We start from the raw sequence: 72089 nt of genomic DNA, 5'->3' as shown, positions 1-72089 counted from the left end.
GTCTTTTTCAGATCTTGATCTACTGCTGCTAGCATAATCTCCACTAGTGCTTACAATCCTTGATAGGGAAGGAAAAATACTTAGTATGCTAAAGGAAGTCTGCACTCTAGGAAAATCTCCTTCTTGTTTCAAACTTTCCTGTTGCTTCAATCTTTCAAGAGGAGTCTCTCTAGAGAACTTCTCTATACAAGGTATGACTTGCTCAATCATTTGTGTTGTCTTCTTGAATGGTGGTGTCAATTTTTTCAAGATCTTCCATATGATCTCATATCCTTCTTTAGTTCCTTCAAAAGCCTTTATTCTTGTAATAATTTTTGATATTCTTCCAATATAACTTCTTATAGATTCATCTTCCAACATTTTAGCCTCTTGAAATAGACATATCCATTTTTTTAATCTACCTTCTTAACATGTTTATCACCTTTAAAAGTAGATTCCTAAGCTTTCCAAATCTCACTAGATGATCCCTAAGATTTTATCTAACTGTATTCATTTTTAGAAAGAACTAGAAAAAATGCTTCTTTGGGAAGCATGCTACACATGAACAAATCTCTTTAAGCTTTAGTACATTCTTCAAGTTTTCTTTCTTCAACTATGGCATTTCTATTCTTTGTGATCAACCAATATCCTAGACCCGTGCATAGTAGATATGTTTTCATGTTCACTTCTAGCTGTCATAGTTCACTCTATCAAACTTAGGACTTTCTTTTCTCATTGATCCCCTTAAGTTGTTAAGATTTTCCTTTAAGAATTTTGATGGTCTGATACTAATTGTTAGAAAGTAAAGTCCACCAAGATAATTGAGAGGGTGGGGGGGGGAGAGGGGGGTTGAATAAGTTATCAAATCATTACAACTCTTATTAACCATATTAAACCTTGAACATATGATTAATATAAACAACAACCATAAGAAGATGTACATACAAAATAACACCATATATGTTGACTAGGGAGTTCCTTGATCAAAGGGAAAATAACTTTCCTTTATACCAAGTCCTCAAAATAATTCATTGAGTTGGCCTTGAGGTTTTCCCAATTAATTATAGTAGGACCTTATTAAAATAACACACTACATTATATATTTTCATAATTACATAACATTGTCAACTATAGTCTTTACAACTTCTCACATGTATGACCTTAGACTTCGCAAACTCTCTGACATCGTCATCAAGATGTCTTATGTCTTTGTCTAACTTCTCTCATTCATATTCTATCCATGTTAGGAGATATCATCTAAACATCTGATGAAGGATAGCTCTGATACCACTGACGAAGGGCCACACCACCCTTACCAACTCACAACCAATAATGCAACAATATGAAGACAATTTTATTTTACCTGAAAATTCAATAGCAATTACAATAACATTTTTCCAAGATCTCTCAAGATCCAATCCAAACCCAAGCTAGTCCAGATCCACACTCTGGTAGAAACCTTTGAGATCTCAACTTGTGCTCGCAAGCCACCAAGCAACCTCCTTGTTTCTAAACCGCAGTCACTAGCTCTTCTCCAACCTTATCCAAGATCCAAGTGTAAACTGCCTCACATTCGGCGGTCTGTCTACACACTCACAAGTCCATCACAATCCTGCTGTAAACTGCCTCACATTTGGCGCTCTGTCCACAGACTCAGGAAAACTCCCTCTTCACTTCCTCCTTCTCTTTCACACCTTGAAGCCTCCCAAGATTTCCAAGCTTCTCCTTGAGCTTCTACTTCTCAAGCTTCCCCTTGAGCTTCTCCAAGCTTGAGCTTCTACTCCTCAAGCTTCCCCTTGAGCTTCTCCAAGCTTCCCCTTGAGCTTCCACTTGAGCTTGATTAGAAATGCTCATATGCCTTGCTTAAATAGGCACTTACCACCCCTTGCATGACTTATCCACAACCTTCTACAACTTCCAAAACTTTTTACAATATTCATAACTTTCTAGAATTCTTCCCACACACCTCGATAAAGGGAATGACAACTATTTATTTTTTTATTTTTTTCCTATTATGCCACCTATGCACCTCGAAAATAGAAATCCTCTTTTTCTTTCTTTTCTCCTTTTTCCCCTTTTTTATTTTTAAAATTATTTTTCCTTTAATTTTTGTCACTTTCTCTCTCCTCCACAAATTTTTTTTAAATTTTTTTTTTTTTTTTTTTTGAACTTTTCTTTTTCCCCAATAATTTTCCCATGCAAGATGCTCCTGCATCAACATCATAAATAACTTCTCAAGAACTCTGTCAGTAAACTATCTTCTGTAAATCTTGAATAATTGTTATCGGTCTTTGAATTTTTGCATGTACACTTAACCATTGAATCTAGACACTCTATAGAACATGTCCTTAACTGCACTTGATTTCATTTTCAAGACCAAACCATACCATGTCAATCTCTGTCTACTACTCTACCAATCTTCTCAATATGTTGACATCAATGACAAAGATAGTCATGAATACAATACATAGTCATGTTGTCAATCTCTCTAATGCTCCAACAATGCTAGGATACTCCCCCATAGGAATATCATCAAAATTCATGCTAACACTCTTATGTCTCTTCTTCTTGGAATATTTGTGGCCATGTCATCTATTTCTCTTCTAAGAGTACCTCTCTTTTGAGCCCATGGAATCCTATTATTCTTCTAAGATTTTCCTATGCACCATATTTACCATAGGTATTTTTATCAATTATTCAATTTGTTTTCCTTGGGGAGGTCTCAAAGCATGGGGAATTAACTCTTTCTTCCTAAAGCTATTAGATTCTCAATATCCCATAGATTTTCAAACTTCTCATCATTAGTGGCATCGTTGTAGGGATGTGCACCTATTTGGTTTACTTCTTGTAAATACAAAAGGAAATGATCTTCTCTTATATTTAATTCTCCTTCTTAAGGGCATTTTTCAAATTCTAAGATATCTTAAATGTAGGATCAATGACACCTAGTTGGTAGAACCTTACCCATGAAGGCCTCAAGCCAACATGTTCTGAGGACAAATAAATGAAAGCATTTGGTGTGGGATTATGGGACTCCTCTCCTACCACTATGACCTAGATTAATTAGCAACAAAATAAGGTTTGTTTGAAAAATAATTATTAGGGTCAAAATATTGAGATTATTTGTGCTACACACATTGCATAATATTGTTTATATTGTATTATCAAGGTGATAGGCTTTGTGTGGGATCTTTTCTCCCCGAAATGACATTTGTAACCAGAAAAGATGTAAGACTATTCCTAGATAATTATCTTTTCTAATGATTTTGTAATATAGTAACTAGCCATCATTTCTAAAATAAGGGGGCAAAATCATGATGAAAAGTGATGTGATAAATAGAAACATTCTACATTCTATTTCACAGACTGCCATCAAAAGCTAACCACTCTCAACTTTCATGTTGTCATTTTCTGTGACTGGGCCTTTCTCCTAAAAAATACTCCATGCATGTGCTTAGTTTGTTTTCATTGTGATTGTGTCATTTTATATGATGTCTTCCTTTATCCTACTTTCATGTGGGCATCTTTGTATTTGCATTCAATTCTTTTGTTTTGTAATCTTTGTACAGGGTAAAAAAGGGCTTGGATCTTTGACTTTGTGAAGTTTTGAAGGCTTTTTCTTCAACAACAATAAAGGATTACATTGGTCAGGCTAGTATTGAGACCAAAAATGCATGTTCAAAGCTTTACTATCTCAATTACAACATTTAAATATGCATGCTTTTGTATTTTAGTGGAAAATATTGAGTTTTGCATGTTCCATGACGAGGTTAATGGGAGCTCACTAATTTTATTTTTAAAGCTAGTTCTACTCCAATGAATTATCTTTTTGCACATTATCTCATTTAAAAAAAAAAAAAAATTGTCTGATTATTTTTTTGTTTGAATTTTTTGTGCTTAGCCTCAATGTTAGATGCTGAGTGTTAAGACAATTGGTGTTGATGATGATGCTTTCAACACTTTTTTTAGTGAGCCTCGTACAAAAAGGCTTTCTAGATTTGAGGCTAATTTCCATTGATGAGGTTTGAACATCAATGATGTTTTTTACTCGAACATCAGCCAACTTAATTACCATCTTCTTCATCTAAAGTGGCTCATCAATGACAAAGAGATCCTACAAACAACTTCTCCCACAACCACTACACCAGTGAGTAAACTTCTATTTTTTTTTATTGTTTTGAAACTTGTAAGTGTTCCCAACATTTTTCTTTCTTCTATTTTGAAGATTTAGTGACTTTTTTTTTGTATTTTAATTGATAAGGAAATTGTACATCTATATTTGGATTGAATTTGAAACCTTTCAAACAAATCACTAGTTTATAGGGGTCTCTCATTTTCCATGCAGTCAGAGGTAGGACTAGATCACAATGGGGATCTCATTTCTGAGTGGCTTTCTGTGGACTGTTGAAATAAATCCAAGTTGGGTCTTACAATATAGTCATCTCTTTAGATGTATATGTTTTACATTTTATTTTGCTATCTACTAACATTGAATATGTATTGTAATTTTTTAAAACTTATCCCTTAATGATTCATTATATAATAAAATTTTAAAAGTATATTTATTATAAATTATTGATTATTTTTTGAAATATTTCATTTTTTATTAGGATATCTTATTATAAAATAATATTTAAAAAAATTTATATGTCTAATTTTGTTATAATACCAAAATAGTTGAAATACCTTTAAATTTAATTAGTCAATAATTTATTAATTCATCTTTCCTATCGGCTCATCGTTGCGTGCACAAAAGAATGCGATTGCTAGTTTTATTTTACTATGTAATTCTACATGTAGGAGTACCTAGATGGATGTACAATATTGAGAGATTCTCATAGAATATTCTTGATGAGTTGTATTGTAACATTGTGTAAATAATTGATGTAATTATTTAATATAGGGGAAATAGTTAAATATCCAATATTAAATGTGGATCAATGGGGGTTTGGTAAAACATGGTTAATGTGATACCACTTGGTTGTATAATGGGAGGTTTGTACTATAAAAAAAACCACAAGGGTACTTGTAAGGAAAGATAAGGAAAAAAGGAAATTTGAGTAGGATAAGACGATACATGTTAGCCAAGGGAGCATTTGTGAAGGTTGGAAGCATAATATGAGATGTGTGGATTCATGCTAGTTCACATGGATTGCTTGGTTGTGACTATGGCTTTGAAGGGTTCCATGGTTGTATTACAATGGTGTTTTTTTTGAATAATAGATGGCGATGAATGCTTTTGGAGGCTGGGTTTTTCCCTCAATGAGGGTTTTCCAGTGTACATCTTTAGTCACAATTTTTGTGGGTATGTTGTCTTTTGGGACCCAAAATTGCAAGAGTTTTTTGAGTGCCTAGTTAAAAACTAAATATTAACAAGTCTATTTTGCTAGATAATGTGTGTTAAACTCTTCATAAGAGATTAGAAATTGAGGATGTGCATCATCCCATCAATGACTACAACCTAAATTAAGTAGCCTCCAGTATTGAACTCTCCTTTGGTCTACATACAAAAACACAAAGAAAACAAATGGATTGTTTCAAGTGTCCCCTATTGAACTAGGCCTGATTATGGATGTCCATGATTTTTTTGGAGGATATAATTTCTTCTTCTTATCACATCAAAAGTCTTCCTAGGTGGTGATTGTGTGACTAGTTGGTGCAATGTTTCACCAAATATGAAGAGACATTATTTGGTAAAGAAGACACCTGTCAGTTTATCCCAATTTTATTATATGGGAGAGTTTTTTGTTCTTGCTGGGTGGTGTAGGAAGATATGTGTCAATATGATGCTTTCTTACAAGGTTTAGAGACAAAGATGCAAAAAAGTGAATGGGTGATATGTGGCATGACAGGCCTAGGTGAATGAGTGAGGTGATAACGTCAAGGTAGACGACTATTAATTTTTAGGTCTTTGTCTTGGGTTTTTAGGTGACTAACACCATAATCACCCAAAAAGCATGAGAAGTCAAAATTTTTCTGTGGGGACCTAGATCAGGTAGGTGACTAGGAGCCAGATTGATGAATGAGCAAAAACCATGTGGCATGGTGGGTCTAGAACACCCATAGGAGGTTGGATGATGAAGCATCTATTGACAATTTGGGTGGTAGTTTTGGAGGCTTAACAAGTGACACATGGAACATGATGCTGTGAGTAGTGACATCAGTGATGGACACGTGGTGAGATCTTGTGATCTTGCAATAAACTTATGACAACATCGCAAAAAATGAGATTGCAACATGTAGTAGTGGTGGGCATAATAGGTGATGTAGGCTGATGATGAAATGAAAAAAACAAGGATGAATTAGAGGGTGCCACATGGAAGTGACACGATAGAGGATGACAAGGTTCTCCTAAGGGTGTTCACAGGGCAATGACTGGGTCCTAATGAATGAATCAAGCGGTGACACATGTCACTAAGGGATTGACTAGTTTGACTTTGGTGTATATGGAAGGAAAATTAATCATAAAAGTTTCAAAATAATTTGAAATTTTCTAAATAAGAATGAACACTCAACTTGAAAAAGGCATTTAAAGGGACTTTTTTTATCAACATTGTTTTCTGAATGAAGCTTGCAAATTGTTCTTCATCCTACATCTTTCTCAGAGAGGTTTGGCTTCAAAATTAGCTAAACTTATAAGTGTTATATACCGTTGGAAAGGGGAGAAGATGATTTTTTCACTTTTCTAGTTCAAAAAAATGCACATATCCATGGAAAGAAGTTGTTCTAAGTTTTTTCATAGCAAGGTGTTTTCTTAGTTAAATCTTCTTGGTTGTTTGTTGCTCAATAATGACAATTAGAGATATTTTCTTGCAAATATGCCATCTAGGTATGGGCCAAATTTGGAGAGAGTCATTCCAACATCATTATTTTACTTGTTCAAGCATTTATTCGGACTTTTAGCTGAGTTTTAGAAGCATATATGATATTTTCTCCAAGAGGGTTTATCATAATTTTGAAGACATTTTCTCAGTTTGTTGTGCATAACAATGATGATCATATTGAGTTTTTAGTTGAAAAGTGACATCACCATATTAGATCTGAGATTTATTCCTCTTCAAGTTATTATTCTATTTTCTCATTATTTAGGGTTGGTTCCAGCTTATTTAGCAAGCCTCTTTACTATAATTCCACCATTCTTTCAACACTTTTATGGTTTTAAACAACATATGTATTTCCTTGAGAAAATAAAGAAGCAATAGTTTAAAACCTAGTTTATTGTGTGTTATCTTGAGTTTTTATATGCATCTTGATGTATTTGGTTTCAAAGAAATGAATACAAAGAAAGATTTACAATATTTTCATTCTGAATCTTGTCTCCTATCTTTGAGTTTTGCAATTTTCTTTGATATGTGGACAACGAACACATATCCTAGTTGCAATATTTTTTGAGTTGTATGCCATTGTATATTTTGTTGTTGATTCAAAGAATCAAGTAAATTCTTAGCATACTTTGATAGAATTTTAGATCTTATGAAAGGATTTTGAAGAGTAGAGGGTTCATAGTGAAAAATGATGTCTCATTTACAAAGTAAATAGATAGATCATAAGAATCTTGATGCATATTTTTGGATTATGTAAAACCCAATGGACAGGGAACTGCTCACAACTATAAGATCTATATTTTATTGGTGTTTGGTTCATGGGTTATGCTGAAATTTTCAAACATCAAAGTGATCATTTCCCTTCCCTATTTGTAGAGCTGAAAGAAAGACCCCCACTTGGCTTGTGAGATTCTACTTTGTGTAATTTGTTAGAATATATAGTCAACCAATATAATTGAGAGGGGGGAGTGACTCAGTTTTCCAACTAATATCACAATTATCAACCTTAAACAAACTTAATCATATGCGAAATATAATTAGAAACTGCAACAAGATACTCATGCACAATAACACTAGATATGTTAACTAGGGAAACACTTGATCATAGGGAAAACCCTAGTGGGGATGATACCCACAAGATGATGTACTATTATAAATATTCCTTGTTATAGGATGGGCCCTATTAGGAGTCTATAATAAAATTCATTACTTATCAATCCTTGTTAGGAGGCTTTAAATCCTCATTAGGAGATTCCAACCTTGTTAGGAGTTGTGGAAGATAGCTGAACCCACTACCCAAAAAACTTCAAGGGCAAGACCAATGAACCCACTATCCAAATGATCTCTGTATTATTCTTTGTAGGATAATAGAAAGAAATAGTACTTCCTTCCTCTGTCCTAGCAACCAAACCTCTACTCCTGATTTTGTAACTAGATCACAAAACTCACATCCAATAATCCCTTGGATTGCTTATTCACATTCAGTAAACACTCTACTGATTTTCGCACTTCATACTTCACACTTCATACAATGACCACCACACTTTACGAACAAGGAAAACATCTTTCTTTTATACTATATCTTCAAAATAATTCCTTGAGTTGGCCTTGAGGATTTCCCAATTAATTATAATAAGATAATTAATTAATTACAATTACAATAACACTATTAGCTCATAGTCTATACAATTTCTCATATGTGTGATACTAGGGCTTGGGAATTTTCTGATGTTATCATCAGACTATCCTCTATCATTGACTAACCGTGCATCTTCTTATTACATCTCTAATAAAAGATATAATACAAACATCATAAACTACTTTCCAAGCACTTTGTCTCTGTACTACTCTCAGTAAATCAAATACAACTTCCATACGTCTTCAAATTACATGCTATGCATTAAACCTCATCATCAAGAAATAGTGGATAACATGTCCATGACTATGCATCACTAGAAAATCAAAACCTTGTCCATACAACTAAGATCTCTCTCTTCTACTCTGCTAGTCTTCATAGACTTACTGCTATGTTGACATCAATGACAAATGTAGTCATGAATGCAACATGTCAATACTCTCTAATGCTTAGGATACCTCCCCAATGTAGTATCATCAACATTCATGCTAATAATCTCCCCTTTTGGTATTGATAGCAACATAGATGAAAAATATCTAGGTTCCATGAATACAAAAATAGTACTTTGCTGCTGCTGCTGCTATTCTTATCTTCTCAAATCCTCTTCATCAATCATATTTGATATCCTCTAGGACACTGCTATGTTCTTATTCTTCTTTAGGATAAAAAATAATTATTCATAGTAAACAACTTGCCATACATGAGAATTCCTTATGCTGCATATCTCCCCCATAGAGATATTCCTCCTTTTTCTTTACACGAATATTTCTAAATCTCCCTAATAAAGTAGATATTTCCATGCACTTTCCCCCTACCTACTTAGGAAATGTTTTTCATGCATATTCTCCCCCATTGACATCAATGACAAAGACCTCATTATGTCAATTTACTAATCCAAATCTTCAACCAGCTCAAGTGTCCAAAGACACTATTCAAGACCAAATACCAAGAGTCCTTAATGACTAACCTCACCGAAAATACTCCCCTATACAGGAAGCATTGACATCTAGTTTAGTCTCACAATAGTGCTTTGTACCACTAGATTGATGCACTTACTACATCATCTACTCATAAGAAAGTAGGGGCATAACCCTAAGCATACCTCTCAAGTTCTCAAATGTATATTTAGGTAAAGGCTTCATAAAGATATCTATAATTTGGTCTTTAGTACTTAAAAACTCTAATATGATCTCTTTTCTTCCTTTATCAACACATACTATTTAATAGATATATGCTTAGTCTTAGAATGCAATACATGATTCTTAGACATACTCATTGTACTTGTGTTATCATAGTAAATGATAATAAGTTCTTTAAACTCAATTATGATATCCTTCAACATTTTTTTATTCCACATCACTTGATTGTAATTATTTGTTGCTACAATATACTCTACCTTAGTTGTACTTTAAGAAATATAATCCAAGAAACCAATCTTCCTCCAAGGAAAATGATCCACCACTGGTGCTTTTTCTATCATCCATATTTTCTGACTAATCTACATTAGTATATGCACATAGAGTGAAATCACTTGATCTATCATACCAAATTCCATAGTCAGATGTTCCTTTCAAATATTTGCATATCCTCTTTACTGCTGCATAATGATACTCCTTAGGATTAGTTTGAGATCTAGCTACAATCCCAACTACATTTGCTATATCTAGTCTGGTGTGAGTCAGTTATTGCAAACCTCCAATAATGGATCTATACTTCTTCTGCTCAAATGTAGGTGTCTCATCCTTGCTAGATAACTTGTGACCAAATATCATAGGTGTACCAATAGGCTTACAACTTTGCAATCCAAATCTCTTCAACAAATCCTTCAAGTACTTAGCTCATGAAATAAAAATGCCATCACTATTCTATATAATCTAAAATCCTAGGAAAAACTTCATTTCTCTTATCATGCTCATGTCAAACTCATTATTCATTTCATTAGCAAACTCATTACTTGCTTCATTGTTACCTCCAAATATGATATCATCAAAAAATATTACTATTATCAACAAACAATTCTCAATTTCTTTTAAATACAAGCTATTATTTTCTATACCTTTAGTAAATCCAAGCTTTGCCAAATAATTGTCCAACCTTGCATACTAGGTTCTAGATGCTCTCTTTAATCCATATAGAGCTTTCTTTAGTCTGCATACCATATCTTTGTCTTCTGTCAGAGGGAAACCTTCAGGCTTCTCAATATATACCTCTACTTCAAGTTCTCCATTTAGGAAAGCTGATTTAACATCCATTTGATATACTTTGAACTTCTTATTCTCTGCATAAGCCAATAGCATTCTTACTACTTTCATTCTAGCTATAGGGGCATAAGTCTCCTCATAGTCTATTCCTTCTTATTGTGAATATCCTTTTCTTCCAATTATCTTCTTTGGGTGGTGATTCTTTGATATAATTCAACTAGGAATTGTCAACTCAACTCTTTCTTCTACTCTAGGCTCAAATCTCTTCTCTTCAATCTGATTCCCATTCTATAAATCATTGTTAGTCTTATTGATAACTTCCACATTTTCATGGTTAACCTTTGTATCAATAATAGTTACTAAAGCTATCTCTTCTACTACTTTGTCTTTCTTAACTAATTCAAGCTCATTATCTTTATCATCATAGTCATTCTAGAATTTTTCCATACTTGCTTTAAACTCTTCATCTTCATTAGAAAGTGAACTCTTTCTAGATTTTCTTACTCTCTTAGGACATCTAGAGGAAAAATGACCAAACTCTTTACATGTCCAACAAACAAAAATTTCTATACCTTTTGCCTCTCTTTTCATAATCAGATCAATGCCTTCTTTAATCTTTATGTCTTCTTCATATTTGGTTGTGTCTTTACTTGCGCTTCTATTCTTCTGAATGCAACAGAAGGATTTTGGATCAAAAAATTTGATGCTTAATTCTTTACACATTTTTGATGTGTCACCAAGAAGCTCCATCTTTTGGGTGTCAAAATTTCCTCCATTAGACTTAGGACTATCTTTTCTAAAAAGATTCACCATTGATCTCCCAAATCTATTAAGCTTATCCTTTACAGATCCAATTCTCTGATACCAATTGTTAGAATATATAGTCCACCAATATAAATGAGAGGGGGGTGGGGTGGGGTGAATCTATTATCCAACTAGTATCTCAATTATTAACAAACTTAACCATATGAGCAATATAATAAAAAACCACAACAAGATACTCATACATAATAACACCAAATATGCTAACTAGGGAACCCCTTGATCAAAGGGAAAACCCTAGTGGGGATAATACCCATAATATGATGTACTAATATAAATATTCCTTGTTAGAGGATGGACCCTATTAGGAGTTTATAACAACATTTAATACATATTAGTCCTTGTTAGGATACTTTGAATCCCTGTTAGGAAATTCCAACTCTGTTAAGAGTTGTGCCAGCCCTGTTAGGAGTTGTGGAAGATAGTTAGACCCACTGCCCAAATAGCTTCAAGGACAAGATCAATGAACCCTCTATCCAAATGATCTCTATATTAGTCTATGTAGAATAATAGTAATGAATAGTACTTCCTTCCTCTGTCCTATAAACTAGACCTCTTCTCCTTTAGATCTTGTAACTAGATTACAAAACTCACATCTAATAATCCCTTGGATCACTTACTCGCATTCAATAAACACTCTGCTCCTTTTTGCACATTACACTTCATACAATGATCATCACACTTTACAAACAAGGAAAACATCTTTCCTTTATACCATATCTTCAAAATAATTCCTTGAGTTAGCCTTGAGGCTTTTCTAATTAATTATAATAAGATAATTAATTATTTACAATTACAATAGCACTATTGGGTCATAGTCTATAAAACTTCTCACACATGTGATACTAGGCCTTGCATATCCAATGAAATTATCATTAGACTGTCCTCTATCACTGACTGACCACACATCTTCTTATTACATCTATTATGAAAGATATAATACAAACATTAAAAAATTCTTTCCAAGCACTCTATCTTTGTACTGCTCTCAGTAAATAAAGTACAAGCACCATACATCTTCGACTTACATGTTATGCATTAAACCTCATCATCAGGACATAGTGTAGAATATGTGCATGACCACGCATCACTAGACAATAAAAACCTTGTTTGTACAACTAAGATCTCTCTCTTCTAATTTTCTAGTCTTCAAAAACTTACTGCTATGTTGACATCAATGACAAACACAATCATGAATGCAACATGTCAATACTCTCCAATGCTTAGGATACTCCCTCAATGTAGTATCATCAACATTCATGGTAACATAATTAGCTAGTATACATCTAGTTTTTTGCATAAGTGTACAAAATTAAAGGGCTTTATATATATTTTTGGACTCTAAGAGCATATTTTAGCACTAGTTATGTTTGTGAGGACCAAAGGTCTACCCACCTAGGTTTTGCAGAGCCTGAAATGAAGGAGGATAGTTGCCTTATAGTTGGCCTAGGTTCTATTTAGGTGTATCCATCATAGGAATTAGCTACCATTAGGTGCATTTTATTTTAGCTACTTGGTTATTCAAACACTATTAAATTAGGATCCAACAAAATGGTGACTCTACTAGGGAAATATTGAGAAGAATACTTGTAGCTGTAGGGTTTTGATGTCTATTCCATTACATTATGTCCATTTCATTTCTCAGCTTTTTTCCTTATTCATGACAATAGTAGCTTTAAGAGTTGGATTTAATTTTTTTTCTATAACCAAAGTAAGTTCATCATCAACTGATTCAACTATTTGCAAAGTGTCATTGTAAAATTTAGAGTCAAGAAAGTTGAAGTGTTATTTTCCTTTCCAAGTGTATAAATCTTCAAGGGAGGTTTGATGATTTGAAAATTTTCCACAAGTTGAAAGTCTGATTCAGATTTGTCAAGTAATAAATTTTGTTTTAAATTCTTTCACAAAAGTGTGAGTGATGACTCAAAGATCTATGCACTAGTTGCAATTATTTTATGTAAAAGTTTTCAAGAAATTTCAACATTTTTTGTGGTAGATCTGAAGCCTTTGTGAGTAGTTCATGGAAAGAGAAAATAAAATAATAACTTCTTGATTGAAAAGTTTAAGTGTTGTTTGCTTCTACTCATTTTATTGAAGTTAAGTATTAAAAAATAAATCAAAGTTGTGATTTCATTGTCTAAATTCAAGAGGTGGTGACTCTACATGGTTTTCATGTAATGTAAAGGAGTTTCACATCTACAGTAGTGCCTAATTAGTAGATTAAGCTTCAACATCAACACTTAAGGCATTTTAATTTTCATGTATGTTTGTTGTCATGCAAATTAAGTGGTAGAAAAGAGTACCTCTATTCAGTGATTTAGCACTAGGAAAAGAGGTGTGAGTAGTAAAATGGATTCATAGTTTAGATCTGAAAATAGTTTGCCAAGTTATGAATGTGTGTAAAGAAATTGCCATGTTAAGAAAGGAACTTCATAAATGGGTCATTTCCTTCATAAGAATGAGAGTAGAAAATGCTAAGGGTCAAGACGAAATTTAGTTTTACAAGAAACTTAAATTAGAAATCATGGAATTTCCTATTTCTATAAGGCCTTAAAAAGCATCATGGGCTAGTTTACTTTTATGCACGTATAGGCTTGATTCAGTCAATTGGTCAGCTGAAATGAGACTAGAAAAGATTCACCATATTCATGAATCAATGCAAAGGATTGATGCAGTCATGCTTGGAGCTATTAGTCAAATTGATTCTTGTTTTAGTGATAATGAAAATGATGAAAATATTTTTGAATATGAGGAATTTTCCCATGACAATATGTCTTATAATTGTGAAGATGAGGATTCATTGTTTGAGGAAGTAAGTGAATGTAATAAGAATATAGATGATGAGTATGTGACTAAAGATAAATTGTATGATGATACGTATGCAAAAGAAGGAGGGTATTGTAATAATAGTAATGGTGATTTATGTGTTGATCGTGTGTGTGATGGAGTCTCTACATTTTTAGATTACATTACTAATGAATCTATTATTGCGAGTGTTCCACATCATTTAGATTAAACTGAGGAGAAAATACTTGTGATGAAGTAATACTAGATACTGATGAAATTTCAGCACTATTGGCTCATGACTTTGAGAGGTATGCATCAAATGGTGGTTCAAATCACTTGTTACTAGCATATGTGAGTTTTTGTGGAAATGAGAACAATGGTGCTATTGCAAGATATGATGCATATCCAAATTTATCTTCCCTTCATTTTTAGCATGTGTATTGTGAACAAACTATACATGAATATGAAGTATTGCACAATAAAAATGCACATGATAAGGATGAACTTGTTGCTTCCTTATGTGGTGAAGAATCAGATCTAGTATCTGCAAAAATCATTAAGGATGTTCTTACTTTTCCTTGCTATGATTTTTCCCATGATAACGTTGTTTCTATGATTCGTGATGCTCAAAATGATGAAGAAATTTGCTCTTTATCATATTTAGATGTAGTATGTGACATTACAGAGTATTCACATGTGATAGATTTTGATGATTCATGAAATGAAGGAAGCAAGAATGCATGATTTTCAATTTTAGATTTCATCTTATGCTGATGATCTTCATGAGAAAAATTTTAGTCCATACACATGTTCTTCTAATGACCTTTTTGATAGTGATACTGATTCAAATGAGATTTCATGTTGTGTGCAGTTTCATAATGATTATTGTCACTTGGTAAATAACTATTTTATTGAAGAATGTGAAGAGGTTCCAACATGTTGAAAATCTGATTGGATGAGTAATAGTGTTGCAAAAGGAGGAAAATAAGATTTTATATACTCTTCATAGTTAGACACACAAGGTGAGTTAAAAGTTCTTGACATGTGTGAATCCCTTTACCAAGTTGAATATGAATCTTTTGTATTTCATCTTGATAGCTTGCATGAGCTCCATAATGAAGATTTTTTTTAGTCTTGGAGTAGATTTCCTTCTTTCAACAAAGTTTTGTTCATGGAATTTTGTTGGAGTGGTCTACTTCTTCCAGAGATGCTGAATTCTTGCCATGCCACTGAGAGATCCACTATTGGGACTCAAAATTGCAAGAGGTTTTTTAGTGCATAGTTAAAATCTAAATATGGATGAGAGAATTTTGCTAGATAACATGCATTGAACTCTTCATAAGACATTGGAAACTAAGGATGTGCATCATCCCATCGATGACTGCAACCTGAATTACAGAGCCTATAGTATGGAACTATCCTTTGGTTTGCACACAAAAACACAAAGAAAATAAATGGATTGTTTCAAGTGTCTCCTACTTTCTAGGCCCAGTTTTGGATGTCTACAAGTTTTTTTAGGAGATTATTTCTTCTTCTTTTCACATCAAAAGTTATCTTCCTAGATAGTGAACATGCGACTAGTTGGTGTGATGTTTCACCACACACAGAGATACATTATTTGGTAAAGAAGACACCTGTGGGTTTATCCCACATTCATTATGTGGAGAGTTTTTTTGTTTCTTTTATACCAAAACCTTTGAATATAAGGTTTCTTAAAAGAAAAAGCCTTTTTGAGAAAGTCGTTGTGTATGCATGTGAGGTCCATTAGGCTTGACGAAAAATAAGTCATTTTGAACAACATAAAGTGTGATTGGAGATGATGTGGTGACCACACTGATGAATGAGAACTATCCATGTGACACATATTTTGAGGAGGCTAGCTAGAGTAGGTAGACAGGTGTCAACACAATTCTTTCTTGTGAGGTTTTGAGATAGAGACGCAAAAAAGTGAATGGATAACACATGGCATGGCAGGCTTGGGATGATGTAGTTAGGTGATAACATCAGCATAGACAAGTGTCAAGATTTTGGGTCTTCATCCCAAGTTTTTAGGTGACCAACACCATAATCGCCCAAAAATTATGAGAAGCAGACACATGTCTGAGGGGTCCCAGATCAAGATATGATTGGGAGCCAGCTCAAAGAATGAGAAAATTCCACATGGCATGGTGGGCCTAGGGGGCCCATTAGGAGGTTGGATGACCTAACTTCTAGTGGAAATCTAGGTGGAGGGTTTTGGGGACTTAACAAGTGACACGTAGCAGATGATGTTGTGAGTAATGACATTAGCAATGTACACCTAGCAAGATCTCATGATCTTGCAATAAACCTATGAAATCATCACAAAAAAGTGAAATTGTGATATATGGTAGTGGTGGGCCTAACATGTGATGCATGTTGATGATGTGGTAGAAAATTTGAGGAGGAATTGCATGATGCCACGTGGTAGTGACATGGTGGAGGATGACAAGGCCATCTCGAGGGTGCTGGTGGGTGATGACTGGATCCTAATGAAAAAATTAGGTGGTGACACATGTCACTAAGAGATTGACTGGATTGACTTTGGTGCATATGGAAGGAAAATTAATTAGAAAAGTTTCAAAATGGTTTGAAGTTCTCCAAATATGAATGATGGCTCAACTCAAAAAAGACATTTAAAGGGATTTAAAAATCAACATGGGCCCAAAATTTTTAAATAAAAATCATTTTTATTATAAAGTTTCCCAATTTATAATACAGTCAATTTTTTGTGAATGGAGCCTGCAAATTATTCTTCATCATGTATCTTTCTTAGAGGGGTTCGGCCTCAAATCTTTGTCAAAATTTTAAGTGCTATATACCATTGGAAAGGGGAGAAGATAAATATTTAATTTTTTCATTTTGAACAAGTGGAGGTCTATATGGTAAGAATTTGTTCCAAATTGTTTCATAGTAGGGTTTTTTCTCAGTTAAATCTTCTTGGCTATTTGTTTCTCAATCATGATAGTTAGAGATCTTTTCTTGCAAATTCTCCATCTGGGTATGGGCCAAATTTGGAGAGAATCATTCCAATGTCATTATTTTGCTTGTCCAATAATTTGGTGGGACTTTTAGCTGAGTTTTTGTAGCATATCTGATCTTATCTCCAAGAGGGGTTATCATCCTTTTGAAGATATTTTCTAATTTTTTTGTGCATAATGATGAAGATCAAATTGGGTTTTTAGTTGAGGAGAGAGGAGAGAGGCTTTTTTTTTTTTTTCAAATGGAAGAGATTCAAGTGGAAAAATGATATCACTAGATTAGATTATGTATTTCTTCCTCTTCTACTTATACTTCTCTTTTCTCATTGTTTAGGGTTGGTTCTAGCTTATTGAGAAAGCCTCTTTGACGTGATTCCACCATTCTTTTAGCATTTTTTTTGTTTTGAACAACAAATGTATTTCCTTGAGAAAATAGTGAAGCAATAATTTTTGAACTAGTTTATTGTGTGTTATCTTGAGTTTTTACATGGATCTTGATGTATTTGGTTTCAAAGAATGAATACAAAGCAACATTTACAATATTTTCATTTTGAATCTTGTCTCCTATCTTTTAGTTTAACAATCTTTTGTGATATGTGGACAAAGAACACATATCCCAGTTGTAATTTTTTTTGAGTTGTATGTTATTGTATATTTTGTTATTGATTCAAAGAATGAAGTAAATTATTAGCATAATTTGACATAATTATAGATCTTATAGAAGAATTTTGATGTGTAGAGGGTTCATAGTGCAAACTGATGTCTCATTTACAAAGTAAATGGATAGATCATAAGAATCATGATGTATATTTTTGGCTGGTGTAACACCCAATGGATAAGGCATTGATCATAGCTACAAGATTTTCATTTTATTATTTTTTGGTACATGGGTTATGCTGAAATATTCAAACATCAAAGTGACCATTTCCCTTTCCTATTTGTAGAGCTGAAAGGAAGACCCCAACTTAGCTTGTGAGATTATATTTTGTGTAATTAGATACCACATATACATTTTGATGCATAAGTGTAGAAGGTTAATGGGTTTTATATCCCTTGTTTGGATTCTAAGAGCATATTTTAGAATTGGTTATGTTTGTGAGGATCAAAGGTCTACCTGCCTAGGTTTTTCAGAGCCTGAAGTGAAGAAGGAGAGTTGCCTTATAGTTGGCCCAGGTTCTATTCAGGTGCATACATAATAGGAATTAGCTACCCTTAGATGAATTTTTCTTTAGGTACTTGGTTATTTAAACATTGTTAAATTATGAGCCAACATTGTCTACTCTCTTGCATGTGGATATTAAGTGCTTCTTTATTTAGATCTATTATGGGTTATTTGGAAATAATAATATTTTTGGTTGCAAGTTTCCTTACATGTGGTATTAGAGCTATGGTTTTATTGTTATAATCTTAGATTGAATCCATGGGAATACATGAAAGAATAATAGAAAGGGAAAGATATATGGGTTTTCTAGATTGTTTATTGCAAATATGAGGGTATTAGGTTTGTTGTTATGATAGGTTATTGGTAGATTTTTGGTATCTGAAATTAATGGTCAAAAGGGTAGTTTGGATGTTTAATTTAAATGACAGTTTTAGTGGGGAGCTTTTAGAAATATCTTCCTAGAAAAAAATAGACCCCACTGTTGGATTTGGGTTGGCCCTTATATACATTTTGATATATAACACATTCTAATTTGGCCATGTTGAGAGAAAATGCAAAGATTTTTTAGTTTAAGGCTGAGACAACCATCAAATTTAATCCAATTAGATTTTTCATCACAAAAATAATCTCTTTGAAAATGGTAAAATGATTGTCTTGATAAAACAACCATAACTTTCACTCAAGATATTAGATTTTATACTTCTTATAGTCATTGGAAAGCTAATTAAGAGAAATACAAATTGGTGTAGGTTTAATTCTTCAATTTGGAAATTTTGTTAGGTTTTGAGAGCCCAATAGTTAGGTATTATTTATTTTCTATATAGATTTGGGCATAACTTGGGAATAAGTAGTCAAATTTTGGACTTCAAATAGTCAACATAAATCTTTTGAGAGCTCTACATATTAGTTCAAATATGGTGTAGGTCTGACATGGTTTATTAGGTGATATATTCATTTTAATGATTTATTGACTATGGTAATATTATGAGCTTATGACATTGTATGCTTTAGAAATTTGAGATTTGATGTCATTGTATACTTAGATTATATATTAGATTGGTCTCATGATGATATGGTTATTAGTTTTTGGTTTGGATACACATGATGAATTTTTGGGTCTACAATTTGTGCAATGTTGTAGGTGGTCTATACTTAAAGGTTTCATTTATGGCTTGGATATGGGTTCTCTTTCCCAATTGATCCTTCATTATTGATGCATATTCATATTTGTGTCTTGGATTTGGGTTATCTATGCCCTTTGTCACATGATTTATTGATTTTTCTTCATGTAGAGGGGATGAGATGTAATTACTAGGTATAGTCATGGAGGAGGATTGTAATTGACTATTTTATGCTGACAAGTTGGACACTTTAGTTAGATGCTCAACTCATGAATGTGATCATATCATGATGAATTTTAGCATGATATTATTGGATATTCATGTAATTATTTAGTGCTCATTGATTTGGATTCCTAATTTGGTTATGGTGGTATAACTTCTTCATCAAGGATCATGGTTATTTGGTTTCTTTTGAGGAGCTCATGATGTGCACTTTGAGTTATTTGGTAATAATCAATAGTGATGAATAAGGAAGTGAAACTACTACAAGGATCATTCAACACATAAACATGGATGTCATATCTCAACCATAATATAATTAACTAACACTCAACCACGTAGAACCAAAGGTCCTCTTTCAATGCAGAATTCATTAAACTCATTGGAAATGAATTCACACCTCTATCTGACCTCTAGAACTTTAGCTTCTTTCCAGTTTCTTTCTCTACTCTTGCCAGATACCACTTAAACTTTTGAAATGCTTCAAAATTTTCTTTTAGATACATTACAAGAATCATTCTAGAATAATCATCAACAAAAAGAATAAAATACTTATCTCCACTATAGCTTTTTATTTCAATAGGTCCACATAAGTCTATATGAACTAGCTTCAAAACTTCTTCAGAATGATAGTCCTTGCTTTTGAAACTTGTCTTGCCCATCTTACCAATTTGAAATTTTTTGCATAGGCCCATATCAGGCTTCCTCAGACTAGGAATACCTCTCACTGTTTTGTTCTTGCTTATCTTGATCATATTATCAAAGTTCACATGAAATAGCCTTTTATGCCATAACCACCTTTCTTCTAATTGAGAAATAAAACATGAACTTTCACCGAGATCTAGGTAGAATAGTTTACCTTTTGTTTTTTTACTAGACCTAACTAGATTTCCTTTTCCATCTAGCAGCTTGGCCTTCCCATTCATGAATTCTACCTTGAATCCAATGTTTTTGATTATGGAAAGTATGATTTAAAAGGGCCCTGAAACTGAAACATTACAAAGTTCAGACTAAAATAGAACACTTAAAGTAACAAAAGAAACCCTAAGAAACTAGTTGAAATAAATTCCCAAACAAAAGATCTAGGAAAAAGCCAAGGAAGTAAGAAAAATAACTAGGACTAGCCACATAAAGCCAGGGGGCTCAGGCAGCATCTCTTAGCATTTTTGCTGCACTTATCTCTAGCTTCAATAGTCTGCCAGCTACCTCCTTCATGTTTGAGAGTTCTTGGTTAGGGGCCAGGGTGTCCTTCTTCCTCATGCTAGATTTGGTATGCTTCCTCAAGCTATCATTAGGGGTCCTGTCCTTTGCACTATGGAGGGCAGGGTCCTCCTCCTTGCTAATTCTTTGCTCCTCCATATTGTTGATGAACAACTTAATATTCTCATTGGCCTCTTTGAGAATATTATAGATTTGTTCCACTATAATCTACATTGAGCTCTCCATCATTTGGACCCTGTTCTTGACCTCCTCCACTCTGTTGTCCATGCTCATTTTCTCCTTAATAATCCAATTCTTCAAGTTGTAGTTCTCCCTTTCCAAGCCACTCACCTGGTATTTAAGCTCTTGGATTTCATGGAAAATCCACTTGGTTGTGCAAAAGCTATCCACCACGTTGTTTTTGGCATTATTGAGGACATCCATATCCAGATACTCCTTATTGGAGGTTTTAAAAATCACCAAGGTAAGGTCAATCAACTCTTCCATTTGGATTTTATCCTCTTAATTTTCTTTGATGAGAGTTTTGATCAACTCATGATTGATCCCCATTTTAGTAGAATTGGTGTCAAAGTTTTGCCACACCACATTGCTACCTTCCCTAAGACCGAGCATCTATATTTGGTGGAGCTGAATGCCTCGAAGCCCTACTCATGCTCCTCCCTTTCTCTCTGGTTGATGTCCCCTTCCACCCCCTCTTGCTTCTCCCCTTGTATATCCTCCTTGGCCTCAGTATATGAGGAGGTATTAGGGCCCTCTTTGGGGTTAGGAAGAACTTTTTTCTTTGTCCTTTCCATTTTAACAATTCTTTTTCCTAAGCCGTGCTGTGGGGAGTCATCCCCCTTAGAGTCTGTATGCATTTCAAGGCTGTCCTGTATATCAGAAGGCAAATAGTCCTCTTTTAATTCTTCAGAATCCCCTCTGCCCATTTTTCCTTCCTTCCTATACTTAATTTGTTTTCCCATAGCCCTAACCTTGAAGAATTCATAGAGTAATAGTAAAATCCCCTCATGAAGTGCTAGATTCCTAGTTTGCTTCTCTTGATAATTGTCAATTTTCTCATTCATAGAAGAGTATAGGTAGAAGGGGATAGAAATTTTTGCCCCATACCCGAAGTGGTTGAGTAACATGAAGTGGTGAGTGCAAATTTGATAAAATCTAGTGTCGAGGGAGAGATATTTGATGATAACCCATAGCACAAATCTCCACAATGGCTTGATGGAGCTTGGAAGATAATGGGTGCCTTTCTTCACCTATGCCTTTTTTCCCTCTTGATCCTTTGTGAATTTCACCATCGCTTGTCCTAAAATTTTCCTATCTCTATAGAATTTCTTTCCCAAGATGGGAATGCCAATAAGAATAGAAATGACATCCTCTATTACTGTGAAATCCACATCATCAATTTTAACTATTCCCTCATTCTAGCTTTTTACCATACTCTTAGTAACAGAAGGCTTCCAACCATGGAGCCATTCTATGAAATTTGTGATTTCCCCTTTCTTTAGAATGTTCCAAACCTTGGAACACCTTCCCCATTTTTGGGCTTTGTCCTCTAGTTCCCTCATGTATCTTTCCCCCACCATAATATCCTCCTTTGTAAAAGCTCTATAACTAGTATCAAAGCCCTTCAAAACTAGAGAAACTTTGGCACGCCTCATTTTCTTAGACCTTTTATCCACCTTGTGAATTTTTTTCCTAGAATTAGTCCTTGAAATAAGTTGATAGATATTGTAGATGTGAGAAGTACGAGTGTTATCGTACTTCTACATCACAATTCTACACATTTCCCATAAAATACTAACAATCATAATAAATTTACACATAAGATTTCTAACCACTTCCCAAAATTTATTAGCAATGATAATGGCCTTTTAATGATACCAAATCTACATGGGATCCTTTCCCTTTTGATTAGCTCACTAATGTCTGATGGGATATTATAACCATCTACCCATTTAGCCACTTCATTGTACTTTACTACCCAATTAGCTAGCCTGTCTGCCACTTGATTAGCTTCCTGATAATCATGTGCCACATAGGTTTTTTCAAAAGACTTGAGATGTTGGATGCACTCATCAATGATATTTGTAGTCGTCCATGTTGGCTTATTCTTCTCATTTAGGCAATCAATAATATTTTTTGAATCTCCTTCCAACTAGAGGTATTTCACTCCCATTTTTTTCTAGGTTAATAGTATGATGAGCCACAATGGCCTTTGCATAATGGTTAGTTTGTATTCCAAGGGGGGCAGTAATCACAACAATCCCTATACCAAAAGCATTTCTAATGATGCCTCCCACCCTAGCCTTTCCTGGGTTGCCTTTGGCCACCCCATCAAAATTAGCCTTATGCTATCCCTCAAGTGGAAGAGACCAACTGCATGCATCCCTCTTGCTATTGTTCCTATCCTTAGTTCCAAGAGAGGGGATAGGGCTTTTGATATTGGTGTAGTTTTCCATTAAGTCATTAAGGTATTTGTGAAAAACAATATCTGTCTTAGTTTATTTATCCCTAAAAATTCTATTGTTTTGCTCTTTCTAGACCCCCATCATACATGGGGTAATGTCCAGTTCCAAAAAGCCATGGAATCACTCCCTAACATACTAAGGTGTCATTGATAAAAAAGCTCCAAAATGTTGGATGGGAAGCACATGACACGTCAAAAAAAGACAAGAAAAGAGACCATATAGTACTAATGAAAGGACACTGGATAAAAAGATGATCAACACTCTCACAGTGATTTTTACATAAAATGCATCTGTTGGGCATCATATTACCCCTCTTGGTAAGGTTGTATACTATGAGGATATAATTTTGGAGCATAATCCAGAAGAAGATGTTAATTTTTGGGATAAGCCCTGGGTACCAAGATTTATCCCACATAGGGACCAGGCCATGATTTTACAAAGTCTCATAGCCAGAGGCCACTGTATAAATACCATTCAAAATCTACCCCTAGATGATGGAATCTTTGTTATGTGACAAAGGAATATTCCTAACCATGTCCATCAGTGGCTTGAGCTCTTGAGCCAACTCTGCCAAATCAATCCACTCATTATGATTCCTGTACACACTCACCTTGCTCCCAAGTCTTTCTGTGCAAACATTGGCCCATCTTTTAAAAGGCTCAATATCCCATAAAGGGCTAGAAATAAGCTAGTCATCATGCCAAAAATTAATATCTTCACCATTACCCAATTTCTATTTTTCTTTCTCAAAGGCTAAGCCTTTAGTCCTCAAAAGGCCATTCCAAATATTAGAGCCTCTTGGGTCAGGATCCCTACTGATAAACTATTAAGATTGAGGTTTGAAACATACTTAAACATCAAAATATCTCTCCATTCACCACTTTTATTAAAGAGTCTCCAAATTTGTTTCATTTGAAGGGCACAGTTGAACTATTTCAGCTTTCTAATCCCTAAACCCCCTTTCTTTTTAGATTTGTAGATGTTATCCCAAGCCACCAAAGGGTATTTCTTGTTCTTGTCAGTGCCTAATGACATGAAATTCCTCTGAATAGCTTCCAAATGATTAGCCACCTTATAAGGGATAGAGAAGAGGCTAAGCACATAAGTGGGTAAGTTTTGCAAAGTAGATTTAATCAAAAACACTTTGCCAACTTGAATTAGAGTGATGCCTTTCCATCCTGCCAGCTTCCTGTTGAATCTATCAATTAGATTGTCTCAAAAGTTGTTAGGAGGTTTATTCCCCAATTAGAGGACTAAATAAATGGAAGGGAGGCCCCCAATATTAGAACCCAAGATGCCAACAATTTTCTTCTGTCTACCTAAAGGGGTGTTAAAGAAGAACACTGAGCACTTGTCCCAGTTGATGAGCTATCCAGAGGCCTTGGAATAGGTATTGAGGATGTATTTCATGGTCCTAGCTTCTCTCACTAAGGCCTCACCACCCAAAATGGTATCATCCATGAACTATTGGTGAGTGAAAACCAGGGGACCGGAAGAAGGTTTTCGATCCACCAAATCCCCTTTGCTCCTTTTGAAATGTATGAGCTTGCCGAGACCTTCAACAAAAATGATGAAGAGGATAGGAGATAGAGGATCACCCTAATAGAGCTCCCTCAAGGATTTGAAGAAATTAGAGGGGGTCCCACTCACCATGACTGCAAAAGAAGGGGTGGAAACTAGTTGTGAGATAATCATTCTCACTCTAGCATTGAAACCAAAAGCTTCAAGAATTCTATCCAAAAACCCCTAGTCCACCTTGTCATAGGCCTTTGATAAATCATGTTTGAGAAAAAAACCCTCCTATTTTCCAACTTCAAGGGAATGAATAACTTCATGAACCTTAATGATGGAGTCCAAAATTTGTCTACTAGGGAAAAAAACCAACTGTTGAGGCACAATAATCTCAGGAAGTAATTTGATAAATTTGTTAGCTAAGATTTTCAAAAGGATCTTATAAAAATAATTATAGAGGCTGATCGATCTAAAAGAGCCAAAGAATCTACACCAATGACTTTAGGGATCAGAACCAAAAAAGTGGCATTGATTTCTTTCAGTAGGTTCATGGCACCAAAAAATTCATGAACATCTTTGACAAGATCAAATTGAATAATATCCAAATACATATGGAAGAAAAAGGTGGGGAAAACATTAGGTCCAGGGGCCTTCTTAGCCAGTAGAGAAAAAATGACCTCTTTAATTTTTGTAAGCTTCACTAATAACACTGGGAATGGTGCTAAGAATGACATTCTGGTCCTCTTCTTGCAAGTTAAGATCTTTAGTAAGGATAGAAGAAAAGTACTTGATAGCCTCCTTCGCTATCTCATTATCTTCTTTGATAGTGTCATTTCCCTTTTTGATCTTAGAAATTCTATTGGTAGCCCTATGTTTCATGGTGGAAAGGTGAAAGAATCTAGAGTTTTTGTCCCCTTCCTTGAGCCAGATTGACCTAGATCTCTACCTCCAAAATATTTCCTCTTTCCACATGATGTTGTGAAGATCAACAAGGATTTCCTTCTTAGAGTTCATCTTAATATCATCATAACCCCAGGTCTAGATCTCTCCCTACACCTTAGCAAGCTTCTCTAGAATCCTCTCTTTGTCATTAAAAATATTATCAAATTCCAGTTTGTTCCATTTTTGAATTTATGATTTAATGAATATGAGTTTATTAGTGACCTTGTATGTGGTTGTTCCATAAACCTCAATACCCCCCACTCCTTGATTTTTTCATGCAAGTTTGGGTACGTCGACCACATCTTCCCAAATCTAAAGGGGAAAGTCTTCTTTCTATTTACTCTATGACGAGTAAGAGAGACAGGGGAATGATCTAATTCAAGCCACACAAGGGATGAAAGCTTGCCTTGGAAATGACTCATGCAATCCAAAGTGATAAGGGCTCTGTCCAATCTCACCTGGATGTACTCCAAACCAATTCTCTTGTTGGACTAGGTAAATTTACCTCCCTCGAGATCAATATCCAGTAGGGCCAAATCCCTTATCAAGTCAGCCAAGTGTTTCCTACTATCCACATTAGGCAAAAGCCCACCCAACTTCTCATAAGCCAAGAGAGGGGTATTGAAGTTCCCCATTACAATGCCCTTAGAATTGCCCAACTAGGAAACCAAATCAATTTTTTTTCCAAAAACTTCTTCTACTATTCTTAGTGTTGGGGGATGTAGAGGTTGAAAAGAAACCATCTATCCTAATCCTTAGGATTGGAAAAATTAATGAGAAAAATATTACCCTCTCCAAAGATGATGTTAGCTTCAAAGGCTTCTTTCTAGATAATTAGTAGACCTCCCAAAGCCCCATCTGAGCCAGTAGCCATGTTCCTCATTCCTTTACCAAAGGAAATCTTTTTAACTTTCTCCTTCTTCATTTTAGTTTCTTGGATTTAAACTAAATTTGGTCTATGATCCCTAATCATATTCCTAACAATTTCCTATTTGTAGATCCAATTGAGTCCACATATGTTCCAGGAAATGACCTTCATGCTTTACTTTGGCTGAATTATTCTTGGATGGTTCTTTAGGTCCCATCCAAAATATTCCTCCTTTTTTCTTTCTTTCTAGTTTAATTCTTGTTTTTCCTCCTAGGGTTACCAAATTTGCTTCCTATATCAGCTTTCACCCTAACCCTGGTGGTTATAGGTAAGATTGGTGAAGGGTCCTTGCTATTTTTCTTCTTCTTATTCTTAACATCAGTCCATGGTGCTTTATTAGCATCCTTATAGCTGTCAAAAAGGGCCTCCAACTGAGAAAGGTGGCTAGGGGTGGTGGCTAAAACCCTTTCAAGGAATTAGTTGACCACTGTGGGGGAGAGCCCATTATTTATGCTAAAGTTGGAATCTTGTGAAAGAGGTTGTCTTAGCACCTTCACAAGAGGTCCAAACTGGGTTTTAGGAATACAAGAGGCAATAATGGTCTCCATCTCTATGATTTCCTCACTAGAATTCTTCCCTATACCCACTGTACTAGCTACCAAATCCTCCTTGCAAATCTCCTATGAGAGGATTATGGGATTTGACACACCATAAATCAAGGCCTTATTAAAATTTGTCAATAGAAACTTTGGTTGTGCCTCCTTCTCAGTTTCTTGCCAAAGTGTTATGTTCCATTGGGGTATTCCTCTTGTCATTTACTCCATTAGCTTCTCCCCCTAGGGCCTTCCCTTCTGTAGTTTTTTCCTTCCACACCTTTCTAGGTGCATCAACTTTATTCTTTTCTTGTTTGTTTTGAGCTTTACGGGCCTTTTCCTTCTCTTTGGAAATTGGGCAAGCCTTCATTTTCTATCCTATCTTTTTGTAAAGAAAGTAGGCAAAAGGAACATTCTCATAGTTGATCTTCTATACTCTTCTACCTAGATGAGACTAAAACTCAATCACTTGAGGCATATCCTGGCCTTCAACCACACCAACATAGATTCTAACATATGTGAGTCTTTTCTTGGCTATAGTAATAGGATCGATGGATAGAAGTTCCCCAAATGAGCTGGTAATGCCATAAAAAACATCTTCATGCCAGTACTCCAAGGGAAACTTTGGTAGCTGAATCTAGACTGGGGCTTGGGTTAGGAAGTCATTATTTAGGTCAAGATTGGAAGTCCATTTTTGAAGTATAAGAGTAGATTTTCCCATTGTCTAGCTACCCACACAAATAATCTAGGAATAATCTTCTAGGTAGGAGAACTCAAAAGACATTAATCCTTTTGCCATAGCCATTACTTCAACCTACCCTTTCAACTCCCATTTGTTTCTAGCAAAAATCTTTACTAGATCTATGTTAGGTAGGGGGCCTATAAATTTTCCCACCAAGGTGGTAGTCATACCCATAATGTTGTGGTCAATAATTTTAGTAGGTACTTGTAAGGCAAAAATCCCCTTCTCCTTATAAGATTTATCAATGATTTTAGGAAAGGAGGATTTACCTGATGGTTTGACTTGAAAAAGATTGGTCCACCTCCCTAAGGCCCCTTGGTCCCCTCCTCCTGATATCCTTGGTTGTAGAATAGAGATATTATTTTCTCCTAGGTGTGGCTAAAAATAAAATGGGTCCCCATCTTTAGATGCCTCTCCTTTCCCTCTTCCTTGTCTTGCTCAATGCTCGTAGTTTGGTTGCCTTGCCCTAGATTGGTAGTATTCCCGCCCGAATCCTTTTTAAAATTCCTCCTGCTTGCTCCACTCCGCTCTACTCCATATCTTTTTTACCTTGAATCCAATGTTATTCAACTATGCCACATTCAATAGATTATGTTTTAGTCTTTCAACCCAATAAGCATTATCACATATAAGTTCGTTGGTTAGTGAGATACAACCTTTTCCCTTTATGTAACATGGTTCATTGTTTCCAAATCTTACACTTCCACCATCATAATGTTCTTTATGCTCAATTTTTTTTTTTTCATGAGTCATATGATGTGAGAAACCACTATCAATAATCCATGTATCATTTTTTCTAACATGAGAGATAAGTGCCATTTTATCTCCTTCATCATCATATTCATCTTTTACAACAATATATACCATTTCGTCATCTTCACTACTATCTGAATATTTAGCCATAAAACAAGATTTCTTACCTTTGTCTTTGTAGTTTTTAAAGTTCTTGAAATAATTCTTACCTTTGTACTTGCTATACTTATTTTCATCTTTGTCTTCTTTGTTTGGACATCTTGCAACAATGTGTCCAACTTCTTCACACAAGAAATAGATTAAAGGAATTTGACTTTTATACTTTCCTTTGCCTTTGGGATACCTTCTTGTAAGCAATGCTTCAATGGCTTCAAGATCACTATCAAAATTTTCCTCCTCTTCACTTTCAAATTATTTTCTTTTAGACTTTTTAGCTTTCTTCTTGAGTGATACCTTGGCTTCAAATGCAGAATCAAGATTGCTAGAACTAGGATTATAATTGTCATAGTTATCTAGTTCAAATGCAATCAATCTTCCAACTAGAGCATCCAAAGTTATTTTTTTATTTGGATCACATCTCATCTCTTGAATATCATACACTCTGATTGCATAGATAGGGAAAAGGGTTCTGAGTACCTTACTTACCACTATCACATCTTCAATTATTCCTCTAGAGGCTTTGATAGCACTAACACTGGCTTTGATTCTCTCAGCAAATTTTCCAATGTTTTCATCCTCTCTCATTTTCATATGATCAAATAGACATCTCAAGCTTTCTACCTTAGCTCTTTTTATGTTATCATCACCTCCATAGATATACCTTGGTTTGGTCTACATGTCATGAGTAGTAGCACATCCTTTGAGCTCATCAAATTCAACATAGTTAAGAGTTGATGCAATGCCAATCATCATAATGTTATGATTTTTCTTTTCAACAATCTCCTCCACAATCAATGTTCTAGTAGGAGCCTTATAAGTATTTTCCAAGTATTTCAAACCTAAATCACTAATGGCAAGTGTAACTTCATAAGTTCTCACCATTCCTGGAAGTTATCTTTATTTAGCTTGGAAATCTCTCTTCTATAAGACATCTTAATCCTTAGCTTAGGTCCTTGAAACCTTCTCTACAAGCACCAAAAGCTCTAATACTAATTGTTGGAAATATAAGAGGAGTAACTGAGAGGGAAGGGGTGAATCATTTACCACTAAAATAAACCCTAGATCCCTTAAATTTCATTACATGATATAAACTTCACTAAAATTAGTGATGTTCGGTAAACACACAGGCACTTAGTTTACACTAGTAAATGTTGTAACATAGCAAGCACTAAAATAGAAACTGTAACTTGAAAAATGAAAAAAAAAAAGATATTAATTGTGATTAACCTTACTTCACTTCATTGCATACACATAAAAGAAATATAATGAACACAAGTGATGCCAAGATTTAACGTGGAAACCCAATTTGGAAAAAACTACCAATTCCAAGTAGTTACTGATTTCACTCTTCTGAAGTGAGCCTTGTTAGGAGCCAACCTTATTAAAGGTTATAAAACACACTATTAGGTGTGACCCTATTAGAGGATTTAATCAACTTGTTAGGAGTGGTCTTGTTAGAAGTCTTTAGACACTTCAATTTAGAAATGCCCCCTTGTTAGAGGATTTACAAATAGCTGTTAAGCCAACTCTGTTAAGAGATTTAGATCACTTCTATAATATTTAGAGAGTAACAATGAGATGATCTAATTTCTGATGCAACTAAATTGCTAATTACAAATCTCAATTTTGGCTTGTATACTTGATCCTTTCTAATCAAATGTATCTTTGTAGCTTCACAAGGATATTCTACTTATCCTTCTAATTCGCTTCCTCTAAGCATCTTCAAATCTTCTATTCACTTGCACACATCGAATCCTCAACTTGAAATTATATTTATATCATACACATTTTCAAGTCAACTTGAATACAACTTAGAGTACTTAATATTAATTATCTCAATCGGCTAGAACAAACAAACAAATCTATTGAACTCAATATGCCAAAACAAAAAAATCCTTCATTAGCTAACCCTTCTTGGTTGACACTAAATCAAAAATGATTTTCCTATGTTAACCAGGTGAACTCAGTTAACGCTACATTTTTACAAACTTCCTTTGGTAAATAAGTGAGCTTGGTTAACACTGGTTCCATCCAACATTTTCTTCATTAACCGAGTGAGCTCAGTTAACACTGATCTTCTTCCAACTTTTTGTTGATGCCTGAGTAAACTCGGTAGTTATTAACTACTGAACTTGGAAAAATCTAGAATGCTTAGTAGATACATGAAACTATCTTAAATGCCCAAGTGAGCTTGACGCACACTGACTAGCAAAGATATGACATTTTGTTTAACATCAAAGACAATACACAATTAACAAATTATTTTCAACAATCTCCCTCTTTAGCATTGATGGCAACACAACATGTCACAATTGTTGATAATTTTCCAATGAAGATATGTAATTATTTTCATTTATGGCAATGCATGATATGCATGCTTGTAGAAAATGTCAATTCTAGATAAAGATACTTAGCTTTTGGTACTCAAAAAATTGTCTAAGTATGCAATTGGTTTACAATAGTGTATTGTTTTATATGTAACTTGTTACTAACATCATATTATGATTAGTGAAGTTAGATAGAGATAGTATTAATGTTGATGATGATGTGTATAACCTCATACATTAGTACAGACTATAAAAAAAAGAGATATTCATGTTTTACCAATGAAAAAGAACATCAAAATTAAAGGAAAGGAATAATTTTGTTTACAAAATAATTACTTGACCAATTAGGGCTGACATCCTAGATGTTTACTCTAAGTTGGAAAATTATATTATGGTCTTAGCCAACCTTGCAAAAATTTGTGAAAAGGCATGGTATTTATACAAAGGACATTTTGTGAATTCAAGTGTGAAGCGATGTGTTGTGTTGAGAAATTGTATTATGATATGCAAACTTTTGTGAAGTGATATATGCGAAGTTTTGAGAACCTGATTTTGTGATTCAAGATCTAGCTAAGGTCAGAGATTAGTCAAGAAATAAGTTAAAACATCTATATACTAGAAGACTAATTACTTTTTTAGGTAGTGAGCTCTTCTTGTAATTGGAAGTGCATGTTTGGGTAGTGGGCTCATCTTGCATCTACTGTACTACAACTCCTAATAGGGTTGGAATCTCCTAATAGGGATTCAAGGTCTCCTAACAGAGACTCTCTATATTAAATTTTCTCATTGACTTCTAACAAGGTCTATCCTTTAACAAGGAACATATATATCATTATATTATCTAGTGGGCATCATCCCCACTAGGGTATTCCCTTGGCTAGGGTTTTCGTAGTAAAAAAAATATGCTGTTATGAGTTAACTTTGTGCATGGTTATTATTACTATTCAAAATTACTTGTTTAATTTCTTATGTATGGTTCAAAGTAATAAATAATATTTAGTTGGTGAATAAAGTTTTTAAATTACTGATTCACCCCCCCTCTTAGTAATTCCTATTTCTAACAATTGGTATCAGAGCACAGTTACTCAAAAGAGGCTTAACAACTTGAGTAAGATCCCTATCAATATGGAACAATTGATGAAGAAACTTGAGAAAATTGATCTCCTTACTAAAGAAAGAGATGAGCTAAAGGATAGATATGGAGACTCCAAAGTATATATTGAACAATTGAAGGATAAGATTGAACATCTCAAATCCAAGCCTAAATCTATTGAATCTAAAACTAGTGATGATGATTATTCAAAACTAAAGATAGAGTACATGATCTTGATCCATGAATTGAATAATACCAATCTAAAGTTGACTTTGAAGAATTAGCCTAGCAAAGTTGAATATGATTTGAAGACTAAAAATACAAATCTTACAACAAGTCTAGCAAAGAAGACATCTAAATTTGAAACATTGAAAGAAGATCACGAAGAACTTCATAAGTATTACAGTATTGTGAAAGGTGAACTAACTTAGGGCAAGCAACAACTTGAAAATCTTTATTCTAGTAGAGAAAAGCTTGATGATTAAATGTCAAGACTCAATGCAGAGACTTGTCTATGATAAGAATGGTCTTGGTTATCTATTTAACATGTCTACAAAGAAACCTAAAATAGATTAGATCTAAAAGAAAAAGAAAAATCTGATGATAAGATTGAATCCAATCAATCTTCTGATAAAACTAAATAAGTTGGAGAAAACAAGGAAGTTGAGATATTGGATGAACCAAAGCAAGTGGAATCTCCTAAAGAAACTAGGGATGAATTTAGAGGTAAGTGTTTTTCATGTAATCAAATTGGTCATATGAAAAGACATTTTACAAATAAGTTATTTAATCATGTTACAGATTTTTATTGTCATAATTGTCATGGTATGTGTCAGAAAGCAATTGGTTGTAGGAAAGTAAATATGATAATAATAGAAGGAATAGTAGAATGTCTAGAAATACTAACTCTATAGATAGAAGAAGATCTAATGAAATGACATTGAGAGAAGGAAGACCTTATGAAGAAAGAAGATAGATCATGTGCTATAAGTGTAACAACTTTGGACACATAACTCAAAATTGTCATGCCTTAGTTGATCAATAGAATCCTAGAAGAAAAACTCCAATATGTCAATTATGCAACAACTTTGGACATACAACAAAGAATTGTAGAATGGACAAAAAATTCAAAGATAGAAGGAACAATGGAAGAAACTTTGGAAGCAGAAGGAACAATAGAAGAAACATCAAGAATGATAGAAGGAACCATGAAAGGAACTATGGAACTAAGAAAGACAACAAGGAACAAAGAAATGTAGTCAGTGAACTTCAAGAAGAACTCAATGAGGCATTCATAAAAGGATTAGACATCTTAGAAGAAAAGTTAGAAGATGATGAGATAGGAAAATCAAAGTCAATAATCGAGTTTGATTCAACTAAGTTGAATTAAGCTTGTTCACAACACTTGAATTAAAAATTTTATTTAGAGATCAAACTATGGATATCGAAGTTGGGAAAACATGTGTCAAGATAAGTTTAGATGTTATCTAAGCTTGCTTGAAATTTTGAGCTTATCGAAACTTGTTATGAAGGAATTAAGAGTTACTGTTATTACAAAGAAAGTTAATTCTATAGTAGACAATAAAAAATATTGTTTTTACGAAGAATTTTGTAGAATGAAGATTCTTGGAGCATTGTCACGATGCAAGGAATCTATGGTAAACTTCGTGTAGCATTTGAAGATCAAATAAAGATTTCAAGAAGATATTTGATTTCAGAATGTTAATTTACAAATTTTTCATGTTTGCAAAGTATGTAATTAATGCAAGTTTGAATTGAATGAATAAAATGGAGTACAAAATTAATTACCTCTTTATTGCAATCACATCAGAAGCATAGAGCACTTAGAAGTGACTTGACAAGGTGATTTCAAAGTAAACCCTTTTTTTTCAAAAAGAGGTATTTTATCATTTATCCACATAATTTCTTTGTTAAAGTTTATATTTGATAGAATCGTGGATATGTCAGTAGTTCATAATGTTGAGAATGAGGAGAGACCAAAATTGAAGGTTATTTCTGTGAAACCCATAGAAGGAAACCCTAATTCAATATTATCCATTACTCTGAACAATGTAGTGTATTTGGAAGACGTAGGAAGGTATCTTAACAACAAGTTTGAAACTATTGGGAGTGAGTATATGAAAAAAGATATGGAAATAGTCTTTAACCATGATATGACTGTAAAACCTAGAAAGAAATAGACGTTTTCAAATATCACTTCTACCGAGAATTTGACACTGAAGAATGGGCTCAGATCATACTAAGTAGTATTCATGATGGAAAATTGTGGATGGAAGACAATGTAGTTGACATTTCAGTTGAACTTATTCATGAGGTAACTAGTCTTAGCAAACAAGGTAGTGTACCTATAGGTGATAAACTTGTTAAGAAGAAGTTTGAGAGCTACACATAAGCAATTTATAATGGGAAGGCCATGGTGATCAACACCATTAAACAAGATGATATAAGATTCCTAAGAAAAATCATTGCCTATTCTATTTGTGAAAATTCTAAGATTGATGAGTTGCCAACAATATTCATCTATGCAGCCTATACGATTTGTTTTGAGAAGGAACAAGTTAACCTTAGGGAAATTCTGAGAATGCAACTTCATGAAAACTTAGAGAAAATCAAGCGGACCAAGAATGGTGTGTTTAGGTTTCAATAATTGATCAATTATATATTCTTTCATGTATTTAAAAGATTTCCATACTTATCAGTTACTAAGATTATGAGTAGTGAGAAGTGTACCATGGAGAAGATTATAGATGTATGTAGAAGATATCCAATAGATAAAATCTTGGATAGAATTTTTTTGATAATGAAAACATTTTAGAATGAGATGAGACAAAGATTCAGAATTACACCTACAATTGTAGAAAGATTAAAAAATGATATATGCGTTATGGTTGATATAGATTTAACTCATATTTAAGCAATAGAACCTCAGGAAACATTTCTTGATCCCTTAGGTTATGAGTTAAGTGATGTTTAAGTAATTGGATATATTAATTTATTATTAAACTCCAAGAAGGACCAAGCTGAGTATAGATTTGGGACTTATGAAGAGATTAACCAATCAATCCATCAAGCATCCTTAGAGAAAGCATCTCACAAGAAGATTGAGACAATAATGAAGAAATATCTAAATGAGGCTAGTATGATAGAAAGTGAGTCATAGGTAGTTAGACAAATAATGAAACAAGGAATAATGTATGTGCAACCTTTACCGGTGTCTATTGCTAAAACATCTTCAGAATAGAGCATTCCATATATTGTAGTATCAGTTGAACAAGCAAATGAGCTAAAGAGAAAATTAAAAAGATTAGTGGAATCTATGTCCACCAAGACTAAAAGAGTCAAGCAATAGGCTACTAGATCGGGAAAAAGATAAAAGACATTGTTGACAATTGTGGAATCCAATAAAAAAGAAGAAGAAGAAGCAAAACAAGCATAAAAAGTAACTATTTCTAAATAGACAATAGGAAAAGCAAGTCAACCTTGGAAGCCAAAGATTGAGAAGATAAACTCAGCCATTGAAAATGAAGGGAACTTTTTTTAGATGAACAAATTTTATGATTTGTATAATGATATTGAGAAATATTAGATTGATATCTCTACTATGAGATATATAATTGCTAACAATCTAAAACTTAAGGATATTGAAGGCATATTAAATTGGAAAGTCTATGACTATCTTATACAGAAGAAAGCACCATCTCAAGAAGAGGACATAGAACTTTGGATGTCTATGATAAGGACCATATGCAAGATAGATGATGAGGAAGAAGTCAAGAATTTTTTGAACAATTTGGCACTTTACTTGAGAGATAAAATGAGACCATTTCTATTTATGGTGGGTGAGAAGGATAAAATAAGGAGTGAAACAAATACAACTATTATTCAGATGATGATCAAGTATAAGGCAACACCTAGAACTTTAGAAGTTTCTATAAGTGGTGACACTATGCAAATTGATCATACCAATGTTACTATTAACATTGATGACACTAACCCTTTTGAGAGTTTTGAATAGCCTAAATCTCAAGCCAAGATTACATTGAAGAGAAAAGTGGCTATTAGAGGCAAAAAAGAGAAAAATTGAAGAAGCCAAGTAGAAATTAATTGAAGAACAAATGAAGAGAAGAGTTGATGAAGAAAAGAAAAGGAACATAGAAGAAGAAAAGAAGAAGAGAATAGTCTAAGCATCTTAAAATCTTCTTTTTACTTGCACACATTCAATCCTTAACTTGACCTTATATTTATATCATACACATTGTCAAGTCAGCTTGAATACAAATTACAATACTTAATATTCATTAACTTAGTCAGCTAGAACCAACAAAAAAATCTATTGAAACCAATATGCCAAAACAAAAAAATCCTTCGTTAGCTGACCCTACTCAGTAGACACTAACTAATAAATGATTTTCCTATGTTAACCAAGTGGACTTGGTTAACACTACATTTTCAAAAACTTCATTTGGTAACCAAGTGAGCTCGGTTAATACTGGTTCCATCTAACTTTTCCTTCATTAATTGAGTGAGCTCAATTAACACTCATCTTCTTCCAACTTTCCTTTGATGCTCGAGTGAACTCGGTAGTCATTGACTTATGAAGTTGACAAACTCTGGAATGCTCGGTAGATATAGGAAACTGTCTTAAATGCTTGAGTGAGCTCGACATACACTGACTAGTAAAGATATGACATTTTGTTTAACATCAAAGACATTACACAATTAACCAATTATTTTCAACACCCAATATGATGGTAGAAAGAACATTTATACCATATTTAAGTATGAGAAAAGGTACACTATGAGGCCACTACTAGATAATAACTTAGAGAAACCAAGGGAATCCATTGTTACATCTAGATGCATAAAATATTTAAAAGGTATCTTCCCTTTTTATTTTTTGGTACATTTCTTCAATCTTCTCAAATTTTTCTTCTGCATCATTAGTATCAGTGCTTGAATTATGTTCATCTTCTACTTTTTTACTATCTTTGAATGCAACTTCATTTTTGACATTATTAGGTTCAAATTCCTTCATCTCAAAAGAAAAAACCACTCCACAGTGTTGATCCAATGTATATTTATCTATTTCATGACACTCCTCAACTACATATACCTTAGGTCTATATGATTTAAGAAGTGTTCTAAGAAATTTTCTCAAAATTTTATTTTCATTCATAGTTCCTCTAATACCTCTTATTCTATTTACTACTTTTGTTACTTAGTGTCGATAACTATCAATTCTTTATTCTTCTAACATTATTAGATTTCCATATTTTTAATTGAGGTTCTTCATCTCAACTTTCTTGATTTCTAGTCCTCATTCATATTCATTATGAAAATCTTCCCAAACACCCTTAGAAAACTTGTAGTGCAAGACCTTAAAGAGTTCTTATTCTCTGAAGCCAATTGTGATTGCATTCTCTGCCTTGCCATTATTTTATGTAATTTGATCTCATATAAATTGTTATAAGGAGTACTAGTAGAAATAAATCCATCTACAAAAGAGCTTGATATTCCCTATGGCAGAGAGTTACTTATGATTCTATCCTTAGCTTCTAAAAGACATAGATTTTGACATAAATCTCAAGTACCTTGTAACCTCCTTCTTGTGCCATCCCATACCTTCCTCAAGAAATTAAGAATTTTGTAGAAGAGTCTCTCTATGATAATACAATCTCCTTCATCTTAGCATCTAGTTTGTTTACATGTTCCCTTAATTTTATTCTCTATTGTAATTGTATCCATATAATTTGGACTATAATTGTGTCCATATTCCCTATACCAAAAAATGTACACATATTATTTATTGTCTCTGTATTCTTTAAGTTGTAATTTTGTCCATATTCCTAACTCTATCATTTTTATATATAATACAATTGTGTCCATATTCATTATTCCATTAATTGTATTTATACATTATAAGTGGATTTATTATAATTATTAAACTATGATAATTTTTTCTCTACCTATAACTTACACATATTTACATAAGTATCTCTATGACATAAGAGATGAAAATCTTGTTTACACATCAAGTGAAAAATACTATGGGATATGAGTTAATCCATATCTGGGGTCCTAAATGTGCAAACAAATATTATATCAATTTGAAATATACACATGTACACAACACTACAAGCAAGACTTATTTCAAATACAAAATCAAAGTCCATCCTTGAATATAGTCTTGAAAATGATGAGATGTGGTTATTTGCAACCCTTATTGTATTCAGTTATACTACATTCTTCCATTCAAAGTGAATGCTCAATCTCTACAACATAATTGAAAATTATAGAGGTCATCATATGTTGAATTGATTTGGTTCCACTCTTGATTTATAGTGGATGCAGAATGACTTGAACAATAAAGAAAACAAGGGAGAGAATGAAATAAAAGTTGGCTCAAATGATGATAATTCAAGAGTATTTAATGATTCTTTTCTCAAAATTTATGAGAAATATGGTAGAAGTTAGAAGAAGAGAAACAAAGTTGATTTCAAAACAAGTAAGAGTGTAGGATTACATAATTTCACTTATAGCTATATTTGATACACCTTTTCATTATAGTTTAGGAGAAAAGGAGATTTCAACTACAATAAAGATTATAGTGCGGTTGAAACAATATGAAAATAAGTAGAAGTTGGTTTAAAGGGTGGCTAATGAGAATAAATTCCATGTGACCACAATGTCCATTTTGGATGGTAAATTGGGAAATGTTTGGGAGCTATTCATTGCACATAAGGTATATAAAACATGTTTTATCCTTATATTCATAATGCATATAAATGTGATTCATATCCATATATGTATAACATGTAAATTTTTTTCATATCTAGTAGTATAAATTATAAAATAATAGTATTCTTATTTAGGATCTCTATATTTTTATTGACTCTTTAGATTGTTCATAACTTTTTTCACTTATGCATCCATCCAAAATTTAGGACATCAAACTAGGAAAAGGAGATGTCAGTGGTGCATGTGGATCTTTACGAATATAATGGTAATCATATTCTCATTCTTTATGATTAGTTGTGGAACATTGGTCACTTGACTTGGGGTTGGGTTAAAATATCCACGACTACTAACATGTGAATATATACAAGAAATATAATTCATAGACAAAAAACATCAGGAATAGTGAGATAATTAAACAATCTTTAGGTAGAAGAGTGGATGGAAAGTATGTGTAAGTTAACTTACTTTTATTTTAAAATACCTTCACTTATCTTTAATTCCCATTTCCTCTATCTTTTTCCTTTAGCACCTTCTCTCACTCCTTTCTCTCCTTTCAATATTCTTCTTTTTCTCTTTGTGTCTTTTCTTTTCATTATGCACAATTTTCTTTTCTATTATGTCTTGTTGCTTCTTCTACTTTTCTAAGAGACATGATTCCTTATTATCTTTGGTTTTTTCTATCTTTTATATTTTGATATCATCTAGGTATTTCTTCATCAACACTTTCTCCATTAGAAAATTCATGTAATTATCATACATTAACAACTACTAGTATTATCAACTCAACTAGATTCTATTGTCATCCCTATTAATATGTTTTTGGTTCATAATTTGTATGGGAAGCTTTAAGATGATTTTTTGTAGCCCTACATATCATTATGGTGATTCTTGCATCAAATATGCACCAAATCCACAATTTAATATAATATGTTCAATTTATTAATACATAACATTTGATATGATAGTTGAGGCTAGTGAAGTAAAAGTGAAATTTCCATGCCTTCTTGAACCTACAAGTCAAAACCTATTTGCACCATCCAACAAAGATAATGGTGATACTCACTTATATAGAAGGATAATAGTTTCCTCCATATTCGCAACCTAAATCTTGACAATTTTTTGAGGTAGCTTGTCACATTCCATTTGTGCATTGCAATCAAACTGATGAATTTGGGAAATATTTTCTAAAACATCTTGTATTGAAAAATTAACTTCTAAGAGGCTTAAGATTTTATAAACCACTAAAAAATCATTAACATCATTAATTTGGAAGGTGTTTATGATCACTCAATGCATTGAGACTCAGGGGCCATAACCTTATCGTTTTTAATCTTGCTACAATGTTATAAATAATCAATGTTATCAACCAATGTTTTCTACCCAATTTAAGAATTCACTCTCTCCCAATTTCTATATTGGGACACCTTACCAACCATGATTTAATTTCATATTTAAAGTATTTTTTGAAAGGAGAAAACACAATCACATTGAGGATCTTTCGTTTGTGAGAGGTGTGAGTTGATATTGTTGACATATCAACACCAAACATTGTTACCTTCTGAGGGTTGGTGAAAAACCCCAAGGATGTCATAGAAAAATTAGAAAATTAATATTGGTGAGTGAAACACCCCTTGAATAAATTTCATGAAGTAGTACAATTAATTTATGGAGATTTCCTTAGTCATTCATGCATGTGGTTGAACTAACATGCAATAACTTGATTAACATTTAGAGATGTAATCTTGTAATTGCCTCTTTCTCTTAAATAATTAGAAGGTTGAATTGAAGTAACATTGAATGTAAATCTACTCTAAAATATTGAGAATCATGTAATAGACACTCTAACTTCCTCTACTATCCAAAACCCTCCTAGCCTTATTTTTTCTCCCATTTGTACAAAATTTTCATCACAATTCCATATGTGAACAAGACTATGTGAATTTGCATTATATTCTTTGGACAATGTCTTGTAAAAAGTAGAGACAACTACTAGGTTGAGGTTATGTGCTCTATATTTGTCAATAGAGTTGGTTGTTTGTAGTGCAAGTTCTAGGTGTTAGACCTTAATGATTGACCACCAAGACTTTTGAAGTAGTTTCTTATTAAAATTTGTGGGTCTAGTTGTATAAATTCGAGTTAGCACTACCTTTAAGATGACTATCTATACCCTATAACTAATTACTACCATCTCTTGGAACCATTAAATAATATGATCTTCTTCTTTAGTGGTGAGTATTTTTCACAAGCTTTTCATGTACATGGCTATGGGACCACCTAACTATTTGGAGAGTGTGGTTTTCAGGATTCACCATCTCTTTGATGTATCCCCTATTGATAGGTTTCTCTCCTTGACATTTTTTAGTGTCCCTTCCATGTTAGATACAAAAAAATAATTTCAATTGCATTGTAACTTTTGGTTGCCTCATAGTTTTACTACCCTCCAATCTTTGTGGCATTGGATGTTGAAATATGAAAATGACAAGTAGGGTTTTACGGTCTTGATGAAACTTGAATCATCTTATATGAGATTAAAACCATGTGGGTTCTCTTTTACTTCCACAAGTCCCATCCAATATGCATTCATAATTTACAAATAATTGGTAAGAAAACATATGTTAGCTATGAAATCAATACAATTTAAAACTTTGCTACTCTAAAGAGAACATTGTTGTATATTATAATTTTGACATACAATATTAACATTATGGTATAATACAATATGGGTAACTATGAAATAGTACAAATTAATCATGTTATTTTATAGAGTGATTCTTGATGATCAATATTAATTACGATGTTTGATGATAAACTATTATTCTTTTGGATAGTGATGCTTGAACATACAAAGTATGGTTCCTAGTGCCACAAAATTTTGTACCCATGCTTGATATCTTATACTTAGGAAAAATTGTGTAATATGGAAACAACCTCCAAGTGTGGGACTTGTGCCTTAAGGTCAAATATCTAGAGAAGTTCAGATTCCTTACAATTAGGATGCATTTAAGTAAAACTTTTGAGGAAAAGCGAAAAGGAGTGCATGTAAATTAAGCATTGAAAGAAGAAGGGGGATGATGCACTACATTGGAATAGTGTTACTCTCTTTGTCTATAACTGAACAAAACATGAATAAAGGACCTAAATATGCAGATCATAACTCCAATCTATCTTCCAAGGAATCACATGTAGGTAAAAACATGTAATATATATGTGGGGAAACATGTTCACAATGCAACATTCATGAGAAGCTTAAACACAAGAACTTGGAAGGAACAATAGAAAAATAATCCACATAAAAAAATAAAATGGAAAATATATCAAACTATCAAGATAAGATAAAAATAATACTTTTATTCATGAAATTCAAAATAAAAGTTAGAGTTGCAAAGTATAATATTATTGCAATGAACCACATAAGTACCCAAAAAAATCTACAAACTTCTCCTTTATATATTAGGCATAAATCAAACTACAAATTAAAGTTAAAACCCCAACCATAGTGGAGTTAGAGTTACATAAGACATAAAATAAATGAAGGTGTCATGTTGCTCCTTGAAGTTGATCATGACATGGCAGGGAAAACCATAATCATTGATGAAGAATAAATATGCAGAAGTTTTTAAACTTGTGAAATGTTGCTCACACCACCAAATAGAATGGAGTCATGTGGTAGAGAATGGCTAGTATTCCATTTCACAAGGACTAAAGGAACCCTACAAACTAGTAAAATAGGAATAACATGAAGGTTAGATAAATCTAACATGGTGTGCAAACCCATTGTAGCAAATTTTATCCCATATAAAATATCTCTGAATAATTATCTATGATGGGTTGAATGGAGGAAAAAATAGCCAACATATCTAGAAACTCAGAGGGGGTACTTTCCTTTTAAGAAAATTGTTTTTGGCCTTAAGAAGTTCATTGGGCATGAAATTACTAACATTGGAACAATGCAAGATCCCACCTATGGCTCCATGAAAAAAATATGCAACCTTTGTAACCTCAACAAAAACAAAATTGACTATCTCTAGGAGGAAATAGTTTTGTACATGCACTTCTTAGAAAGTAAAGCATTTACTCTACTATGTACAAATATTTACAAAAAAAAAATCAAACAAAGTCAATAACTAACTTGCTGAAATTTTTACCCTTTCTAACCTATTTCTCACTTCTTTCATGCTCTTGGGGAACAAGACAATTCAACAAGCACAATAAGCATATTATTGTATTTTGGAATACCTTTCCAATGCTAAGAAAAAAATAGCTCTTCAACATTGGGGTATTATATTTTTGAGAAAAATGCACTTGCTCCTTTTTGTGAAATTCATCCTCATATTTTGAAATAAGAAATATTAGTACCAACTTGTAGGTTCATTGCAGAGATAGATATTATATGGGGTATCCTTTTGTTGGTGTTGGGTCTAATAATTTAACCTTAACCACATTGATGTTCTTTGCAACACTTGTATCTTGTCAACTGAGTAATGGTTCTAATGGTGTGAATGGTAGTGAGTGCTCTTCCCCGAATTGCTATTGAAACATATTCTCCTCACATGTAGGAGATGATGTTTTGATAGATAAACATGACTTCATGATCATACAAATCCATCTTCTAGACCCATTGTGATTTCCCCATGTCATAATAGTTAGTATGACAAATTAAAAAGGAAACAAACTCTTCTTTTTGCACTATTTTCTTTTTTGTGACATTGTGCATAAGATAGTGAGTAGCCTCATGTACACCACTTTTTTTCTCTTAAAGTATAGGGGTTTCCTTGTGATGTTCTTCCTTCTCCACCTCATACTATAACATCAATCTATTTTCTCTTGATAGTTGTTCTTATACTATCTCTAATGTGGGAAAAGACATATCCAACTCCTCAAGATCAATGAAGAAGGGGACATAATTAGATGAAGGTTCACAATTATCGAGATGAGAAGGTGTTGGCTTAGGATCCTTGCAACTTGAAATGAAAATTAGAGAGGCCCACTCATTCTAAAGATAACAAATTTGCATCTAGGAGGCTCTTGTGCTTGAGATGCTTTCATTTGAGCAAGATTGAAACTTGTTTCTTCTTTTGCTAAAGTAATTTGTCTTGCAAGATCCTCCTCAAACTGCCTCTTTTTTATTTCTTTCCCTTGTATTGATTAACAGTTTGTCTTCCTTGGATTTGGTTTATACCTTGACTATTAATATGCCTAGTGTGATGGAAAATAAAATAGTTAATGACATAATGGGTCAGTGTAGTAACTTATCAAAGACCCTTGAATTGAAAGGTACAATTCCTTTGTGATGCAAATATTTGCAAAGAATTTGTTTTTAGTAGATCAACTAATTTGGGGTATGCACTTAGCCAGAGAGAAAACAAGGTATAATCAGATTGCCTAACACTTCAAGCAATCTAGGCCAATTTTAGATTATAACTCACAACCTACACATATATGAATGTATGTAAGTCATTTTAAAGCTCATCTAACACCTAAAATTCAATTTGTTCTATCCTTTGAATGCAAGATGTAACAATGCAAAACTATCTACCAATGCACACTCTATAAGAAGGGAAAGTATGGTCAACTAGATAACACCCAGATTGCCCTAGTTACTGAGATTTGACAATACTTAGATTATTTTCTATTCAATCTGTTTCGTTAATCAAATCTTAAACTTCTAATACAACAATGAAATGCATATGAACTAACTTTCATAGAACAAAACAATTGAAATAATGCTGTAATGAGGAAAGTAAAGCTTACAACTATTGAAAAGTAAGAAACACAACCTAGTTTATTTGCAATCTCAGAGTTTTCATTAACAACACAATTCATTTCAAGTATGATAAAAGACTTAAATGAATAGAAAAATGAAAATACAAACAAAAAGTCTCACACAGTAGTCCCACCTACAGGGGTTTGCCCACATAATATTTTTCCAATCTTATTTGCTCATAACAAAGTTACATTTATAGACCTTCATAGGAATGACTAGTTACATTAATGATTACTCCATAGAGTATCTTTTGATCATTCTAATAATAGGATTGACTAGAGGTTCATTAGTTACAAAACTATAGCCTTTAAGAAGAATTTTAAATATGGCTACAATATTAGAACATGAGAAAGAGAAGAGGTGACACTTGTCAAAGAGAATGTCAAAGCATAAATGTTTTTGGTGTCACAACCTTATCTCTATATCATTTCATTGCATTAGTTACATTATTAAGTTCATTGTCACTTGGGATGAGAATGCTATCAACTCTAATCATCTAGTAATCATGCATTTCTATCAATTCATCAACTTTGGAGATCTTTGATTGGAGCTTCTTTGATGCACACCTTAGAATGGAATCTAGTGCTAAAAGCTTTGGGATTTTTGAAATCTCTAAGTTTGATGGATTGGTAGCTTCTTCTATAAATGCTAGAAATTTATCTTTCATTCATTCAATGTACACCAATTGATCATTATTGGCAACATATGATTCAGTATGCAACACCTTTAGATGTCCAAATATTTATCCATGACTTTTTGCACTAAATCATGTATGTCCTTTAACTCATTTTCAAACCTTAGTGAGCTCTCAACCTTGAATACCAATGATTGCTTCCAATGAAGCAATGGTTCTTATCCCTTTATAAGAATCCATTGAGTCATAACAACATTGGTTTTCATATCAATTACCTCTTGCAATAAGGCCAATTGCTCTGTTAGAATCTCTAATGCATTGTGCATTGAGGTATAATGACTGGACACTGCTTCTCTCAATTTTTTGGTATTTAGCAACAGGTTTCCAAGGCTCTTACTAAGAGGGGGAACTTGGGCCTGCATTTGATCAATCTTGGCATGACCAATTAGACCAAATTGCCTCTCCTATTGTAGCTTTAGTAGTATATTCTTGTTCTCCTCTACACTTGGGTCAAATGTGCTTGTCGAGGTGCTTCCAAGTACAACCTTGATGTACTCCATCAATTCTCTATTTGAGGCCTTGAGTACCTCTTTCTTTGCCCTCAATTCTTGTAGTCTATCCTCGATCTTCTCATTTGTTGATTTCTAAATGTTGACCATAAAATCATGCACTGGAATGCCCATGTCAATATTTATAACTTGGAAATCACTTGTAGTCATCTCATGAAACATTCTCTCCTTCTGAGGTTCTACAATCTCTACTACCAGATGACTAGTAGAGGAATCAATAGACAATGTTGCTATAGTGTTCTACATCTTTGCCTTCTTTGATGTTGGTTGAGATAAATTTGCTTACACAATGAGTTCCTTGGATGGGGAAACTTCCTCACATCTTCTTTTCTTCTGATCAATAGTCTCTTCCAACCATGATTCAGTTGAAAGGACATTGATTGCTGATTGCAAGGCTATGAAGTCAAAAATATTTCTCTTTCCTAGAGGTATTACCTTTCTCTATGTGGAAGTATGAAAAGTAGTTACCTTGGTGATCGAGAGACTAGAGTTTCACCTTGCTAAGATGCCTCTTGCTCTTAACTATCCAGGGGATTATTGTTATCATCCAAGTTGATGACTTGCACAAGGGAGGAGGGCTTAACCACTAACTTTCCTGCTCCTTCTCTTTGTCTTTCTCATCACACCAAGCCTTTCTCATGTTTGGAAGATATCCTCCTCCACATGTTGGAGTAATTTTGACATTCATTTTTGGAGATTGGTCTCCTTATCCACTGATAGACCTTGTTGGTCAAGCTAATGTTGAAGTAGCAATAGTCGTAGATGTAGTAGAAGTTGATTGAGTTGTTCCAAAAGCTACTCCACCAGTAGAGCTTGCACTTCTAGTTTTTTTCTTCCTTGCTCTGGTTCATTATATCCACTCATCCATCCTTTTGATGATTCCATGCATCAAGACTTCCATTGTATCGACAATAGGACCTTCAGGTGGAGTTGACACAATGGGGGTCTTCTTAACTTTCTCATAGATGGAGAAATGCATGAAGGAGCCATCATCTACATGATAAAAAAACATCAACATTATCATTATACAATTTAATTTCATTTATTGTTAGCTTGAACCTATACCTCTCCTTGGTCTATTATTCATCACAACATCTGACCCTATAGTTTTCAATATCTGGGACATGACTCTAAGTGTATTGAAGCTTTAAATGATCTTTCACAAAGTTCACTAGGTCATACTAAGGCCTTATTACTTTATAATCAAACAATTTAATCTTGCTCTCAAAGATTTTGACTAGATTCTGGGCATCAAACCTATAAGCGCAACAGTAAGGTCCTACCACTATTGGGAAGGAAATCTTAGCTAACTTATTCACATTGGAACACAAGGTGTTCACTTCCAGTATTTGTCTACATAGTTCAACAAGAACAATCTTTTCCTTGGGATACTTGGGAAGCCTTTTGGGGAAATCATCAAATGCACCAATCCTTAGGTATGAGAAAGATGAGAATTGGATGAAACAACATTTGAATTGGCTTACATCTAATATAGCCTTAGGTAAAAACCTTTTCTCAAGGAAACCTTGCAATTCCCAACATAACCTCATTATAAAGGCATCATTAACCTTTACATATTCTTCAAAGCTCCTCTACAGTTGTATGTGGTGATAGAACCCATACACCCTTGTGTTCCCATCATAGTATTTAATACTAGAAAGACCTAACCAGAGATGATGTGTGGCTAAGGCATATATCAAATATGAAGATATATATAATTGCCTGAATGCCTTAGCCAAATTTAGCCAAGAAAAAAATTTCTTCACATATGATTTGACCCCAATCAATCTAGACTCCCTTAACACATATGGTGTGTACCACATATAAGTGATGTTTGATGAAATCTAATATCTCCTCCCTTCCTTTCAATCTTAGCAATAATGCCACGATGTCCACAATCTCTCTTTCTAAATTGGTTCCAAAAAGAGTCCATGACATTTTACTCTTTTTGGAATGAGGTGTTTGGAACCAAGTTCTTTGCATTCCTCTCTTCTTAGAGTCTTCTTTTTATTGAATATTGATGTAGAGGATGAGAAGTCGATGTCATAGTAGTCTTCTTTCATTGGGATGCCAAATGTAGATAACATCAATGCTTTGTTTACAAAAAGAAGAATAGACTAATTAGGTAGCAATATTTGTTATCTTTTCATAAGCTTTCCTTTTCCTTTGATTGAGGATCATAGTGGGAGAAATACTCCTTCAACACCTTGGGAACTTTATTTCCTTCTTTTCTACGCAAGGCTTTTCTCCCTTTATTTCACAACTTGATCTGGGGAAGTCACAGAATGGATTCTTCACCTTGATCACTTGAACAATTGATTCCTTTACATTGGGTTGCTACTTTATCGAGAATTCCATCTATCAACATCTTTTTGATATCTCCACAAAATATCCTCACATGTAGTTTTTAGAATTGTTTTCCTTCTTGTCCTCTAGAAATGAAGCTTTGAGTGTTTCCATTAGATAGAAAAGAAGCATTGAGACTTTTTCTTTTCGAACAAAGAAATAGTTATAAGTTTTTTCCTTTGATTTAGTCATTTTCCCTATATATCCCCAAGATGAATCATTGACCATAGATTCCTCATTTAGTAGTGCATATCAAGGGCCTAGATTAACTTCTTTATAACCTAGCACTTGGGTCCACTAGACACACAAATTCTTCTAAATGGAGCACAAATTCTCTTGATTTATCATCATAGCCATTCATTTTAAAATCACAACCTTTGATCTAAAAAAGCCTCAATGATCAAGATATGATCTTAATCCTAGGAAAGATTTTTCTTTAGAAACACATTAGAAAATGTTCACTTCTAGAGGATAAGAAATTGAAAGGATGGAGTTCTATTTCTTTGAATAAGAATGAACTCTAACTTTGGATTTTCATTCTGAGAGTTTCTTAGCTTTATATATTTTCTTCTCTTGGTCTTTTCATCATGAATCGATTGTAGTTGTATCTATGGATGCCATTGTTGCTCCATTATTTGAATTCTTTCTTAATAAAGTTTGTCAAAGATGGATAGCTAGCGAAATGAGCTAGAATCCATAGGAAACATTCTTACTTGAGGTAGGAACAAAATTGTAGAATAATCAGGTCTTTCTTCTCATTAGAAAGATGCTCAAATAACAAGCTACCTAAACCTAGATCACCTAAGACCTTAATGCAGTGAAAAGACAAGAATCCTATATGGAGGTATAAGGGGAAGTGGAGTAGGGAAAAACTAGAAAGGACACATAAGGAAAATATTAGGATATTTGATGAGATGAGAGCCACCTAGGGGTTACCTAGACAAGAAATTGAACATAATTGCAATGAAAACACATCAAGCTAGAAGCTCCCAAGGGATGGACTAAAATTATGGCAATAGATGGCTTTGACTAGGGACTTAGGCATGTAAATGCCTAAGTAGGGACCTAACATCTCTAGTTTTGCATAGATAGAATGATAAAATTAGGGGGGAGGAACCAATATGGGGACCCCCTAGTAAATTTTTATTTCCCAAACCCCTAGTCCAAGGCCTAGGTTAGTTTAGAACTCCCCATGGAGTCTTGGTCTAGCCTTTGTCTCTAACTAAGAAGCCCCATGGTGTCAAAACTAAGAATATTTTGGGGAAAGAGCATTTTTGTGCATAAAAGTGCACTAGCACACTTAGCGCACATGTGCACCTCATCAAGGTGTGTAGGTGTGCTAAATGAACAAGTGCACACTCTTTTCCATTTGGAGATGCACACATGCACACCTATGCATGTGCACACCTCCAAAGGGTGTGCACATTGGGCTCGAGCCTATATAAGCCTGAGACCCCTCCACCCTCTCCTCATTGTTCTTGTGTCTCCATCAGCTACTAGATGCTCACACCTCCAAAGGTACACTAAACCTATACACAAACACAAAACACTAAGTGTTAGACAACACCAAAGGTGTGCACATGCGCACCTCTTCAAGGTGCGCATGTGCACACCTTTGTTCACACAACCTAAAAACCTAACACTTAAGAACAAGACTTAAAAAAAAACCATCTAAGAAAGGTGCACACATGTGCATCTATCCAAGGTGTGAATGTGCATACCTTTTAGTACTAAACCAAAAGCTAAGATAAATGCAAAATGCCTAAGGAAAAGTGCACTTGTGTGCACCTCCCCATAGTGCGCACATGTGCACCTTTCTTCAAAACAACTACGAGAATATAGGGTGTGCACATGTGCACCCCACTAAGGATGTGCACACCCTTTTTACACATTTAGAAGCTAAGTTCCCCCATTTTTATGCACTTTCCAAACTATGCACATGCGCATGTGCACACCTCACCAAGGTGCGCACATGCACATGTGCACACCTCACCAAGGTACACAGATGCATAGGTATGCAGCTGTGTCAAAATGGTTATAGAAGAACCATTTGAGTGCACATAGCACACCTATCAAGGTGCGCTATTTTGCATTCTAGGGCTCATAGGGGGGAATTGATTGTTCTAATTATTTTTGAGTGTTCTAGGCTAGGTTTTTTGTCAGTTAGGGTTTGTTTTGGGTTAGATTTTTAACTCTCCTAACTAATGTATTTCTTAGTTTGCAGATAAAATGGTGTCATATCATCCTCAATGGTAGAAAATATTTCTCTTCATCTTGTTTTCTTCAAATACCAAGCTATACCAAAGAAATCCTACTTTTAGGACAAACATGTAGAAATCAGAGACATCGAGCTCAAACATATTTTTTGGAATACATTCCTTGCCATTTGCAACAAGCCTAAAGAAATATCTACAATAATATCAGCTATGATTAGGTTGGGGCTAGTAAATCCAACATCACATCCAACTTCTATACAATCCTCTAAGTTGATTATGACTTTGGCAGAACATTATGTACTTGAAGAAAAGGTTGTCAAGAGTGTCATAGGGAAGATAGTCCTAGATCTTAGACTAAGAAATATTGAGAAGGTATTTCATCTCCCAAAGTTCAATGATATGTAAAGATGACCTATGACTGGGTAGAAAGATGGTAGAGGGAGAACAAAAAGGAAGACAAAGAAATAATCCAATCTTCTTTCCTAAGAGACATAACACTAATAGGACACAGAGTCAAAAAAGTAGACATGACATAAGGGTACATGAAGGATGATATTAGATATGCAATTTTAGTTTTGAGTAGAGCCATGGGACTCCCTACAATGGGACACCTTAACATTTGGATGGTACACTTCATAGAGATCATTAGGATGACAAAAATGCCAATGGATTTTGGTACTATCCTCAATGATAATCCACATGAGTAGTTGGTAGACATAAATGTTGATCCAAGATTTTACATGACATCATTCATGGTGTACTTACTGGAAGCTAGAACAATTGACTACCTAAGACTTTACAAAAGGGGTAGCATGCAAGATGGTAATGCATGACCCTATGTGGTATACCCTCAACTGGTAAAGAAGAAGCTTTCAAATTAGAGCAAGGAGTACAAGATAGTGAATGATAGTTTTATATTTGCAATCATCTTATTCATAGAGGGTGATTATGTTAAATAGATGTCAGTAGAGGCAACAACCAGAATCATAGAGATCGATGCCCACTACATCTAGTTCAAAAAATTCACATACCTAAGAGTAGTAGGCACACAGGTGAACCTAATGAAGCTCCTAAGATATCCTTATGATAGAATCATTTTGTTGGATATTTCTAGGCAACTCACATCTGCATATGACAGAGTGAAGAAACAACACAAGAAAACATGGGTGTTGTTGATCACCATAGGTGCTTTCGAGGTCAAGAAAAAGCAAGACATTATGACCTTTGATTTAGAATGGGATCAGTGTCCCTTAGAAGAGTACAACTCCCCTTGCTCATACTTCGATAATATTGGGAGGGTGTAACATTTGGTAGGGAAGCATTTTTTACATGAGGATGCACTAGATGAATGCAATAGATGATTACAATATCTGAATAAAGAATTATTGTAGGATGACTCTGTATCTAGGAGAAAAAACCTTGAAAATAAAGATGCCATTAAAAGTTGTCAAGAAAGACACAAAAGATGTTTTAGATCCACTATATAATAAGGATAAAATTTATGACAAGCCAATAATGAATGTGGAGATTGGCAGAGATGAGAATGCAAACATTAATAACAAAGCTAGGCACATAGTCTAACTAATAAGGGAATGAATCAAGAAACCCTTCAAACTTGATCTAGCTCCTCAAATTATTCCTCTTCAAGCCACAACATGCCCAACTAGGGGTAAAAGCATAAAATTCATAATACCAACCTTCCCTGCTCAATCCTTAGTGAGGTTGGAAATAATACATAAACATGAGCAGGAGGTTGAGTGAGGGTGGATAAGGGAAAGAACAAAAGAAAAAGAGTGTCTAAGTAAGCTAAAACTAAAGCCCTGGAGCCCTAAGCTGACCCAAAAGCTTAAGTCCGAGAGGTTGAGCAAGTGCCTCCACCAAGAGAGGAATAGGATTAGAGAAAGAAGAATAGAGGGTGCCATCGACAAGTCAAGAGGAAGAAGCCTCCCCCTTAGCATATAAGAAGGCCAAGATTAAGTCCATTGTGGTAGGGTCATGTAAGAGAAAATTGAAGAAAAAGGATACTCCTCCCCTGCAAGTGCACAAAACCATTTTGGAAGATGAAGCAAAAGAAGAAGGGGAACACATTGAACATGTTCCCTTGAGTTAGAGGACTCACTTGGCTAGGGCCACAGAAGAAGAAAGAAGAAGAAGCTCCACCATAACACCACCATCCATTCTAAAAGAACCTACTTAGGTTCCTACTTTAGAGGATGAGAAACAATAATGGATTGCAAACACGTAGGGTCAAGAGATAGATGTCTTTAACCTCTTAGGTTTTGATTTCATGGTTGTTGGTACTGAGATGGTGGGGGAGAAGATACAAGATACTCCAACAAGTCAATCCCTAGGAGAGGACTAGAACCAATTACCACCTCTACCTCAAGGACCTCTGGGCCTACCCCTACTACCACTTTAGCATTTGTCACTCCTAGAAAATGGTTCGACAATGTCACTTCCTCCTATGATAGACTCTAAAGAACAAGTAGCGAAGGAAGAAGAGCACAAAAAAATGCAAGCCAATGAAGTATTAGAGGAGGTGAAAATACATGAGGAACCTCAAAAAGCTCCTCACAATATCGAGGCTGGGACCTTAGCCCAAGAATAAACAAAGACTCAAATTAGTAATGTCACTCAATGAGAAAAGACTCTAGAGAGGATTGATAAAAGAAAGGGACCTATAGAGAAAGTGGTGCAAGAGCACCAGGACCAAGGATGAAGACTTATGAAGAAACTAGGGTCACTCATAGATCCAAGGGGGCACCAAGAGATCGATATGACCATGTTGGGTCATTGGATGTAATAAGACCATATAATGGTCCTTAAATTTGTTTTGATTATGTTTGAATCATTTTTGTAATGAGATTTATAATGTAAGCCTTAATGGCATTTTGAGAGTTAGAATGTACTTAGGGATCACTTGGAGATTCTAAGGTTGATGAAATGTTTAATGAACTATAAAGGTATTAATAAATGTAATATGGCCAATAAAGCCACTAAAAATGATGTAATGCACTAAAAGTGTCCAAATGATGTAATTTGCCTAAAAGGCTCATGAGAGGGTCTTAGAGTGGTTTAGGGGGTTTACAATATTAGGATAGATTCATCAGAAACTTTAAAAGGTTAATAAATGCCTAAAGAAAGTAAGTTGTAAAAGTTGACAACCATGTTGTCAACTAGACAACAAAAATAAACAAAAACAAATGTTAACAGTCCTAAAACTGACTGTAATCAGTTTGTAAGTGGTTAACTAATTGGGAGAATAGTTTATTTTTCCTTGTGAGTGTCTAATTTTTGGGGGAGAGGAGTGTAGGGAAGTTTAGTGGTGTGTTTTGGGTTGAAATACATCTGTAATGGAGTTTTATTCAATAAAATTTTAATTTGCTGAAAATTGTTCACTCTCTGCCATGAGGGAACAACCCTTGCTTTGTGTTGTTAAGTTTCTTATTTGGATGAAAAGTTGATTGGGAATGGTCTGAAATAAATATGGTTTGAGTTTTTGAACATTTCCATGTATATTATAGTGTTTTTTTGAATTTTTGAAGCAAGGAAAGCAATCAGATTTTTGACTATTCCTAGATAGATTTTTCGGGTGCAACCAACAATTTCTTTTGAAGTTTCAATGAATGTATAGACTCCCCCACTTATTGTGTTTAATGTGACTATGGGGAGAGTCCATTAAATGTATTATATGTTCCATTATGTGGTTGTATGCAGGGTTATGCAAGAGGATGAAGATGGAGGTCTTTGATTGAGACAAAGTGCTGATTTGGGTTTCATGATGGATGGACTAGTCAAGGTTTGGAGATTCCACCCACATGAGGGCCACATTTTTATGACATAGAATGTCATGTTAGGACCATGTAATGGTGTTTTATCCATTTATAGGATTTGGATGTGATTGGAGTGGTCATTTTGGTAAAGTCCTAGGCTTATGCACCTAGGAAGGAGGGTTTGATGGTTGGGTGAGAAAAACTTGGTGGTATCTCCTTTGAATGTGAAAATCCACAGATTTGGATGGTTTTAAAACTTTACTTTTGGGTTAGAAGGTTTGGGGATGTGATCTCTTAGTACTTGCTTTGTAAATGGAGGGCTAATAGGAGGGCTAATTACAAATCACTGACAATTGTTTTGATATTTGGTCCAAAGGAGTAGCATGAACCCTTGAAGTATGTTATGTAACTTTGAAAATGGTATCTAGATATGTTTTTATATTTTTTATTGTTTTGGGAAAAGTTGGAGAAATCCTTGAAAAATGGAACTGGCAGGGCTACTAGGGAAATAGTCCTAGTGAGCAATCGGCAAGGGATAGTTTGTTGATCAAATTGCTTGGATGAATCCATTGGATGGATTGAGGGAAATTGGGATTATTTCAAAGATGTAGAACCTATGGTGGCATTGAGATTTGGTGTGCACTCTGATAGGTTATGGAGTTGGCTTGGATCAAGGAGAGTGATCCTATGAAGATGCTTGATTGGTGTTGTGAGAACACTATGGAAGTCCCTCTTGTTATGAATGATTGCAAGTACACCTAGGGCCTCTACATCAAGTGGTATCAGAGTGCAGCAAAAGGTCTTGGAAGAAGATCAAGGATTTGGATGATTGAAGGTCCCTTGTTGATGCTTGGAGTTCAACTATCCTCTAAGAATGTTCCAAGGTGGTGGCCAGATATCTAGTAAATCCTAGATTGGTGAGAAGATATGGCTTTGATAAGGAGTGAAAGATAAATTGTTAAGGCATTGAAGGAGTACCTATATGGTGATAAGAAGGAGAGAGAAGAAAGATAAAGAAAGAAGAAGGAAGAAGAAGCAAGGAAGAAATAAATAGAATGGATGAGATAAGAGGAGTTAAGAAGCATATGAAGGATATTGGAAGAGTAGGAAGAAGAGAGAAAGAAAAGGGAAGAAAATATAAGAAGAATAGAAAGAGACTTGAAAGAAGGTGAAGAAAGGTTGATAAAACTTGAAGAGATTCTTAAGGATGCTACAAGTTGGCACTTGAGGTTGAAGAAGAAGAAAATGAAATGGCCTATTCAGAAACTAATTGCAGTAGCAAGGATAAGAGACGGGAAGAGGATACTAAGATGAGTACTCTTCGAGTAGAAGATGCACCTATGATGAGAAGTGTAAAGGCTTGTGAAGAAGTCTTGGTAGATGCTGGAGGAGATAGCATAGAGGAAGGCCTAGAAGGTCCTTAGGATGAGTTGGATTTATGGAAGGAGTTTTTTGCTATAGTTGAAGAATGGCAAAGTTATGGAGGAGTCTTGGAGACACATGAGGGAGTAGCCTTCAATGAAGACAATATATTTATAGAGATGGGCCATGAGGAGGCTTGAAACATGAAATTTTTTTCTCCTAGCATGGAGATGGGGCAAGATGGATCAGAAATGAAGATTGATATCATTGTGAGAAAGAAGATGCAGCATGGGCAAGCGATATTCACATTGATAAAGGAGAACAAGCCCAGATGCAAGATGAAGTTGCATATAGTTGCATGGGTCCATGAGGATATTTATTTTCCAAAGGTCAAGATGAAGACCTTAATTTTTTAATTGACATTTGTGTACTTGCCAGTTTCCAAGAGGACTTGGAAATGTTTCAAAGTTGTGGAGTATGCTGCAGGAGCACCAGGACCAAGGATGAAGACTTATGAAGACACTAGGGTCACTCATAGATCCGAGGGGGCAACAAGAGATCAATATGACCATGCTGGGTCATTAGATTTAATAAGACCATATAATGGTCCTTAAATTTGTTTTGATTACTTTTGAATCATTTTGTAACGAGATTTATAATGTAAGCCTTAATGGAATTCCGAGAGTTAGAATGTACCTAGGGGTCACTTGGAGATTCTAAGGTTGATGAAATATTTAATGACCTATAAAGGTCTAATAAATGTAATATAGCCAATAAGGCCACTAAAAATGATGTAATGCACTAAAAGTGCCCAAATGATGTAATTTTCCTAAAATGGCAAAATAAGCCTAAAAGGCTCATGAGAGGGTCTTATAGTGGTTTAGGGGGTTTAAGATATTAGGATAGATTCCTAAGAACCTTTAAAATGTTAATAAATGCCTAAAGAATGTAAGTTGTTAAAGTTGACAACCACGTTGTCAACTAGACAACAAAAATAAACAAAAACAAATGTTAACAATCATAAAACTGATTGTAACCGATTTGTAAGTGGTTAACTGATTGGGGGAATAGTTTATTTTTCCTTGTGAGTGCATGATTTTGGGGGGAAAGGAGTTTTAGGAAGCTTAGTGGTGTGTTTTGGGTTGAAATACATCTGTAATGGAGTTTTATTCAATAAAATTTTAATTTGCTGAAAACTATCTACTCTCTGCCATGAGGGAACAACCCTTGCTTTGTGTTGTTAAGTTTATTATTTGGATGCAAAGTTGATTGGGAATGGTCTGAAATACAAATGGTTTGAGTTGTTGAACATTTCCATGTATATTATAGTGTTTTTTTGAATTTTTGAAGAAAGGAAAGCAATTAGATTTCTAACTGTTCCTAAACAGATTTTTGGGGTGCAACCAACAATTTCTTTTGAAGTTTCAATGAATGTATAGACTCCTCCACTTATTGTGTTTAATGTGACTATGGGGAGAGTCCATTAAATTTATTATATGTTCCGTTATGTGGTTGTATGTAGGATTATGCAAGAGGATGAAGATGGAGGTCTCTGATTGAGACAAAGTACTGATTTGGGTTACATGGTGGTTGGACCAGTCAAGGTTTGGAGATTCCACCCACATGAGGGCCACATTTTATGGCATAGAATTTCATGTTAGGACATTTAATGGTTTTTGATCCATTTATAGGATCTAGAAGTGATTGGAGTGGTCATTTTGGTAAAGTCCTAGGTTTATGCACCTAGGAAGGAGGGTTTGATGGTTGGGTGAATAGAACTTGGTGGTATCTCCTTTGAATGTGAAAATCCATGGATTTGGATGGTTTTAAAACTCTATTTTTAGGTTAGAAGGTTTGGGGATGTGATCTCTTAGTACATGCTTTGTAAATGGAGGGCTAATAGGAGGGCTAATTACAGAGCACCATCAATTGTTTTGATATTTGGTCCAAAGGAGTAGCATGAGCCCTTGAAGTATGTTATGTAACTTTGAAAAGGGTATCTAGATATATTTTTATATTTCTAATTTTTTGGGAAAATTTGGAGAAATCCTTGAAAAATGGAACTGGCAGGGCTATTAGGGAAATAGTCCTAGTGAGCAACTGGAAAGGGATAGTTTGTTGACCAGATTTCTTGGATGAATCCATTGGATGGATTGAGGGACATCAGGATTATTTTAAAGATTTAGAACCTATGGTGGCATTAGGATTTGGTGTGCACTCTGATAGGTTATGGAGTTGGCTTGGATCAAGGAGAGTGATCCTATGAAGATGCTTGGTTGGTGTTGTGAGAACACTATGGAAGTCCCTCTTGTTATGAATGATTGCAAGTCCACCTAGGTCCTTTGTATTAGAAAGCCCCCTCTTTAGTCAAATATGTGTCTCCAATGGGCACTACATCCACTTGGCTGAAGAGGGAGGTGATGATTTGATAGAAGAGGTAGTTGAATGTAACTGCTGAGGAGGGAATGGATGGGCTAGCACTAGTACATTTTGGGGTAATTTTTTATGTTAATGTTTGATGGTAGGTCAATTTAACCTATCAAATTCATTTTAAAAAATTTATCCTAATAACATCAAAACTTTGACAATAGTTAAGGTTGACATCAAATTTTGACATTTTCAAGGATATAAAAAAGAAGCGAAACTTCATTTCATTTCACGCAAAAAAGTGCGGGCTAGAGACTTCAGGCATGACCAATTAAGAGATTTTCAGTACCATCAAGGTAAGCTTGATGGATTTATTTTCATTATTTGCGTCCTCATCTGTTTGGAACTACTATCAAGGTAAGATCTCGTCCTCTTTTGTTTTCTTGTTTAATTTCAACATAAGGGTTGAAGGTGTTTTTCATTTTCATTGTAAGGGTTCAAGGTAATTTATTTTTGCAACTTGCTTAATATCAAGGTAAGAATTCAAGGTAATTTTTACTTTGGCCATCGATTATGGCAATTCAGACATTGTTCATATTGCCCAATTTAGAATAGATTGTGTAATTAATCTGAACGTATAACCCTAGAAAAATGTAATTTTTCACTAGATTGCCTAATTAATTGCAATTCAAACATTGTTCAATAGCGTAGGTTTTATCTTTCTAGAGATTGGATGAACTCTCAGATTTAGGATTTACAATAATTTTTTTTATTAAGGTAAGCAGGGATTTTTAAGGGCCCAAACCCTTGAGCAAAGAAATGGGAAAAAAGATTTAGACCCTAGATTAGATTCTGTAAGGAGCTAGTTGTCTAAGATTTTTAAGTGTTTATTGAACCAAAAAAGTTCCTTGGATGGTATAAAATGGTAATAAAATGGGTCTATGCCTTCATGATATTCATGATAAACCTAGGACACAAGACCTTAGAAATGTTTGAAATACACTTGATATTGGGATACACTTGCTATTGTTTTTGTAGGTTCACTTGGACTTGGACGTCTTACACCTTTTAATATTCATTTGTGACTTTCTTTTGCATCTTCATTATATCCAAAAGTTTTAATTGATTGAACCTATTAGACTATAGATATTTGTTCTAATTTGGATGCTTCCTCAGCTATGTGTTGAACCATAGGAGTATCGTCATCCTCTTTATCCTTTGCATATCTATCATTGCTTCATTTCCAACATTAGCTTGGTCTATCTCCATTCTTATCTCTATTTCAAATTGGTTATTGTGTTTCCATGTTCCATTAATGAGCCCTCTTCATGGTAAATATTTGTATTGGGAATCATAGAGATGGATATTTTCTTTTGTATAATGATTTATTTCAAAATCTTCAAGGATGTTTTCTATTTAGGAATTTGTAATTGATGTTGGGTAGAAAATCATGTTTTTATGGGTTTTTATGTTGATGTGACCATTATTTGAAACAACTTTTAGCCCTAATGTGATCTTGCCTTAGATTATTCCATTGAATCATACACAAATGGTGAATGTATCTTCCCACTCATTGTGGAAGATGATTAGTCTCTTCCCAAGTTTCTTATATACAAGTTGTATTTCTAACATCAAGCATAAATCCCTATAGCCAACCATTTTTTTGAAGAAAGAACATACAATATATTATACATAGCCTTGATTATTATAGGCTATGGAACCTATCTACACATTGGGACCATGAACTTTCAATTTATAATTCAAGTATAAACATCTGAATCATGACTTCTAAAATGAAAATTCTATAGAAATGCTTGAAAGACAACTTTGAAAAACAAAAATTCAATAGAAAAAGTCAATGAAATTTCTTCAAAAGCCTATCAAGGATAAAGTAACTTGTAGATACTGTTGTTGTACTTATTTGATACCTATGCCAAATTGTATTTCTAACATCAGGTATAAATCCCTACAACCAACCATTTTTTTGGAAGAAAAACCTTATAATATGCTATACATAACCTTGATTATTATAGGCTATGGAACCTATTTGTACATTGGAACCATGAACTTTCAATTTACAATTCAAGTGTAAACATTAGAATTATGATTTCCAAAATGAGAATTCCATAGAAATGCTTGAAAGATAACTTTGAAAAACAAAAATTCAATAGAAAAAGTCAATGAAATTTCTTCAAAAGCTTATTAAGGAGCAAATAACTTGCATATATTGTGAAGGTAACTGCTACTTTCCATCATGAACATAGAAATTACAAACCAATAACCATTGAATTCCATATCTATTCATGATGCTTGGTGCTTCTTATCATTAACATCTATGCCTTCCAACATTCATTCGCTTACCTATTTGACTTTCCTCCATGATTCCTTTGTATGATTCCAATATTTTAGTTCCTACAGTTTTATTTGAAATTAAAGTTAGTTAAATGAGGTGATAAAATTGCATATGCAGATGTATGTATGTGTATATATATGTATGTATGTATATATGCATGTATATGTTATGGTGGGATGAAGACCGAATCAACAAGAGTAAGGATTTTTCCACCAAAAAGATTGCTATTTCATTTCAAATAAAAGACTCCACATGCCATCAAAACTATAACACAATATGCAAAAATATTATAAAACATAAAAATGGAGATTTTTGGTCAACTCAAAATGTTTGACCAATCATTTACCAACCTTTGACTTACCTATAACCTTATTACAACATCTAAACAACTTGCCTAAATGCATGTTTGAGATTGCCTAAACTATCTTGTGTCAACTTGGATGCTTACTGATCACCTTCTATACTATCCTACGTGGTGTTTGACCATATTATTTAGGACCTAAGGCCCCTAAACCAAGATCTAGGATTTCATTGTTGCACCCTTTTGATGTATGTATGTATGTATGTATGTATGTATACACACACACACACATATGTATATGTATATATATGTGTATATGTATGTATATAAACAATAAAAGTCACTCAAGTAGCATGGCCATAAGATTTTAAACATAACTATATAAGGAATGAGTTAGGATGTATACAAGTCAATTGGTCTAGTTTCTGATTAGCTAGGTTGATTACAAATTCTTGTAGAATTATCATCAAATTAGGTACAATCAAATGAACAATCAACTATTCCCAACTAGCATTAACTTGACTAGTCTATTTAGACCCATTGATTATTATCACAAGCTTTAAAATATAACTATATAAGGAGTGAGTTAGGATGTATATAGGTTAACCTTACATTAACTATAAACTACAACACAGAGGTTGCACTAGGGTATTACAAGATTGTAATTAGAGAAAACTGCTTGATTCTCCCTAGTGGGTGTATGATGGTGAAGAGATGTATTGGGTGAGTAAAGCTCACCAGTGGTTATAGGAATACAACCACATCAAAACAATTAGAAACCAAAACTACATATTCGTTAGAGTGAGTAGTCCAAGGGTCTTGATGCCGTGTCTATGGGTATGTAGGTAGCTTGGTAGGTAGAGTATGCCTCTAGTATGTAGATACCATGGACATAGTTAGGTAGCCTTGGACATATTTAGGTAGCATGGATCATCACAATGTAGTATGAACTTTCTCTGACCTTACCTTGTGGATGTAATAGTTCAAAATTTTTCTATCAAGTTGAATGAAGTCTAGAATCAATGCTAATGCTATATTGTTCAAAATCAATGCAATTATTTATATTGTATAATTCATTTGATTTGTTTAGATGTCATATGTAGTGAAGAGATAGTAATATTTAATTATTTAATTATTATCAATTATATATACAATATAATACTAATGGTTGTATGTTTATATTTGTTATAATTTTATAGCCCAAATATTTGCTTCTGAAGAAAGTCCACACCTAACAATATGGACCCAAAGAAAAATAAGGCAAAAATTTCTAGATTATGGTCTTAGTTCAAAAGAAATAGTGATGGAAAATGTTATTTTCCTTTAAAAAAATGAAAGGGCTTAAAGAATCAAAAAATTCTAATCACAATAGCTAGGGGACATTGTAGGCAACACAATCACATTGAAGCGAGAAAGGATTTTCATCCTTTGGTGAATATGAATTTTGAATTGGTGGAACATGGAGGTGTGAATATAGAATTAAAAGGTAATGCTTCCATGGAAGAAGATGGTCATGAAGAAGGTAATGCTCCTAGAGAATAGGATTGAAGAAGATGTTATTGGCACAACTGATGAAGAAGATGAAGATGATGATAGTTGTAATGCTCCGCCCAGAGAGCCTTGGAACAAGGATGAAATACAAGACATAATTTTTTTTTTAACACAAGTGTAAGTGCACATGACAACAACCTACATGGATTACAAAGATTGCAATGGAAGACTAAACTATCATCCTGGCACTCAATGAATCTCCAAATGCCACTACTAACCAAAAGGACCAAAATGAAGAACACAAAATTGAATTCGAATCGAACTAGTTACAAATTCAAAAAGAGACACCATAGGGTTGAAAAAAACTGAATAGGGTATCCAAATCAACTCTCAAAAAGTTTGAACCAGACTAAAAAGTTCCCACTACCTGCCTGCAACGATTTTTACAAAACCCAGGCGATAATTTAATGCAACACAAGAAAGTATCTGTAGACGCTCAAAAATGGTTCGCATCTACAACCTCATCACTTCTTCATACTAATTTGTCCCATTTTATCATTTTATTAACTTTGACCTTTTGGCCAGATTAACCATATTTTGTCATTTGTATCCCCTTTCACATCAATTTCATATCAACTCAACATCATATCAAATCAACTCAGAATCATATCAAATCAACTTAAAATCACCCCAAATCAACTCGAAATCACTCAAAATTGGTCCTAATCAACCCAAAACATATCAAAGATCCCAAATAAATCATCATTTATCTGATCCTAAGCATTGTTGTGGCTTTCAGTGCCTTGGAAACCTATCAACCTATAAATCTTATCAATTTGACCTTAGTACTGTCGTGGCTCTCAGTGCTAGGTCAAACTATCATTCATGTCATCCAATCTTTGACATTGTTGAGGCTTTCAATGTCAGATCATGGCATCATCAATCATTTTAATAATATTGACAGTGTTCGTCGATGTTATTATGATCAAACCTTATCAATCAATTTCAATCCTGTAGCATTTACAATGTCGGTTAAATGTTACATATCAATTAATTCATGTCATGTCTCCTTGGCATGTTATCAATTTTGATCTATCAATTAATTTGACCATGGCTTTGGTCTACCTTTTCATCATCTTATTCGATATCCATCATCATCACATTTTCATCAAAGGATACAGTCGCATTCATTTAATCAATTTGGCCAATCATCTACTAATTTTCTCTATAGGATTAAATAATCCATAATTTAATTCTATTATTCTCACTAATTATTCTTCCTGATTATCATCCTCAATTAATTAATTTTATTAATTAATTGATTCATTATTTGCAAACCATGGAAATTTACAATTTCCTAAGTTCCATTTTCCATCATTAATTCTATTTTCTACTAAATCTTATTTTGTGGAATAAAAGGATTTTTAATTCAAATATTCCATAAAATATTTCATCATCATGACACTTGGATGTGACACCTCATGGATTCTCCTTTGACACTTGGCTGAGATTTGTCATAATCAAATATTATTACCTCTTACGCATGTCCCTATTTGGCTTATTCGTCATAGATTCTTAGCTTTAAGTGGGTTGAGGAATCTTATGACGCATCATAGATTCTCTTCCAAATTTGACTCTCGTGTGTCATAGAATCTTACTTTTGGCATATTCTGTCATATGCGTCATAGGAATTATTATTACCTCTTACGCATGTCCCTATTTGGCTTATTCGTCATAGATTCTTGGATTAATGTGGGTTGAGGAATCTTATGATGCGTCATAGATTCTCTTCCACATTTAGCCAAATTTGACTCTCATGTGTCATAGAATCTTACCTTTGGCATATTCTGTCATATGCGTCGTAGGAATCTCTTACCACATCGCACATCTATGGGTGACAAATCCAATGCACTCACTTTGAGTGTTGATTATAAAATGAACACTCTTTCTCTCATTTTGGGTCCTTGAGTCTCTTGAATCTAGAATGCTTAAGTCTTGAATCCTTGAATCTTTGAGTTTTTGAGTCTTTACTAATTTTCATTTTGCATTCTCTCTCTCACATAAAATCACACTTCAAGTATTCTCATGGCATTATCACTGTCATAGGCTTTTGCTTCAATTTTGTGTGCACTATAGGCAACTTTGGAGCTACAATCATTTGGAAAAGAAAGAAGGACATGGGAGCTACAAACGGAAAAGGGAGTTTTTAATTATGTTTTCTTTCTTTTGATTAGTTTGGCTTTCATGGTAGACTAGTGGGTGCTAACGCATGATTATTGAGTTTTGTGATTTTCTCATAGTGTGTTATGCATATTACCCATTTTTCTGGTCCTACAGTATCGTGCAACATTTCTAAATAAGGAGGGTGACATTTTTAGGGACTGGGAAATACTTCTCCCAAAGGCGTGCAATACTTTAAGGGTATTGTACGACATTACTTTCAAGGAGGTTTGATATAGAAAGTATCGCATGACATTTCTCTAAGAGGCATGCGATAGAATCAAGGGATGCATGATGAAATCTCAATGGGCATGTGATACCATTTTCATTCACACCATGGTGATAAAAGGTCATGCAGGGAACTCAAGAAAAAAACTTAAGGACAAATGATAAACTAAAACCAAGCTCATAACTTCCACACCTGGGAGTACTAGATCCACAATTCGAGGCGTGAACACTCGAACATACTACTAAAAGATGAAATCTACATCCAACCATCTAACAAGTAGTAAGAATTAAAGTATAGATGGAACATCACAATGTACTAAAGCAACATCACAATAACTAAAAAAACATTGCAATGTACAAAATAACCAAACTAAGTACATAGTTCCTCCCCACCATCAGTGGCATCATAAGACCACTGTGGGCCCTAACCATCCCTTGTGCGTAACATCCCAAGCCACCAATCAAATCATTGGTACTGTCATGATAGGAATGTCACTACTAAAATATGCTAATAACCAAAGCATAAGGAAATCTAATAGGCTAGTAGTAAAGCATAAGATAAACTTGCAAGTAGATAACATCACCTATCACATGCTAATAATCATAATAAGGAATGCATTAAAACTAACATCATCTAAACATGATACACAACATCCCAATGAAAAAATAAATCACAAGAAAGCATACTCCATAAATTGAAGTACCAGGTGAACACATCTAGCAAAGGTCACACTAGGACACAAGACCATCTCTGTACGCCAATTCCTAGCAGTGGTGAAGGTAGCTATGCCTCCCAACCATGTGGCACGTGTAGGTCCACACCCACCATGCTGATGGAGATAATGAATCAACCACAAACACATGAAAAACAAACATCCATGGCTAACACTCATGCCAAGCAATATGATGACTGAATCTAAAACTAAGACAATGCATAACTATAGGTCTGATTCAAACATCTCAGAGGGCTACTATGTAGGGGCTGACATCATGGAGGTTTGCTTGGCATCAAAAATCCCAATCTTAGATCATGTGTCCTCAAACTTAAATGGGTGTTCACACATTATGTCCTCAAACTTAATCGGGTGCTCATACATTTTATTACCACTAGTATTTTCTTTAGCTATCACTTATATAAAGCTCCCTCTACCAACCCATGGTGTCATGATCGTCAAGCTACAAGATAGAAGCCCCCTCCATATGCTACACTTCCCTATCCATGCTCATCCAATGATGAGTTCCCACAGGCATGCAAATTCCCAACCCAAACCCAATGATCATAACTCTGGAAAAACCACAGAATATCAAAAATTGCAAGTCATCCAATAATGTATACACATGTACTCGTGTGTGGCACACCACCATCATGAAGATCATAACAAAAAGACTAGATGAGAACACAAAGAAAAATGTCCCTCAACTAAATATAGAATCAAGAGGATGGATGCAACACACATCCCAGTGTAACAAAATATGTAAAAGTGGTTTGATAGATATCCAAACGGATAATCTAGGTCCACGACCCACATTGTGCCGAGAAAATAGGATGGCACACAAAATGAGGTAAAATCCTCAAATTTATGAAAAATTCAAAAATTAAAACCCATCTAGCCTTTGGGTGCAAAAACTTTGAAAATCTAAAAATAATTGAAATCAAATACTACATGCAAAAATAGCCAGCATAACGGCTCAAAAACCCAAACCTCCATTTTGAAAATAGGAAAAATGTTCATACTCATCCAACCAGGCAGAACCAATAATTTGAAATGAAGGGGAACACTAGTTCTCAACCTCCTAACATACTACTACAAGAAACGGAAGCTGAAATGAAGTGAAAAAAACAAAACAAGAAAGCCCTACTTGATAGAAAAAGGGGCCAAAATAGTAACTTGCCCAATAAAATAAATCACTCGTCGAATTTGTTGGAAACGACGGCAAAGTATAAACTCCCCAAGCCAAATCCAAAGAGACCAACCTCACACAGATCCCACACTCATAGCTCCCAGAATGAACAAAACAAGAATCCTTTAGAAGAGGATTTCCAAATTTTCTCTCAAAAATCTATTTCTAAAATTTTAGAAGTGAATAATGAATTCACTTTTCCAATACTTATTCAATTTTCGAGTGAATAGTCAATTCTGAAAATTAGCCAGCTGGAGTAGCTAAACTTTGAATCAACCCAAATGAAAAAAGGTTATTATTTGTAATGGAAATTCACCTAAGACAAAGTTGCCATAAATTAAATTCGAAAAGATTAAAAACCCGACAACCCAAAATCACAGAAAATCACTTAACACTTTTGTGACAGTGAACTTCTAAATGCACAGACACGCTCACTAGTCTATTCACATAATGCAGATGAGTTTAGATTTACTAATCACCAAAAGGTTTATATTTAAACAATTAAATAAGGATACGTCGACCATACAGGGATGACTTTGGCAAAATATGAATAGCTAGATCACTATCTCCATGTGCCACTACCAGGGATATATTTTTTGCACACTAAAATAAATGATCAAGTGCAATTGCATATAATATCATAGCCAAAGAAACATGTATTAAAATACCTATTTAATCCATTTACATCACTCACATTTGCAAAAAGCATAAAAATACAAGAATGAAGTAAATCACCATAGCATAAAATCCATCACATAACATAACCAACAAATATGTCCAAATAAAACATATAACTAGATATCATCATAGATTTATTATCATCTGAAAATAGCATCAACATGCAAATATGATAACTAAACAGCATAGCAATAACATCTATGGTACCGAATCAAAGTATAACATCTGACCCTTAGGTCATCACAAAGTACATATAATCAGAGTATCAAGTATCTCTCAAATCAAAATATCAAGGTACAGATTGCAAACATGAGAGGCACTACATACTCCCCCACTAGCATAGGCTTACTCATAGAAGCTAGCAAAAAGGTAGGGGTACAATCCCCTCAGTCATGCAGCATCTTCCCAAGTTGCAAAGGTCTCATTGCTCAAGTCCCATTGGACCCTTACCTACTCTATTTCTTGACCTCGTAAGGTCAACCTCCACTATTGTAGGATATGAATGGGCTCCAAAGTAAGCTGCTTGTCCACTACCTACAAAGCATCCCAATCAAGAACATAGGTCACATCTGGAATATACTGCCGCAAGCTAGAAACATAAAAAATATCATGGATGTGCGATAAGCTAGGTGTTAGTGCTAGTTGATATGCAACAGGACTAATCCTCTTGAGGATCTCAAAAGGTCTAGTAAAATGTGGTGTCAATTTAGAGCCTTTCCCATAACGGATGGGGCTCTTCCTCGAACACACTTGCAAAAATACCCTATCACCAACATAAAAGTGACGATCCAACCTATGAGCATCTGCATACTTCTTCTACCTATCCTGAATAGTAACCAAATGCTCTCTAATATGAACAACCTACTGCTCCATATACTAAAGTATCTCTATACCCAAAAGAACTTGGTCCTCTAAATGATCCCAACTCAAAGGGGTACAACATGGTCTACCATATAATGCCTGAAAAGGTGACATGCCAAGAGAACTATGATACCTGTTGTTGTATGCAAACTCAACAAGGTACAAATAGTCCTCCCTCTTCACCTACCTATCCATAACATACATGCAAAGCATATCCTCCAGAACCTAATTTACTCTCTCAGTCTAACCATCGGTCTCTGGGTGATAAGTTGAACTGAAATTGAGCTGCACACCCAAATCATGTTGGAGAGATGTCCATAGTGTAGAAGTAAACATTGGATCTCTATTCGAAATGATTTGATGAGGAATCCCATGAAAATGAACAATATTTTCCAATAAAACATGTGCTACAAAAGAAGTTGTGTAGGATGCTCTCATGGGTGAAAAGTGTGCTATCTTGGACAACTTGTCCACTTCACCATGATACAATCATGTCTTTGTGATGACATAGGCAACCCTATGATAAAATCAATGGATATCATATGCCACTTCCACTCTGGAATGGTATGTGGATGCAAAAGACCTATCGAATGCTATTGCTCTACCTTCACTCTTTGGCACTTAAGACATCAAGAAAAAAAATTAGCAACATCATGCCTCATCCCTACCTAGAAGTACAAATGTTTGAGATCAGCATACATCTTCTTGACTCCAGGAATTGCGTAATATAGAGAATGATGCACTTTTGACAAAACCAATGTATGAAGATCACCCTACATGGGTACATAGATATGCCCCATGTAATGTAGTAGTCGATTAGACTCAAGCATATAACTTGAACCCCCCCCCCCAACAAGGGTACATCTAGAATCGATCTCCACCCTCACCTCCTGATACCAAGTGTCACTAGTCAAAGCCTCCAAGATAAGGCTTGACAAATCCACTCCTAATGACATCACTGATACCTCATGTCACCTTCTGCTCAAAGCATCCATGATGACATTCTCCTTCCCTTTAATGTAATGAACATCAAAGTCATATTCACACAAGAACTCCATCCAATGATGCTATCATGCATTCAGGTTTGGCTAAGTAAAGATATACTGCAAGCTCCTATGATCACTATGCAACTCAAACCTGTGTCCCAAAAGAAAATGCCTCCAATGGAAAAGGGAATGCACTACAACCACAAGTTCCAAATCATGAGTGCGGTATTTAAGCTCATGGTCCTTGAGTTTTCTAGACTCAAAAGAAATCACTCGACCATCCTACATTAAAAATGCACCCTTGCCTTCCAATGAAGCATCTGTGCAAACCATGAAATCACCTATAGGATTAGGCACTGCAAGGACTGGTACACTGGTCATAAAACTCCTTAAGAGTATTTAATTCTACCTCGCACTAGTCTAACCAAACAAACTTCTTCCCTTTCCTCTAAAGAGAAGTGATGGGATGGGCTACTTGCGAGAAATCCTTCACGAAGTTATCGTAGTAGCTAGCCAATCCAATGAAACTACAAACTTCTAAGATATTTGTGGGTTTTGGCCAATCCATGATAGCAAAAATCTTCTTCAAACCCACTAAAATATCATCACTAGTGATGATGTGTCCCAAATACTTCACTTCAGATTGGAAGAACCCACATTTACTCAAGTTGCCATACAACTGATGGTCTCTCAAACATTGCAAAACCTAATGTAAATGGGCTTCATGCTCCTCCTCAGTCTTCAAATAGATCAATATGTCATCCAGGAATACAATGAAACATCGATCAATGTAAGTGTGAAATACACCATTCATCAAACTCATAAATATTGATGGTACATTAGTTAACCAAAAGGGTATAATTGTGAACTCATAATGCCCATACCGTGTACGAAGAGCTGTTCGATGAATATCAGCCTCCTAGATATGAAGCTAATGGTATCCCAACTTCAAATAAATCTTTGAGAACACTCGTGCTTCCTTCATCTGATCATATAAGTCATCTATCCTTGGAAAAGATTAATAATTCCTCAGTGTCACTTTATTCAACTACCAGTAATCAATGCACAAATGCAACAAACCATCCTTCTTCTTCATGAAGATGATTGGTACACCCCACGAGAATACACTAGGATGAATATGGCCCTTGGCCAACAATTCATTCAACTGTAATTTGAGCTCACTCAACTCCTGAGTAGTTATGCGATAAGGAGCTCGTGAAATTATCTTTTCTCCTAGTACAAGATCAATTCAAAAATCAATGTCACACTGTGGTGGCATACCTAGAATCTCATTAGGAAACACATCCGCATACTCACAAAGGAGTGGGTGATCATCAAGTGTCACCATCTAACTCTTAGCTTCGTTGAGATCATTGAGAGACACAAGGAATGACTGGCAACCCTTCTACATACTCTACTTCAGCTGATTTGCTAAGATCATATAAAGTGAGACTAGTCTCTGAACTCCCAAAAGTTCTACTTGCCCACTTGTGTCATCCACACACTATACCACCTTGTGATGGCAATCAATATTTTCTTGATGGGAGGCTAGCCAATCCATGCCCAACATAATGTCATATGATCCCAGACATAGAATGCATAAATCCACTATGGTGGTGAAGGTTCCCAAATTCAAACTACAACCTCTGACCAATAAGTCAAAAGCTACCTTAAAACCCGTGGCTAACTCAACTTGCCACCTATCAACTTGATACATTTCCACTAGCCCACATCGCTGAACAATAGATGGTGAAATGAAAGAATTGGAAGCACTAGAGTCAAACAAAACTAAAGTTGAAATACCATGCAACGCACTTGTAGCCTTGACTACCATACCTTGATGCTTAGCTTAACAGTTGTCAACTGTCGCAAAGACTCTATGACTCCTACCCACATCTCCTATAGTAGGCTTAGATCTTGCTGCACCCTTACTAGGTCCAGTGGATGGTTTAATTGAACAATCATCAGATTTATGGCTAGGTTGGCCACAAGAATAATAATTTCCTCCAAAGCTGGCACCTATTCCATGACCACCCTGAGTAGCACTAGGAAAAGGTGCACTACCCTTGCTAGAATTCTGCTGACTACTCTGAGGAGGACAATCCTACTAAGACTTCTATCCTCAGTTTTGGTTATCAACTTTCTTTCCTGATGTACTAGAATATTGTCCCTTCTTTCCCCAAAACTTCTTCTTACTCTTACCATGACAACCACCTTGAGAGGGTTCTGATTGGGATTGGTCCTTGCCTAAGGACTAAGTGAACTGAGCATCCTATCCTAAAGTTTGAGGACTTTGGTTTTGAGAACCAAATTTACCACTATACCCCCTAACCACATTGCTCTTGATGATTGTTGCCTTCTCAATGGCAAGAGAAAGTGTCCTCGGTTGATGAGCATAGACATCTCCAATGATGGAGTCTTTGAGACCCCTAACAAAGTGCTGGGTGATGAGTGCATCATCATGCCTATAGCTTGAATACTATTTCAAACCAAGGAACTTCTTATCATACTAATACACAATCATAAATCCCTATTTAAGCTCATGGAATTCATCAATGCAAGCTTCACGATACTGTGGTGACAAAAATTTCTCTCTAAACCTTTCCTTGAAGATCTCGTAGGTGAGATTTCTGACATTGATATCAAGCCTTTCACTCACTTCACCCCACCAAATGGAACCATGTAACCTCAGCTATGTGATTGCACAATAGGCCTTTATGTTGCTCCCATAAGGTAATAATGAGAAACAATTCCCCATGTCAAGTAACTAGATCTTTCCCTTGAGTCTTGTTGCTTGGCCATCAAACTCTGGTGGTTTGGACCTTTGAAGTTCTTGCATCATCTCAATCTGCAT

Source organism: Cupressus sempervirens, chromosome 2 (assembly GCF_028749045.1).
Source record: "Cupressus sempervirens isolate cs-2001-9-10 chromosome 2, ASM2874904v1, whole genome shotgun sequence".
NCBI lineage: Eukaryota > Viridiplantae > Streptophyta > Pinopsida > Cupressales > Cupressaceae > Cupressus > Cupressus sempervirens.
Note: the sequence above shows the minus strand (reverse complement) of the source record.